At 46.4% G+C, this 72,089-nt stretch overlaps 1 non-coding gene and 1 pseudogene across 1 annotated transcript; one reads left to right on the top strand and one right to left on the bottom strand.

Annotated features, from left to right (window-relative positions):
- Positions 1 to 5,464: 5,464 nt before the first annotated feature.
- LOC133374527 (5S ribosomal RNA) lies at positions 5,465 to 5,583 on the bottom strand. Its single transcript, XR_009759916.1, has one exon. It is a non-coding gene; the product is annotated as a 5S ribosomal RNA (ribosomal RNA).
- A 17,987-nt stretch (positions 5,584 to 23,570) lies between these two features.
- LOC133374545 (5S ribosomal RNA) lies at positions 23,571 to 23,689 on the top strand (annotated as a pseudogene).
- Positions 23,690 to 72,089: the final 48,400 nt, after the last annotated feature.

The following is a 72,089-nucleotide window of genomic DNA, read 5'->3' on the forward strand; positions in this document are numbered from 1 at the left end:
CGCGGCAATTTTATGACTTGCTAATGTTCCTAATTACATGCCCGTGAAAGGCTTAATTAATTGGGGGGATGTAGCAAAAAAGAGAGTGAGAGAGCGAGAGAGAGCGAGAGAGCGCGAGAGACAGCAGAGCAGAGACTTGTGTTTGTTATCGTGGTTCCACGGCATTGATTTTACTGCCTACGGAGAATTTAGGGCCTCTCTATTTGCACAAAGAAAATGCTAGAGACTCTTCTCTCTCTCTCTCTCTCTCTCTCTCTCTTGGAATAATAATAATAATAAAAAATAGCACATTAAGATCAACCCCTTGCTGCTATCTAATATACTTGGCTCTACTTAACCGAAAGCGCTGGTAATCATATATATATATATATATATATATATTGCAAATGTTGGTGCTGTTAATTGCGCCAGGAGAGAAAATAGGTTCCGCTTGGCTGGTCGTGGAAGATTTTGAAAATCTTTTTTTTCCCCTCCCTCCCCCTGTCCCTAGCACTCTCCGTCCGGAGGGATCTAGGAAAGGAAGGCAGGCAGGAGGTGACGGCGGAGAGCAGAGAGTGCGAGAGCATCCAGGGATGAATCCTCGAATCGTTAGAGCTGGAAGGGTGCTTGTATAGGCCACCTAGTCAACAGATGGGATCAGGCCGTTGAAAGTCTCTCTCTCCCAGGCTGCACACCCATTCCTTTCTCTGCACCCTCCTTGAGTGCTTTTGCTCGGTCAGAACTGCGCTAATGATATTTCTTTCTTGCCTAGATGGAGAGGCGAGTCTGTCGAAACCCCTGACTTTTGCACGACTCAATGTAGAGAAATATTTAGTTGTCCTTTGTCACATTTGTCCCTCGTCACATCCTTCCTCCAAAGAAGACCGGGGCGGCCAACATGTCAAGCCTAAAACAATGCAATGCAAACGTCTAAAACCAGTGACGGGCAACCTTCCGAAAACGGTTAGAAACTTTCCAAAAGTAATTGCCTCTCCTTGAAACGAATCATTTCAGGGCTGTCAGAGACTAGGGATGGAAAGATCTGTCACTTTCGCTTCTCTCAGTTTCTCACTTTTCTGATGTTAAATTCAGTCTTCTACATTTCTCTCCTAAAAGTTAATAATGAAGACGACTGATGCACCTCGCCAGGGATGGCACGACACAAATGGAGAGGAGCCACCAAGGAAGCCCTGTCAAGTCTTCTGGTTTTTCTTTTCTTTTCTGACAGATGACATTCCACGGCTCCTGACAGCCACTGAGCATCTTCAGTCCTCGCAGGGTTGTTTTTGGGGATTTGTTTTTGCCCAGTAGGTCTTTTAAAACTTTTTTAAAAAAAACTTGGATGCCCCTGAACATGTTGATACTTCTCAGTAGCCCGGTTTGGACTCAGTCCTATTGGCACTCACCACTCAAGCTTGATATTGGAGGGAGTCGCTAGTGCATAATGCTAGAACTGGTGGCCATCCAGTGTATCTGGATGTTAGAAGATTCAGGACAGACAAAAGGAAGGACTTTTTCACACAGCACATAGTTAATCTATGGAATGCAGTCCCACAAGAGGCAGGCATCGCCACCAACCTGGAGGGCTTTCCAAGAGGATTAGACAAATTCATGGAGCATAAGTCTCTAAGTGGCGACTAGCCAGGAGGGCTACATTCTACCTCCACGGTCGGAAGCACTATGCCTGTGAATGCCAGCTGCTGGAAATTGCAGGAGGAGAGAGCTGCTCTTGCGCTCAGGCCCTGCTTGTGGGCTTCCCATTGGGGCATCCGGTTGGCCGCTGTGAGGACAGGATTTGGACTAGATGAGCCACTAGCCTGATCCAGCAGGACTATTCCGATGCTGTTATGTTATTGATAAATGAGTTTGGTCTCCCATCGGTGTGTGAGGAAGCCATGTTGCAGAAGCCCTTCTGTCGCCAGGGTAAGAAGGAACTTCAAGGGTTGGGAAAAAACAGGACTTTGGATAGGATCAGACATAAACTCAAATCTCTGGGATCTCTGGTTTACTCAAGCTGTGGCAGCACTTTGAAGCTGAGAGGGATGAATATGGGGTTTGAACCCTACTCTGGAGGATGCAGGAGTGTCTGACTGTGGACCAAATTTAGAGCATCCTGAGTGGCACTACTTGTCCAAACCAGAGCTTGGAAAAGTTACTTTTTTGAACTACAACTCCCATCAGCTCCAGTCAGCATGGCCACTGGATTGGGCTGATGGGAGTTGTCGCTTAAAAAAGTAACTTTTCCAAGCTCTGGAAGGGGTGATAGGGGGCTATATTCCACATTCTTTGTCCGCCAGCACAAGGGCTCTTGTGCTAGCAGACGGGTGAGTTTTAATGCTGTGCAACAAGGGATCCACACAACAGCTGCACTGGCGGAAACTTCTTGTACAATTGATTGTGCGATCTATTGCACCCCAATGGATTGTGCAACAATCTGTTGCCCAACATTCCATCGCGCAACAACTACCCCAGCAAAACCCCTTAGGAGTTCTCTTGTGCAGTGACGGTCCACTGGCGCAAAACATTTTGCCAGCGGGACAACTAGACCACTAAGCGGCTTCAATGTAGCACGATGTTGGATACAAACTAATTGTGCTTTTTGAAACGGAGGGGGGCAGGGCAGCATGGCCAGCAAGCTACCCCTCAGAGAGAGCCAACGAAAAATGCATCTTAGAAGTGGAACAAATAATGTTCCAAAGGATGGCCAAATATTCATTTTGTTTGTCCTTTGGGGGCAGGGTAAGAAGACAATGAACTCCCCATCACTCCCCAGTGTGGATGGGTGAGAATTTCGATTCAGTTCGCATTTCAAGCGGAACGTATCAAATTTGCACTTTCCGAAACAATATGCAAACTGAAACACAGCCATCCTTCCAAATTTGCATTTATCAGAATTTTGGGATGCAGTTCGCCAACTAAGAGAGCCAGTGTGGCGTACTACGACCTGGACTACGACCTGGGAGACCAGGGTTCGAATCCCCACACAGCCATGAAGCTCACTGGGTGACCTTGGGCCAGTCACTGCCTCTCAGCCTCAGAGGAAGGCAACGGTAAACCACCTCTGAATACCGCTTACCATGAAAACCCTGTTCGTAGGGTCACCATAAGTCGGGATCGACTGGAAGACAGTCCATTTCACCAACTAAACGATATTTACAAAAATGCATATATTAGGGGAAAGTGTGCATAAAAATGAATGAAAATAACATGCAAAAATGCATGATGTGATGACAAATGGCTTGCAAAAATGTGTACCTTTGTCAAAACTGCCTGCAAAAAAGTGTTTATTTGGAGAAATTCACACTAAAATGGCGGAGAATTTTCATGAGAATTTTTTTTTAAAAAAAAATCACAGTTGGTTGCAGAAATGTTGACGACTGAATTTAACATCAGCAAAGTGAGAAACGGAGAGAACCGAAATTGACAGATCTTTCCATCCCTACTGCCCAGCCTAAATCTGTGTATATTACAGAGTGTCAGGTCAGAGACAGAAGAGCAGTTGATTAAAAGAGCCTTTCCTTTTCATGCTCCAATATAGTCGTGTGTGTATGTGTGTATTCAAAGGACTGATGAAGGTAGATATTAACTGCGGTCTGTATCTCTCACTCCATTGAACCAGTGGCAAATCACTCCTTAGCATCAACAGATGCACGAAGGTGCCTCCAGCTGGAGGGAAGAGACCTCGCAACATTCTCGAGGTGGGGAAGAGAAAGACCCATTCAATTAAAATAAGATGAGGTTGTTCTTCACAGTTAGACTGCTCTGATAACCTCAACCACAGCAGGCTCGTTGTAGGGTCACGGTGACCTCCGAAGCCTTGGGAGGAACACGCCAGCCCCGAAGCATCCTGGGAAAAAATGCAAACAAGCAGCATCCAGGTGAAAATGAAAAGACCTTCTGTGAAAGACCCAGACCCGTCCGAAGCCCCTGAATCTCCTTCCCGGGAATTAATCCCATCCCTTCCAGCAGTTGATGGACAGGAAAGATCAACACTTTGATTCGCGGTTGGAAGCCAATGAAGGGCACCGCAGCAGGAGGGCTTTCGATGACTTTCAGTGGGTCACATCGTCCTTGCAATAATAATAATAAATAATAAATTTAATTTTTGTGTCGCCTATCTGGCCGAAACCACTCTAGGCGACGTACAACATTAAATTCAACAATACATAATAATACAATACATAATAAAATACAACGCAGTCAACAATAATCATTTTAAAATACATAAAATTCAGAAGGCAAATGCCCATCTTGTCCAGTATCCTGTTTTTCTCACAGTGGCCAGCTCGAGTCTGCTCCGGGAAGCCCACAAGTTGGGCACAGGCGATGGCCGGAAGGGGGGATATATCTTTATTTAAAGAATATTTTACCCCCGCTCTTCAGCCAGAGAGAAAACAAAGAATGATCAGAGCTTGGAAAAGTTACTGTTTTAAACTACAACTCCCATCAGCCCCAGCCAGCATGGCCACTGGATTGGGCTGATGGGAGTTGTAGTTCAAAAAAGTAACTTTTCCAAGCTCTGAGAATGACCAGAAGGACTTCAAGATCTATTAAAAATGTAGGAACAAAGGAAGCGGCCTTATACTGAGTCAGACCATTGGTCTGTCCAGCTCAGGATTGCCTACTCTGACTGGCAGCAACTCTCTGGGATTTCAGAGAAGAGATTTTCCCAGCAGGAGATGCCAGGGCTTGAAACTGGGCCCTTCTGCATGCAAGGCAGATGCTCTGCCACTGAGCGATGATCCATCCCCAACTACTTTGTCCTTGCCCTCGAGCTTACCAGCTAAAAAGACACGGTACAATGGGAGGAAGGCAGGAGCAATCAAGAAGCAAACTCAGATCTCAGCTCTTGGCTACAAGTTCTTCCAAGGACAAAGTAGCTCAAGGCAAGTAGGAGCCGACAGCTGTTGGCCTCTCAGCGGTGCCGATGGAGTAGTCCTGCTGCCCTTCTCTTCTCTCAAAGCTTGATAGAATAGCCTGGCTCCTCAGCAGAATGGATGGCAGCCTGGCATCGGTACTCTGGCCATTGGTCCACGGTAGGTCAGTAGGACTACACTGGCCGGCCATAGCTCTCCAGGGTTTCAGGCAGGAGCCCCCTGTCCTGTGGTCCCCAGCAACTGAGGCCGAATGGTATATTTCAGGGGCAGCCAAGGTGGTGCCCTGCAGATGTTGTTGGACTACGACTCCTAGCATCCCTGGCCTTTGGCTGTGTTAGCCATGGCTGACGGGAGTTGGAGTCCAGTAACATCTGGAGGGCACCACCTCGGCGACTTCTGGTATATTGCTTCTAAATACAAAGGTTCCGTTTGGCTTTCATGGTTGATGGTCATTGTTTACCACTTAGTTTATTCATTTTAAGAACGTATTGTTATATGTCTTCAAGTCGATTATGACTTATGGCGACCCTATGAACCTTTTTTGGATATATTCATAGGGTTTTCATGATAAGAGGTATCCAGAGGTGGGTTACCATTGCCTTCCTCTAAGCCTACAGCACCCGGTATTCCCAGGCAGTCTCCCATCCAAGTACTAACCAGGCCTGACCCTGCTTAGCTTCCAAGATCAGACGAGATCGGGCGTGTTCAGGGTAGTTTGGCCATAGGCTTAAGTATGTATATAAACCACTTAATGTAAAATAATTAAGCTGTGAACAGCAGCAAGCAAAAACTACGGAAGATAACATCAACCATAAAATAAAAGGTTACAATGCACAATAAGAACCTATCACTGTAGATCCTTTCGGCTGCCAACTGAAGAACGTTAATTCAGCTGGGAAAAAGGTCTGGGTGCCAAGAAAGGTTTTCAGCAGGCGGCTAAAGCACAGAGCAGTTGGTGCCTGCCTAGGGGACTGAGTCCCACATTGCTGGTGCCACCACGTTGAGGGCCCTGTTGTCAGTAACCACATCCTGAATGCCTTGGCAATGACAACAAGGACTCATCAGCTGAGTGTAGCGATGGGGGAGAAATTTGAATTTAATTCATGCTTTCTGAGACACAGCCATCCGTTGAAACGCACACCCATTTGAATTTTTCAGTGCAGTTCTCCAGCCAAAGTAATGCATACAAAAATGCATATACTGGGATCAAGTGTCCATATAAATGCACTTTTTGGGAATGTAACATATAAAATGCATTATATTAGGGAAAATTGCTTTGCAAAAATGTGCATACGTATAAAGCAAAATTGCACACAAATGCGTATTTCAAGAGCAATTCACACCACGCGCTGATGCATTTTCATGAGGATTTTAAAAAATAATAATTGGAAAATTCAAGGAGGCGTTCAAGAGGCAGCTGGGCAGCCATCTGTTGGGAATGCTTTGATTTGGATTCTTGCATTGAGCAGGGGGTTGGACTTCCAAATTCTATAATTCTATGAAATGTGGAGAACTGAACTTAAGATGTGGAAATTGAGAAACTGAAATGGACTCTCCTATCCCTAGCTGAGCATAGGGACCAAGCAGGTTTTTAGGCGGCAAGGCAGTCTCTGGGACAACCTGGTCCAGACCTGTTTAGGGTTTCATACGCTGAAAGTAAGACCTATCCTTTTCCTTGGGAGGAAGGGCTGTACTTCAGCAGTAGAGCACATGCTTAGCTTGCAGAAGGTCCTAGGTTTGATCACCAGCTATTTGCTTGATCGTACAGTAGGGCCCCACTCATACGGCGAGTTACGTTTTGGACTCCCGCTGTAAAGCGAAAACAGCTGTAAAGCAGAACTCATTGAATAGACCGGTGCACGATGCCCGAAAACCACCGTAAAAGCGGAACAAGTGCCATATGAGTGGGGCTTTAGTCTAATTGTGTCTAATTGAGACCGCTGTATTAGCGAAGCGCTGTAAAGCAAACCGCCATAAAGCAGGGCCCTACTGTATTTGTACCTTTTATTGTGCCTCTAAGGTCCATAATCTGATGTTGGTTGGTTTTAAACTGAATGGGTTGGATCCAGATGACGTTAGCTGAGCAAAGGTATCATTGAACTCAACCAGAAATCAACTTATCCTCAATGAAGAGAAGGCCATCAATGGCTGCGAACCCTGATAGCTGTTCTCTACCTCCACTGTCAGGGGCAGTATGCTTTTGAACATCACTTGCTGGAAACCAAAAGGGGAGAGTTGCTGTTGCGCTCAGGTCCTGCTTGCGGGCTTCCCATCTGTGAAAACAGGATGCTGGACTAGATAGGCCACTGGGCTGGTGCAGCAGAAAGGCTCTCCTGATGTTCTTGATGGGACTACTTTGCCACGCCGCAACTGCAGCTTTGTTGAATTCAGTTGGAGTCACTTCTGACTTTGGGTGCAGTGGCATCGGATCCAACTGTTCACAGTACAATAAACCCAAACCCTTGAAGGGTGGTGACCTTTACGCCCACCACAGCTCGATTCGCACATTAGCACAAACAACATAAGGGAAAACATAAGTGGAAATTCCCTGCTGGTTAAACAACAGACACCTGACCTCCCTGGCACCTCTCCCACAAGGGAAGCCTACTCAGCTGAAACATGTTTGGCTACAGTTGAGAAGATTGATGCCGTTGATTCCCCCCACCACCACCTTCTCCGGTTATGTACACCCTGGCGGCTAAGCCTGCCAGGGACACAGCGGAGTTTCAGATGATCTTGAAAGGGGTTGAACTTTGGCCTCTGCAGAGATCATCATCCAAAGATCCCAGGAAGGCTGTTTGCTTTGGGGGCTAACATGATACCTCAGATTTTCTGTCTCGGCAGTTTGGAGGCATTATGGATTAGGTCAATTTGAGTAAGGAGGAGAGATTAGCACCATTTCAAAGGACAAATCATTGGTGTTAGAACAAATTAAACCAGAACTGTCACTAGAAGCCAAAATGATGACACTGAGGGTATCCTACTTTGGACACATATTGAGAAGACCTGATTCACTACAAAGGACAGTAATGCTGGGAAAAACAGAAGGGAGTAGAAAAAGAGAAAGACCAAACAAGAGATGGATTGACTCCATAAAGGAAGCCACAGACCTGAATGTACAAGATCTGAACAGGGTGGTTTACAACAGATGCTCTTGGAGGTCGCTGATTCATAGGGTCACCATAATTCTTAATTGACTTGAAGATGCATAACTACAACAACAGGACTCCTTGGTGGTGGTGGGGAGGTGGGCTGTTGTCTTTGAAAACATTTATCATCAGAACTGCAGAAAGCACCCAGGACTGTCCCCAAAGGTGCTGTGAGAACTTTAATATGTCAGCCAAAGAATCTCATCCATCCAACACATCTTGATCATACAAGGGACACGGCAAATTCTCTCTGAATGGTAAAGAATTGTGTGGGTCTGAAACATACTATATGATATTTGGGAGGGGGGTTGACTATTTTAAAGACTTTCCCATGCGGGATAGCCATTGCTATCCAAGAGGTGCAATGGTTACAGTGATCAGGGAGACCAGGATTCAAACCCCCACTGAGCCACAAAGCTCACTGGGTGACTTTGGGCCAGTCACTGTCTCTCAGCTTCACCTACCTCACAGGATAGTTGTGAGGATAAAATCAGGAGGGGGAGGGCCACCTTGATCCTCTTGGAGGAAAAGGTGGTATACGACTATAGTAAATAAAGAAATGAAGAATTAGGCAAACTGATGGTGGATAAGGCTGCTACTGGCTACTAGCCATGATGGCTATGTTCTCCTGTGTTCTATGCTGTTTGGGGAAGAGCCATGGCTCAGTGGTAGAGCATCTGCCTTGAATGCAGAAGGGCCCAGATTCAATCCCCACCATCTCCACAGTGGGCTAGGGGAAAAAATCATGTCTGAAATCCTGGAGAGCTGCTGCCAGTCAGTGTGGACAGTACTGGGCTAGACAGACCAACGGTCTGACTCAGCATAAGGCAGCTTCCGGTAATCCTGTGCACGTCCACTCTTGGGGGGCAGTCTGCCTCTGAATGCCACTTGCTGGGAACTGCAAGAGGGGAGAGTTGCGGTTGCGCTCAGGTCCTCCGGGTAGGCTTCCCATGGGGCCATCTGGTTGGCCATTGTGAGAACAGGACGCTGGGCTAGATGGGCCCTTGGCCTGATCCAGCAGACGAGCTCTTCTTATGTTCTTGGGTTTGATGCTGCCTGGACAGCAGCTGGATAGCCATCTGTCGGGAACTCTTTGATTTGGATTCCTGCATTGAGCTTGATGGCCTTATAGGCCCCTTCCAACTCTACTACTCTATGATTCTATGGAGCTTTCTGCCTCATGTTTACATCAACAGATCTGCTATGTTCTAACTACCGTCAGGTCAGTTGTCGGATGGAAGAAACAGTGAGGCCTGCTTGCCCGGGCATTGTCACCTGCCTTGCTCCTGGATCTGATTTGGAGGGGGAAGAGAGCTTCCAAAAATGGACTGCTTGCTATCAAGAGCAAGGCAGCCAGAACCTCTTTAACTGCATTATAAGAACTGTCTTGTGACGTCCTGGTGCTGGAGCCTTTGCCTCCCTCTCACTCCTCCAGAGCTTGGAAAAGTTACTTTTTTGAACTACAACTCCCATCAGCCAATCTAGTGGCCATGCTGGCTGGGGCTGATGGGAGTTGTAGTTCAAAAAAGTAACTTTTCCAAGCTCTGCTCCTTTCCCCTCTTCCCTCACATTCTTTTTTCCTTCCAGGTTCAGTCCCTGGCAGCATCTCCATGCAAGGCTCAAAAAGATTCCCTGCCTGAACCCCTGGAGGGCCACTGTCAGTTAGTCTCGACAAGACTATAGTAGATGGATCAACAGCCTGACTCAGTTCAAAGCAGCCTCTGATGGTGCTGGACCATGACCTGGGAGACCAGAGTTCAAATCCCCACATAGCCATGAGGCTCACTGGGTGATCTTGGGCCAGTCACTGCCTCCCAGCCTCATGAAAACCTGATTCCTAGGGTCACCATAAGTCAGAATCAACTTGAAGGCAGTACATTTACATTTGTACTGTAGCTACTGTAGCTGAAGGAACGTAGCTCTGCGGTAGAGGATCTGCCTTAGATGCAGAAGGTCTCACAGTCAGTCCCTGGCATCTCCAGTAGGGCTGGGGAATATCCCCTGTCTGATAACCCTGGAGCACAGCTGCCGGCCAGGGTACCAGTGGTGGCTGGCGGCTCTGTGTGGGCGGGACAGCGGAATCCGCTCTGGGTGGAACTTTCCAGGAGCTGTCCAAAGTGCTGAAACCTAGGTTGCATGATGCGGAAGGTGCTGTGTATTTTCCTGTTTGTTGGAATGGACACGAGACCACAGGACCACACCCCCAGCCCCTTCCTTTGGCTGTGTAAGCGTTGCGCATGATTCAAGGTGATTTCATAAAATCAAGCGAACGGTTGAAACAAGGACATGCGCTTGTTTCTCCTTGCTCTTTTTGTGTGTGCCTAGAATGCATTTTTTACAAGAAAAAAAAACTTTGACGGCATTCATTCGAAGGGCTACCGGCTCAAGGTAGGAAAAAACAGGCGCCCTGCCAATCAATTTCTGGAAACGGGCAAGGGCTTGGAGTGTTTGCATGCCCATCTGAATTGGTTCTTGTTCACGTCAGCACATCTGCCGTGAAAGCCAAGGTGTCCGGGTGTAGTCTACTCACTGTCAAACTTGTACTTGTCAGCACTATAAGGCTGGGGGGGGGGAGAGAGAGAGAGAGAGAGACAAAGCAATAGCCAGGATGGCCAATGTCATTAGTAAGAGCCTGTTTCAAAGGCGTCAGCTCCTGAGGTCTTCCTGTCTCGCTGGAATCTGTTATGCTAGGAAGGCTCCCTTCTCAATTAGTATCTCAGATTTTTCCCAGCATCTTTCCACTCTGTGCCTTCTAGGCCCGAAATGGGAAACTTTAGGGCTGAGGGTCACATGCGCCATACCAGCCCTCACTATCTGGTCCATGCCTCACCCTGGCTCCTCCCTGCACCCTCTTTGAGTGCTTTCATGGAAGGGGCCCTTGAGCTGCATAATGCCTCTCGCTTGCCTGGTTGGAGAGCCGTACATGTGTGTGTGTAGTCCAAACGGTCAAGCAGCTGTCCACAGTCCTGAAGCCTAAAATAAATCCAGCACCTTGGGCAGATCCTTGAAAGTTCAGACTAAAACCTGGAGCTGATTCATTGCCTCACTGACACCGGAGCCGCCAGCCTCCACTCTGTGTGTGTAGAAACCGCGGACTTTTGGCTGAAATGTAGCCTTTTGCACAAAGAAAAGAGTCGCATCTGTTGCTCCGCCCACTTTTACCTCTGGCCCCGCCCTCCACTGGCACGCGCCCCCGGAGGGTTGCTCTCCAGGGAAGGCAGCCCTCAGTCTGGGGGAAAAAAATAGATTCACAACTCCTGCTGTAACCCAGCAGTGAGGATGCAATTTTGCTTTTACACCCACCTACCTAATTTGCCCTTTCTGAAACAATATGCAAACCAAAACTCAGCTGACCTTTCAAATGTCTGCATTTTTGCGATGCTGCTTTTCAGTGAGCATATTGGGGGGGAGCGTGCATAAAAATGCAAAAGTTCATGAAAATAACATTTAAAAATGCAATATATAGGGAAACAGCTTGCAAAACGGTGTGTATTAGGCAAAACAGCGTACGAGATTGTGTTTGCTAGGAGAAATGTGTCCTAAGACACATTTTCATGAGGACGTTTTTTTAAAATGCAGACTGATGCGGTAATCTGGCGAACTGATTTAAGACTGGGAAAATGAGAACCAGAATTGACAGATTCACCCGTGTCTAGTCAGTGTTCCTGACTCATGACACATGAGTGGAAAATTTAAACATTCCATGCAAAACACAGAGTTTGCATTTATAAATTGGTTTCCCTACCTGGGTTTGAACTTCAACTTTAAAAAAAATAAATAGTCATTTCTTTTCTTTTATCAGAGTCATTGCATGAAAATGACTTCTAGTGAATCACCAAACCAAAACTGAGAGAGAGAGAGAGATCCAAATATCTTGGGAAACCACTATAATAATATTTTTTAAAACCTAGATTAGAAATACTACGAGGGGGAAAAATCTCCATCATCATCTCCTCAACAGAAATCAAAATTAGAGTGTTATTAGAAAATTTCATTAAGACAGAGCAGATTGCTAATGAAATTACATTCTGGCTTTTTACATACCTCCTCGTCTTAAGTGGATTTGATCAGCTGATGTTCACGCAATTAATTTTGACTGATTGGTGGGGAGTCACCTTACCGACAAGCCCATTTTACATTTCTTATGGAAGGTGTTTGTGTGTGTGTGGGCACAGGGGGTGTTTGCAATTTTTTTAAAAAAAAACCACACTACTTAAGCCACGATCTGCTCAGAGTCTCATTTGATTTAAAATAGAAGCTAGTTGGGTTGAGAGCAAGAATCTTCCTTTGAGTCTCAGGGGTGCCAGGATTCAGTCCTGGACAAATGTGGGATAGAGGCATTTGTATGGGAGTAGGAGGATGTGCGCGCCTAATTCCTTACACCCCCCTGTAACCCTCCACTTAGTTGCTTCTTCCCTGTATGGCCAGGAAATCCAGGCTCAGGGCCAGGTAGCTCAGTGGCGGGATCAAATGCTTTGCTAGGGATGGAAGGTCCGTTCAGTTTAAATTTTAATGTGCACTTAGCTGTCGGGGCAGGTTCAGGCCTCTTGTGTTGATATACGTGAAAATCCTCTAACCTTTTAATGTGAATTTCTCTTACTAAACACATTTTTCTCTGTGCGGCTTTGACTAACGTACACAACCTTGCAAGCAATTTCTTTGACTATAATGGCATGTGTGTGCATGGTTTTTGCTCTTATATTCATTTTTATACACTTATTCCCCTAACATGTGCCTTTTTGTAAACATCATTTGGTTGGGGAACTGCATTGCAAAATTCGGATAAGTGTGATTTTTTGAAGGACGGCTGTAGTTCGGTTCTCAGATTGTTTTGGAAAGTACAAATTTGATAGATTTCAATGTGAACTGAATTGAATTCAATTCTTTATTGTTACGGTCAGTGACCAGCATGGACAGGAACTGAACTGAATGTCTCCCACTTCCTAGTCCTGGATACCTTAAGGACCACCAGAGCCATTATATCCCAGTCTGGTCATTGAGATTATCTGGAGGAGTGCTGTTAGTTGCCCCCATGTTACAATGCCCCAGCTAGCTTCAAATAAAAGTTAAGCATTCACTGTCAGCATTCTCATGCTATGGAACATGAGACTCGGCAGGCTTCCTCTCTTTTGACTTTTAGGAGTCTCTTGGAGACCCCCCCTTTTTTTTGTGCCTACAGGCCCACATAGTTATTTAAAAACTCTCTTGAATAGCCAGACATCTTAGTGACTGTTCTGTACTGCTTTTAATGGTTTTTAATGGTCTTGTGTTGCTGCACACTACCTGATATTTTATGAGAGGGCAATACGTAATTACGTCTATAAATAAAATAAATTATTTGGCACTTTCCGAAACAGCAATCAGTGTGAAACGCAGCTATTCTACTAAATGCACAGTTCTCCAAATTTGAAAGGAGACTTCTCTAGCCAAAGAAAGGTGTACAAAATTGTGTATATTAGTGATAACTATTACATATTTTTGTATGCAGTTTTGCCTAATATACACATTTTTTTCAAAGTGCTGTGCTCTACTATAATGCATTATTGTATGCCATTTTCACCAAGATATGAATTTTTATGCATCCTTCACCCTAGTAAGTGCACGTTTTTTGTCCGCATGACTTGGCTAGAGAACTGCATTGCGAAATTCGGAGATGTGCAGATTTCAAAGGACGACTGTGTTTCAGTTCACATATTGCTTTGGAAAGTGTGAATTCAGTATGTTTGCCTTGACATGCACACTGAATCCGATTTCTCCTCTATCCTTATTCAACACTCTTGTGTTTATGCGATCCTTTAACATTGATCACTAAGTCAGCAACAGCCTTCTTTGTAGTCCAAAAGTGTTTTCCTCATGTCAAAGCGGGGAGCTTTTTGAGCCGGGTGCCTGACTGCCCAACGCAGTGAAGGCCTCCAGTTTACAAACTAATGTGCAGATGACGGCAAACGGCCATTGTGGAGACGCTCCTAGTTTTATGAAGATGCTGCTTCATGACTGCTGAACTGGCACCGAGAGTTGGTCTTTCCATTTGCTGTGATCTGATATGTTTTGGTGATTTATTCATGACCGGTGTAGTGAAAAATTGGAAAAGTCTAGAAGGCCAGCCATGGCACTGAGATCCCTGTGCGAGATGCGGCTCTACAACCGAACAACAGCGGGGAACTGTCACAGACATCAGGCGAGGTTTACTCCAGTGAGTCTGATGTGGAATCTTTCTATTAAGTGGAGATGAACTCAGAAGCAAGAGGCAGCCCCGTGCCTCATAGGAATGGCTCAGCTGACAGGAAAACTTGACCGAGTCAACAAGGAAGAGAGCTCTGTGAAGAATTCGCCAGGCCAAGGCGCATGCTGTGATTCCATGCAAGCACAGAAAATGCATGGAATGTGGATTTGGGGTGCAGCATCTTGCGTTCTGAGACTTTCCACTTTCTGGATTTTTTTTTAAAAAAACCCACTAAGTTTCTAGTCCTTATGGATGTGAAGCTATACTTGAAAACTGCAGCTCCCGGAGAAGGTCTCTGCTTCAGCCACGGGCATTTCCAGTTCAAAGGAGCAGGTGGCAGATGATGAAGAAAACCTCAGAATCTGGTCATTTACTACCAGTCAGAATAGAAAATATAGGACTTGATAGTAGCAACGGTCAAATTTGTCACTTTGGGTTGTTCTCATTTTCTCATTTTTCTAATCGTAAATTCAGTGCTCCACATTTCAACAGCAATTTGATTAAAAACAATCCTCATGAAAATTCATCCGCATTTTAGAACAAAATTCTCCTAATACATTTTTGCATGCAGATTCAACTAATACAATGCATTTTTGTAGATTACCTTCACAAAGGCATGCATTTTACTACATGTATTTATAAGCACATTTTACACTAGTACATGCATATTTTGCACACATTACTTGGCTAGAGAAATTGGAGAAGTGTGGATTTTGAAGGATGGTTGAGCTTTGGTTCCATCTTGTTTCGGAAAGTGCGAATTAGGGAGGTTTGCTTTGAAACGCAGACTGAATCTACTCTCTCCCCCATCCCAAGTAGGATGGCATGAGCACTAATTAAATCTTTGGTACATTTCCAAATTTCACATTTTATGTTCCCAACATTTTCAGATTTCACTTTGGAAATCTTACTTTGCAGAGTCCTGATTTCTTGGAATGGACTGTTTGAAATCCGATCCTCTGCATGTCTACTCAGACGTCCCCCTGAGTTCAATGGGACTTACTCCCAGGTTAAATATGTGCAGGATTGTAGCCTCAAATACATAAGGCTGAATCTCATACACGCTTGTTTTGGAGTAAGCCCGTTGAATTTAACAGGTTATATTCAACTAAATCCTACTCAGAGTAGGTTCAAATAAATGAACATAAGTTAGTCATGCCCATTAACTTCAATGAGTCTACTGGCCATAGGGCTAGCATTGACTACCTCCCAATGGGACTTACATCTGAGTAAACATGCCCAGGAGCGTGCAGTAAATAAGACCCAGTGTAGTGGAGCAGGCACCTCATCCCAATAATGCCTTAATAGGATCAGGACAGGTTTCATTGCTGCTTCAGTAAAATGGTAGCCTGGCAGAATCACGGCCTTGACCTCTGAACCCGCTACCCTGCTAAAAAAAGGCAGTCAAGTCCACACAGCCAATCAATTATCTTTATGACTTCTCTGCAGCCAATCACCTGTTGATTTATCATCTCTCTCAGAGCAGATTGACCTAAGGGTTTGATTCAGAAACTCTTCCTTGTCACACATTGGCTTGAACTCTGATCAAAAGCTTTTGACTGATCCCCTTCCCATAACTTTTCTTTTCTTTTCAACACTAAACTGTTGGCCAGTCTGTGCACTCTTGCCTAAAATTCTGGTTTGCCCTATGATTGCTTCCAGCCTGGACTTTGAGCTGATTTGATTGAATATTGGCACGCTGTTTTTATAACACCCGTGAAGCTCACTGGTTGGCCTTGGGCCAGTCATTGTCTCTCAGCCTAACTGACCTCACAGGGTTGTTGTTAGGATCAAACGAGGAGATGCCATATATGCCACCTTGAGCTCCTCGGAGGAAATGCAACCATCATCATCATGTGAAACATAAAAATAATCCCAAAAAGAAAAAAAAGCATTTCCATCAACACAGTCAAAAATACATTGCAAACGCACACACAATCTGGAATGAAGACATCATTGGAGTCTATTTTGGGAATAAGTTTCAGCACCTTGGGCAGATCCTTGAAAGTTCAAACTAAAACTCGGAGCGGATCCACTGCCCCACTGACATGGAACCACCAGCTGCCTCTGGGGAGTTGTTATCGTTGTTGTTGATGATGTTGTTGCTCTTATTGGTGATATTATTATTAGTAAAATCACACACTTCTGCCTAAAAGCGACCCAGGGCGCCAACAAGTCATAAAACAATAAAAGCGTCTTAAAAACAATTGTAACACAGATACAGATTGGGATCAAGGTCTCTCTTTAAAAGGAAAAGGAAGGTCCTCATCAGGCAGTGAAAACACAACAGATATGGCACCTGTCTAGCATTTATGGGGAAGGAGTTCCAAAGGGTCAGTGCCACAACACTAAAGGTCCGCTTCCTATGTTGTGCGGAACGGACTTCCTGATAAGATGGTGTCTGCAGGAGGTCCTCACCTGCAGAGCGCAGTGATCAGCTGGATATATAAGGGATAGGACAGTCTTTCAGGTATCCTGGTCCCAAGCTAAGGAAAAAAAACTGCACACACACTGACACAAACTCAGCTAAGCAGGCATTCATTCCTGCACGCAGAACTATCAACCATTTCTCCCCATGTCCGATTGCAGAACAGGTTCGTTCTTTCTTCCCAGATGGAAACGAAGCTACAAGACAATCTGGATCTTTCTGATGCTTTCTCTGCCTGCAAACTCTGGAAGAGATGGTGATTATGAATCCGTGGGGAAGAGGAGAGGAGGGGAAGAAAGATTTGGGGGGAGGGAGAGGTGCCAGGGAGGGGGTGGGGGAGCGAAAGCAGCGAAACCATTAAATGCAACATTTCTGTAACATCTAACAGTGTTTTTTTCATAATTACACTTCCAATGCCATATCAAGCCTTTCCCCCGTCATTACCACCCTGCCGTCGGCACGTGCCGACTCCCGACCAGCTGGATACTGTGTTTGGCTCCAACTGAGTCCCTGTTCTTCTTTTGCTCATTATGAACAGTTCACTTGTGGGCTTATTCACCACTGGCTTCCCCCCCACCCCCCCACTGCACGCACACACACCTCTCGTTTCCCACATGCTGCGCAAAGGAAAAGAGTGTCTCCAAATGATGTTTGAAGACCGCCTGCCGCATTGATTTCCCAACTGGGGGGCTCAATGCTTCTTTTCGTCTTTGCATATTTTATACGGCGCACCCAGTGGCCAGATACGGAAGGACGGAGCCAGCCCATAGGGAATCTAGAGCACTTTAGGGGTGGGCAGGAGGAAAAGGGGGCTCCACATGGGGAGGGGAAAGAGATTTCAGCAGAGGATGCCTCCAAAGCCTGTTCTTATTGCAAAGCATAAAGCAAAAGCCAGCCTAGTTTAAGCACGTTTGTTAGAGCGGCTGTGTGTCCTGCTTTGCAGAGGACCATTGTCTATTGGAAGGCATTCTCTGTTTTAGGTGTGGGGAACCCTTGGCCTTCCAGATGTCGCCGAGCTACAACTCCCGTCATCCCAGGGATGATGGGAGTTGTAGTTCGGCAACATCTGGAGGGCCAAAGGTCGACCTCTAATTGCTGGGGATCCCAAATGGTGAGGGCACTATGGCGCTCTGGTCCTCATTGAGGGCTTCTCCTTGGGGCATCTGGTTGTCCGCTGTGAAAACAAGCTGCCAGACTATTATTTATTCATTTATTGTATTTGTATACCGCCTCATAGCCGAAGCTCTCTGGGCAGTTTACAGTAACTAAAAACATTAAAAACAAATATACAAGTTTAAAGCACATCTTTTAAAAAGAACTTATAATACACTTTAAAAAATTTAAAACAATTAAAAAAAACACATGTTAAAATGCCTGGGAGAAGAGGAAAGCCTTGACCTGGTGCTGAAAAGATAACTAGATGGACCTTTGGACGGCTCCAGCGACAGGGCTCCTCTTAACCATAAGCAAGGATAGCAAGGGCCGTCAGGTTGCCTGCGTAGGTCACCCAGTCACAGTTTTCCCCACTACGGATTGTATTTCTCTTTAAAGTGCTGCAATTGTTTCTCAGTTTGCATGCATGCATACATACGTATAAACGAGCACATGCAATTCCATGCAAATCTGTGTCCTTTTGGAGGTTCTGGCAATGTGTTCTCCATGCTTTAGCAACGTGCAAGCGGCAGGCCTGTCGCCAGCAGCTAGCCAGGCTGGGCACTGGCTGAGGACCCCAGAGGACTGGAAGGGCCTCTTGCAAGCCCAGTCCAGCCTCACTGTCATTTGTCACCCTCCTCCCTGGCATCCTGGAGGCTTCTCAGTGGTGGGCAGAGAAGGCGTGTAGTGGCTGCCACGAGCCCTGATTGGGTGGAGGGGTTGTGGGGCCCATCACTGGCACTGTGCCAAGGGGACAAGCCCTGGCAAGTGGTCACCCTAAATTTTATTGCAGTACTTCCATATTCATGTCACGCAGAACAGCTAGGTACAGGATGGCATCACGACCTTAGGGAAAGCTGGGGATTTGGAGTGGGAGCAGAAGGCAGCCCCTAATTTTTAAATCTGTGCCCCCCTTCTTTGCAGGAAGGTCTTTCTGTGTTTCAGCAGAGGACAAGGTTGAACGCCTATCTGAAAACAGACCTTCTAAGACCTTTGGAAGCCATAGATCATTGTCCCTGGCAGGCAACTGATGCATGGGCCTAAATGTGGCCCGCCAGGCCTCTCTCGCTGGCCCTTGAAACTCTACCCAGGCCACACACCACTCACTGTCCTTGCTTTGCACCCTCCTTGACTGGCTGGAAGGCGTCCTTGGACTCTGATCATGCCTCTTCCTTGCATGGATGGAAGATACAGAGGGATGTGTGAATGTGTGTAAAAACTAGCCTACTGCGCAAAGGTCAAAACTCACATTCATTGCTCTGCTCACTTTTGCTTCTGGCCCCGCCCATCACTGGCATGTGGCCCCTGGAAAGTTGCCCAGAAAGGAATGTGGCCCCCGAGCTGAAAAAGATTTCTCCACCCTTGTTTTAAAAGGAGATTAAAGGGATTGAAGTCGGGAACTTATATTTATTTATTTATTTATTAGATTTATTAGTCGCCCATCTGGCTGGTTGTCCAGCCAACTTCTGGGATACCAGCACCAATAGGGGACTGAATCAAGCCTAACGTCCTTCTCACATTCAAACTGCTTCTCAAATTCTTCTGAAATTCAAATTACTTGAATTTGTTGCCTATAGAGTCGTGCTCGTATTTAGCTTTCAGCTGAGTTTACCAAAATTGGGCCCCAAATTGATTTCCTATAAAAACATTATAGGTAATTTATATTTACTTTTCAATCGTTCAAATATAATCACTCACACCTCTGCAACATCCCTCGGTTCATTATGCTTCTGAAACTCACACTTGCCTATCCTGATTTTCATAGCAAGTTTATTTATTTATTTATTGTTATTATTTATTTGATTTATATCCCGCCCTTCCTCCCAGCAGGAAGCCAGGGCAGCAAACAAAAGCACCCAAAACACTCTAAAACATAAAAACAGACTTATTAAAAATAGGGTAAAAGAATGTAGAAAAGCCTCTCTCCCTCTCTCATAACAGTAGAACTCGTGGCAATCCAATGAAGTTGAATGCTGGAAGATTCAGGACGGACAAAAGAAAGATTGTATAGTCAAGCGATGGAACTTGCTTCCAGAGGAGACAGCGATGGCCACCAATTTGGAGGGCTTTAAAAGATTAGGCAAATTCATAGAGGATAACGGCATCAAAGGCTACTAGTCACGCTGGCTATGCTCTGTCCCCACTGTCAGTAGAGGCAGCATGCTTCTGAATCCCAGTTGCTGGAAACCACAGGATGAGAGGATGCTCTTGCACTGGGGTCCTGCTTGTGGGCTTCCTATTGAGGCATCTGGTTGGCCACTAGGGTTGCCAGGTTCCTGGCCTGAGACTGATCCTGTATCTTTAGGAGCAGAGAAAGTCAGCCAAGTGCAGGTGTTCTTGCAACTCGGTAATGGGAAAAACCACAAGGTGGAATTCTCCCTTCCCCCTGCACAACTTTTAAAGATACAGAAGACCTCTTGGTTGCCAGATCCAGCCTCCACGAGGTCTTCTGTATCTTTAAAAGTTGTGCAGGCGGGAAGGAGAATTCCAACTTGTGATTTTTCCCATTACAGGGTTGCAAGAACACCTGCACTTGGCTGACTTTCTCTGCTCCTAAAGATACAGGATCAGTCTCAGGCCAGGAACCTGGCAACCCTATCTGTGAGAACAGGTTGCTGGACCAGGTGGGCCACTGGCTTGATCCAGCAGGGCTCTCATGGTCTTATGCCCTATCTACAAGCAACATTTCATGGAAGTGAAGTGTTGTGTATTTAAAAAACGTTTATGACTCAGATAAAGTTGCAGGCTTGCACACCAGCAAGGGGTGGGAGAGCGTGATGAAAAATTATTTGCCAAGCCCAATGCCCTGAAGATACTTGTACTGGACAACAATTACAGCCCCTTAATTAACTGGGATTTCGGTACTCCTGTCAACCGTGGCGTGTCCGGCTCTAAAGTTATGCCACCGGTGATGTCTGGAACTGGTTAATGAATATAAATCAAATGGTTTATAGTTAGCAAACGTGTAATAGGGTTGCAACGAACAGAATTCCAATGTGAAATGCCTGAGGATAGGAACATACCATCCATAATACACACACACACACACACTTGCTCATTCCTCGCTAGCAAAAGGCACAACGGCGAGTCCGTGGCCTTTGAGAGATCTGCAGGGCAGCAGACAGTCTGAGAGACATCAGCAGGGGAATTGCCAAGCTGAATTAGCCAATGGAAACTTGACCGATGAAGACCCTGCAACACATGCTAGTGAAGTCTCCCCTCCTGAGTTCCTGAGCAATCAAACCCTTTCTTAGTGGTTCGGTCATGTGGTTGTTTTAGTGCCGCTTGGTAGCACGCCCCGAAGGAAGAGGGAGGCACTGAAGGTGACTTTTGGAGTCAGACGTCATGTCCACAGGGGCATCCAGCAAGAACCAGAACTCCCAGCAAGCAAAGGCCATGCGAGGACCAGTTTTAGCTAAAACATGGGTGGGGAAACTGAGGCCCTCCAGATGTCCCTGGACTCCAAATCCCATCATCGCTGACCCATTGGCCATGCTGCCTACTGGGAGTTTGGAGTACAGCAACATCCAGAAGGCCACAGATTTCCCAATCCTGAGCTAGACTTGGGCTAGTAACTGCCACATAGTTGACTTCAACCCACTGACAGATGTTCACCTTCGGTTAAGAGCCCAACTCAAGAACATAGGAAGCTTCCCTCTATTGAGTCAGGCTGTTGGTTTAATCATTTTAGGATTATTGACTCTGGCTGGCAGCAGCTCTCTAGGACAGAGGGAGTCACTGTGATGCCCTTCAGAAGTTGGGAGACTACAACTCCCAGCATCCACAACTAATGGCTGTTCAGGCCAGGGCCATGTGCACTGGAGTCGAACAACATCTGAAGGTCTTGGCTACTTCTGATGTAGGAACTTTCTTCCTAGCCTGACCTGGAGATATGAGGAATTGAACCTGGGACCTTCTGAGTACAAAGCATATGCCCTACCCCGGAGCTATGATTTCCCTCTTGTAGTCTCATCACCAACCAGGAGACGCTCTTCCATAATCCCAAAAGGGGCTTTTGCAGCTGATGACTCCCCAGACTGATAGCTTGAAAACCTCTTGAGGCCACCATACCTGGCTTCATCCAGCTTGATGGGTCACCAAGCTGGCACCGTCCTGTCAGCAGCTCTCAGATTCATCAATCAACGGGACAGGAGAGAACTTTGTTTGAGACATATTTTATAACAGTTATTAGAGACATTTTACAATTGTTCTCTTTTTTTGTTCCGCTTTTGATGAACTGTATATTGTTTGAGACTTATTGTCTGGTTTATGTTTTATAATGTGATGTATGGTTTTCTTCTATTTTTGTCTAGATATTTTTATAATATTTTGTTTTTTAAGATATGTATATTGCTAGCAATTTATTGTTCAGTTATGTTTATCTAAAATGTGATATATTCGTTTTCTTTTACTATCAGTTGTACCAAATGTAACGGTATAGTGCTTTTATGTTGTAAACCGCCCAGAGAGCTTCAGTTATGGGGCGGTATAAAAGTGTAATAAATAAATAAATAAATAAGTCAGTCAGTCAGTCAGATTGACTGGGTAGGAGGTTCCGGACAAACAGATGGAAGAGGAGAGTCAGATCAAATTGGCCCATCTAGGTCAGTATCGTTGACACTGACTGGAAGCAGCTCTCTGGGATTTCAGGCAGGAGTCTTTTTTCCCCAGACCGACCTGAAGATGAGGCCAGGGATTGAACTTGGGACCTTTTGCATGCAAAGCAGGTGCTCTGCCATTAAGCTGCAGCCTTCCCCTGTCTTCACACCCCTCACAATTAATGGTGGGTGGGGTGAGGAGTTCAGCACCAGAAGGTATGGCAACCAGGAAAAAAACCCACCAAGACGTGGCCACCAGGGGCCGAAATTGCATCCCGAGGACCTCATTTTTCAATATGAAAAGTTACTAGGTCTCATGAAGGTTTGGAAGCATGTGGGAAAGGCTCACAGGAATCTTGGGAGGTCTGATGAGCATTGCCCATGTACAGAAGGGAGCAGCGGTGGCCGGTGCTCATTGGAGTTGGTGGGGAGGAATCCAGGGAGCCCGACAGTAGATGGAGGTGGAGCCAATGAGAAGCAGAGCTGAATTCTACAAGGGGCAACACTGAGAGTAAAGCGGGGGAAGGTGACAGACAGTGCTATCTCCTGGTCTGGTTTTAAGGAAGGTGGAAGGCAAGTGAGGGCTGGTTAAGAGCAGAGTGGCTGAGCTTGGTGGGGCAATGCCCTCACAGCCCTAATGGACTAGGGATGGCCCCCCAGATGTGATTCAGTTTGCATTTGAAGCCGAATCGATCAAATCCACACTTTCCAAAATGACATGGGAACCAAACGTATGCAGCCATCCTTCAAAATGTGCACATATCCGAGTTTCGCAATGCAGTTCTCCAGTCGAAACAACCTTTACAAAAATGCATACGTTCAGGGGAAAGTGCATCTAAAAATGAATATATTTGTGAAAACGGCATACAAAAAAATTGTTTCAGAGGAACTGCTTGCCGAAATGGGTAGATTGGTCAAAAAAGCATACCAAAGTGTGTAGAGTAGGAGAAACAGGCACTGAAATGTTGAAGAATTTTCAGGATTCTCAAATTGCTGTAGAACCACAGAGAACTGGATTTAAGATAAGAAAAATCTGAGAGAATTGAAACGGACAGATCCTTTGCATCCCTGTGATGGACCAGCCTCCACTGGAGGGGAGAGATTCAGTGGTTTCCATAGCTGAAAGGCTCAGGAGGGGATTTAGGGGCAGGTAATTCAGGCAATGGCTACGGACAAGCTACCCTGAACATGTCCGATCTCGTCCTATCTCGGAAGCTAAGCAGGGTCAGGCCTGGTTAGTACTTGAATGGGAGACCAGCTGGGAATACCGGGTGCCGTAGGCTTCGAGGAAGACAATGGTAAACCATCTCTGAATACCTCTTACCATGAGAACCCTATGAATATATCCAAAAAAAGATTCCTAGTGCAAGTCATAACTGACTTGAAGGCATATAACCACAACAAAATTCAGGCAACTATGTAGGGTGTCAAGCCTAGGGGAGGGAGCACCAGGCTTGGGGTGCAAGTGTGCCTGCCATACCCAAGGACTGGGAGGTGTACGTGGAATAGTTCAAACAGTTCACCTTCAGTGGCCACGTGGCCACCATTGAGTTAATTTTTTATTTTACTTTTTCTTCTCCCTCCTATTCATGGGGAAATGTGCAATATCAGTGCTCATTCAACAAACAAAATGTGTGTGAGCGATCGTAGGTGATTGCAATCAGACCCGTGCATGCAACATTTATCATCTCAAATGACAGGGATAAATGGCGCTTGTGGGTCAGGCATCAGTCACGAAATAGGCTGCAAATGCAATATACAAATATATTTTCCAAAGAGAGGCTAATGGAGGGGAGTGCTGCCATTTGGGCTAGAGTGAGGGCCTTGGCTCGGGGGGGGCAGCGCATCTGCGTTCCATGCAGGAAGTCCCAGGTTCAGTTCCTGGCATTGCTAAGGAGAGCTGGGGAAGTCCCCTGTCTGAAAGCCTGGAGAGCCACTGCCAGTCAGTGTAGACAATACTGAGGTCGATGGATCAGTGGTCTGACTTAGTATAAGGCGGCTTCCTTTGTTCCTCAGAAGCGCCCTTCCTGCAACCAGCAGAAGCAGACGCAGCAATGCCTCGTCAGAAATCCCAATTTGCAAAATTCACGCGAGCGGCAGAATTCCTCTGACGCTGGCACAGAATGTTGAGCTTCGAGGAGCAGCCGCCCCTTGGTGATGCAACCCTGCTTTTCTCAGGATGCTGGATTGGGTCTCAACCTTTTGGTCTGACCCAACAGGGTCTTTAGGTTAGGAAGCTGTGTTACAAACCATTGGCCCATCTAGTTCAGTATTGTCTCTGCACTGATCAGCAGCAACTCTCCAGGATTTCAGGCTGGGGTCTTTTCCAGTCTTCCCCGGAGATGCCTGGGATTGAACCTGGGACCTTCTGCACGCAAAGCAGATGCTCTGCTTCTTATTTCTCCTGACAAAAAGGCGGTCAAAGCATACATGACACTGATGATTAATCCGTCCTTCGGAGCTCAGGATTGCATCAAAGGGCAGGGCTTATCCCCAGTTTTGCCTCACCACAACCCTGCGAGGTAGGTTAGGCAGAGAGACAAAGAGCGTGTGCAGCTGGCCCAAGGTTACCCAGTGTGCTTCACGGCTCAAATCCCCTTGCTGTAGAGATATCACCTTTTTTGGGTAATACAAAAGACACTGCGCCGCCTGAGCTAATTCTTCTTTCTCAGTCTCCTCTCCACCCACCGTTTCCACGGAGTCCAAATATTCCCAGACAGCCCTTAGTAATTAACCCACTTTATGTTCTGTCTTTGGTCCACCTACATTCAAATGGAACGCGCAAGCTCTCTGCTGTAGTCATGTTATTTTTTTAATCTAGAAAAAGGAAGTGGAGGAGAGGAGGAGGGCAAAGGATCATCACAAAAGTGACCATTTCATGCCCAGGTTGTTTGGTTTTTCTAAGGTCAGGAAGACTCAGGGTCTTCTTCCACTTCCCAGAGTGGTTTAACAAGCTGTCCCTCTTCCCAGGGAACTCTGAGTACTGTAGCTCCATGAGAGGAATACAGGGTCTCCCAACATTTCTCAGCATCCTTTAGAAATTACCTTACCCAGGATCCTCTGGGAGAACGCCCTGACTGTTTAAAGTGGTATGATACTGCTTTAAGTGCATAGTGTGGACAGGGGTGTTGTCATCCAGGGTCTCATCAGGGTCCCCCTACTTTTTCGGAAGCCAGGTTCTCTATGTCTCCAGCATCCAACAAGACAATCAGCATGAAAAGAGAGTGTGTTAGCCACCACAAAGAGTCTTCTAACATGCTTCCTTGTCCTCTCCTGTTGATTGGAGTCGATCAGAGTGAAAGGAGGTGAGTCAGCCATCGAGAAGACTCTTTTCAGTAGCTAACACCCCCCCCTTTCATGCTGATTGGCTCCTAGAGATGTCTGTTGTTGTGGGAGAAGGCATTAGCAAGGATCTCATTCTCAACCCAGGAGCAAAAAAGGGCTTGTGTAGCTGTGACTATCATGATGGGACCCTGTACTTCTGGATTTGCCACCACACTATTGAGTGCGGATGGGGCCTCAGACAGCTTCCTATGTCCTGGCTAGATAATCTCATGGCTTGTCCTTCAGTCATGACTTCAATCCTCCTGACTACTGACTGGTCCCACCGGTCCCAGACTGGCCCACTCCTGATTGCTGTCGGGGTAGCGGCTCCAGCCATGACAGAAGGCTAGTGATCTGAAAGCTTTTGAGTCCTCACCATTAATGAGGGCTGATCCAAAAGGCAGTGGCCAGGTTGCTGTCTGGGCTTCCATCTGGAGCTCGTATAGACTCTGTTCTTAAACAGCGGCACTGGTTTGTTCCCGGGCCCGATTCAAGGTGCTCACATTGGTGTTTAAAGCCCTAAATCTTGCACCCCAAAGATCTGCAAGGCCACCTCCTTCCCTACAGACCCTCTTGGGTGTTAAGATAGGTGGGGGGAGTTCTTATTAGCTCTGCTGCCCTCAGAATTTTGGGGAAGACACCCCAGGAGAGGGTTTTCTCTGTGGTAGCCCTTAAATGATGGATGTCCTTCCCCACAGAGCTGTGTCTACCATCTTCATGGTATAGTTTCCTCTGTGTGTGAAGGGCTAGGGCTGTGCGCAGCCCCGCTAACCCTGACCCGGATCCAGCCCCTAATCAATTTGGGGGTGGGGCTAATGTTTAATTGGACTTTTAAAAACCCTAATTAAACATAGGGCCATGAGGGGGCAGGGAAAGGAGATGCAATGTCACCTTTCCCTCCCTGACCCCCACAGCCAGCAGTATTGTATGGTTCAATCCTGCTCAGATTGCCTATGCGAATGTGTTCCCCTGTTGGGAACAGGCATGCGCAGGTACAACTCCTTATTTCCGCCTGATCCCCTGCTCCCTGACAGCCCCAGCTCACCTGATATAGGACTGTTTCCACCTGACTCTGCCAAAGCCCCAATCCCCCCAACTTGGCTCAAGTAAGTTCTGCCAAACCCGGTACACAGCCCTAATGAAGACATACATCTTTATCCTGGCTTTTGATACATGAGGTATATATTGTAGGAACCATCCTTTACTTCTCTTTTTAAATTGTTTGAACTGATTTTCATATTGTATGTTCATATTGTTGTAGCCCACTCTGTGACCTTACAGTGGTGTAAGAAATCTAGATAAAATAGCAATACTATTAGAGATACTAGTAATTCTATGGACGCCCTTACCAGAAACAGGTATAAATCCACAGGATTCTAGGATTATTGTCACACTGTCTTTTTTAACCGGTTCTAATAGGACCAGCCAAGTACATTGCTGATATCAGCTGATTCAAACTGTAGGGGTCTTTAACTCGGTCTTCAGTTGGGTCCTTGAGACGTCATACCTCACTCGTAGTCATGGGAATGACCTTCAACCAATTAGCTTAACCAGCAATTCGGCCCCATTCCATTTCCACGGATGGTCTGTGCAAACTAGAGACGAACCTCCCATTAATTTGTTTTAAAACATAATTAAATCAGAAGTGACCCCAACGCCAATGAAAGAAAACTCCCAGCTTTTCTCCCCTTGAGTTGCTCGATTCTCCTGTAGCTTTGACCCTCAAGAACCTGCAGAGGGGATGGTTTCCACAGGTGCTCTTCACTGAAGGGTTGTAGCTCAGTAGGAGAGCACCTGCTTTGCACAGAGAGGGTCCCCGGTTCAATCCCTGGTGTCTCCAAGCAGGGCTGGGAATGTGTCTTGCTGGAAACCCTAGAGAGCTACAACCAATCTGTAGAGACAATACTGAGCTAGATAGGCCAGTGATCTTACTTAGTACAAGACCGCTTCTCATGTTCCGAACTGGTTTTCCCAAACTGGTGGCCTCCAGATGTTTTGGAGAACAAATCCCATCATCCCTGATCCTTGGCCATGCTAGCTGGGGCTGATGAGAGTTGGAGTCCAACAGCATCTGGAGGGCACCAGGTTGTTGAAGGCTGTCTGAGAACCAGCAGGATCAGTCTCTTTCTCATAAGGGGACCTTGTTTCCTTTGTATATTCTTGATCTCCATAATCACCAATTCATATTATGGCAGCTCCAGATTGTCCATTCATTTGTAAAGCAGGTTGCTGGTTAGTAGTTCAGGATGGTTGGTGGAGGTTTCCTCACTGGGAGCTTAGACATGGTGCCAAGGCAGGACTGTGGAGAGCAGTCTGGGGGGTCAACCAAAGCTGCAAACCAGGAGCATGTCCTATCTTACTTTGGCTTGAGGCTCTTCGGTGAGGCTGGGTTGAAGTAGCAGGACTTAATCAGGGTCACATGAAGAAGAACAGAGTTATATCCAGAAAGAAACGTTACATCCATTAGAGCAGAGTTAAAATAGACTATGTGGGATCACAACAGGCAAGGCCTGTCACAACCCTGAACAGATCATTGGGGAAGGCGGTGGCTGGAGCTCATCCCAGATGAGCTGTTGTCTCAGCAGCATGCAGAGGTCTTCTGAAACCTGGTTGGTCCGGACCTGCTGTTAGCCCTGCCCCCTCTGAGAAGAGCCCGTGTTTCTTAAAGGGCCATTGCCTGATTCTGCAGCTGTTTGCTCCTATGGTGTGGGCCTGGTGAGGACTACATCAGGGGTGATGTCTGTATGTGAGGAATGAGGGAAAGCCACATCTTCATTAGAACCTAAGAAAAACCTGCTGGATCAGGCCAGTGACCCTTCTAATCCAGCATTCTTTTCTCACAAACCAGATGCCCCTATGGGAATACCACAAGTAGAGCATAGCAACACTGTCCCTTTAGGAAGGTCTTGGAATGATGAGGAATGGCACCTTGGGTAAGGTGCAGATGAATGCTGTTGAGTTCATTTCCTGCTGGTGAGCTTCCCAGAGCTTTCCAGTTTGCCACTGTGGTCTGACCTAGCAAGGCTGTGCTTGTGTTCTTGAAGTGGGGGCAGGGATCCTTACCTGCATGTAGATGAGCTGGACTGGGACACCAGTGTTCTTTAAGAAGCTGAGAAAAGAATGAATGGAAAGATGAAATGTTAACATTCTCAATGTTAAAAAAATCTTGTAAGCTGTCACAAAGGAATCAACATGGAAGGAGGCTGTTCCAGACCCCAAGTTGATAAAAATGATTTTTCCCTTCCCCCTACCAAGTATTAGAAATCCCACTGGATTCCACTACTGGCCCCCTCACTCACAGTTTAGACACTACACCTGCTGTGATTTCTATTACTACATTGCAAAGGACATAATTTATTCTGAGGAACTCATGTTTTGATTCCCAGCAAGCGGTGGGCTTCAGCCCAATCCTCAGACCTGTGTCAATCTCCGGCAATTGAAAACTTAGGAGAGAAACTTTCCAGACTGGGTCTCTCTTATTTCCCATGCAGCTTTGATTTCTGCTCAGTATACACTTCAATGGTCTCTCTCTCTCTCTCTCTCTCTCTCTCTTGTTTAACCAGGGAAAGTCCTTAGTTTCGATTTGACTCTGGTAAATAACTACTCCCATTTTCAGTGGATACTGGGGCCCATTGGAACTGGTAGGGCAGAAGGCAGGGAAGCCCTCGGTAGGTGGAGCCAGAGTCACTGACAGGTGCAGCCAGGACCAATGAGAGGTGCAACCAACTAATTCTAGTTTTGCACCCCCAGTCCTCCTCCCTGATGCGTTCTACAAGGGGCAACACCGAGACTAAAGCAGAAGAAGGTGACAGGAAGTGCCGCCCCCTAGACTGGACAAAAGCAGGAAGGCAGATATGGGGGGCTTTGCTGAGGGCAAGGTGAGGTTGTAGGGCACTGCCCCATTCACCCTAATGGACCAAACTCCTCTGCCCCTTTTTCCTTTCATCAAAGGAGATGTTGTGAATGCCTTGTTGTTGTAAATGTTAGCAACGTTTACTGGTCACCAGTGTCTCTCCATCCACACCAGGCCTCTAAAACAGAAAGCACTCTATAATGGGGACAGTGAAAAAACTGGATAAGAGAAAAATAACTCATTTGAAACGTGGTGTTGGAGGAGAGCGCATACCATGGACAGCGAAAAAGACAAATAATGGGGTGTCAGAACAAATTAAACCAGAACTGTCACTAGAAGCTAAAATGATGAAACTGAGGTTGACATGATTCACTAGGAAAGACAATAATGCTGGGAAAAACAGAAGAGAGTAGAAAAAGAGGAAGGCCAAACAAGAGATGGATTGATTCCATCAAGGAAGCCACAGACCTGAACTTACAAGATCTGAACAGGGTGGTTCAACGACAGATGCTCTTGGAGGTCGCTGATTCATAGTCACCATAAGTAGTAATCGACTTGAAGGCACATAACAACAACAGCCCGATAATGACTGGAAATCTTAGGCTAGAACTTAGGTGTTAATTTTAGGTGTTAACTGACCAGTGGCAACCACTCCAACCAGATGCTCTAGATTTATCCTTGGTAACGCTGCAATACACATGATGGAATGTCATTCATTTTTGTTTCTTTGTTTATATAGCACCACCCATGTACCTGGTGTTTTTTTAAAATAAAGAATGAAAGAATAGGTCTCTCATCCCAGGGAATGCTGATAACCCTGGGTGCCGTGGAGACGGTGGCTCTGATGTCAGTAGGGCAGTGAATCCCCTCTGGGTTTTAGTTTGAACAATCAAGGAACTGTCCAAGGAGTTGACCCCATGCTGGGAGCATGCTTCAGCACCTTGGACAGCTCCTGCAATGGCTTCACTGCCCCACCAACACTGAAGCCACCCGTCTCCACTGTCTAGGTGAACGGTCGTCAGTGCCTGCCCCTCTAGGGCTGCTCTGTGGGCAGCAGTTTGAAGTGAGTCAAGAAGAAAGAGCCATGGGACGAACTTAAGGCCAGGACCGAAGGGCAAACCAGAAGGCAGGGTCCAAAAGTCATAGGTCCAGAGCAAAGGAAGCAGGATGAAGGAATAACCAAGGATGCAGGAAGATCTTGTTGCTTCAGCATGGCTTAGCCATCCCAGGAAGTCCTCTTACGCTTCTTCCTGCCCAGAAGGATCCAATGGGGAGCTTGGGTGTGGGTGGAGTCAGTCTGGAAGCTTCTTTCCTGAGAAGGCTGCCAGCTGCAATTCAGTGCTTCACCACCAGGGGCAGCTCGTACAGATCCGGGTGTTCCTGACACATTGTGGAAAGGTTATATTTCCATGCTCTCTTAGAGGGGAAATTAGCGATGGCAGGAATGGGTGATAATGGGGAGAGAGGCAACAAAGCTCACTCACTTAGGTCTTGGCTAATGATGAGTCCATTAAAGATTCAGCTGACATCATGTCATTCAGTAGCTTTATAAACCTTGAAGACAACAAGACCAATGAGATTGAAAGGATGAAGGATTATATCTGCCGAAAGAAAAAAAGGTGGAGGCAGAGTGGGGCCGTGATAGGAAATGTTGCTATTTCACCTTCAGAAAACAAGTCACGGCTTAGAGGGGTAGCAAAGCCAGGGCTCCAGTCATGATCTAAAGCATCAGGGATTATTTTTTTAAGTCTTCTTCTCAGGGAAAAGAGTAAAATCTTAGGGTGATGAGTTAGAAACAAGGGGAGCAGGCTAGGGCTAGCGCCAATGGTCGGCATGGCCGGGCATCTGCTGAAGGTTTGCACTCCAGCAGGGGACCACTGACAAGAGCCCCTCACATTTAATTAACTAATTAATTGTATACCCCGTCCTTCCTCCCAGAAGGAGCCCAGGGCAGCAAATGAAAACACTAAAAGCACTCTACAACATCTTAAAACCAAAAGACTTGAAAACATATTCAAACAAAACATCTGTAAAAGCATCTTTTTAAAAAAAAGCAATTTCAGCGCAGAAGCAGATCGGGATAAGGTCTCTACTTAAAAGGCTTGTTGAAAGAGGAAGGTCTTCAGTAGGTGCCGAAAAGATAACAGAGATGACACCTGTTTAATATTTAAGGGGAGGGAATCCCAGAGGGTCAGTGCCACAACACTAAAGGTCCGCTTCCTAGGTTGTGCAGAACAGACCTCCTGATGAGATGGGATCTGCGGGAGGCTCTCACCTGTAGAGCAGAGTGATCGACTCGGTATATAAGGGGTAAGACACTCTTTCAGGTATCCTGGTCCCAAGCTGCCCTGGGCTCCTTCTAGGAGGAACAGTGGGATATAAATTTAATAAACAAACAAACAAATAAGATAAGTTGCATGGGGCTTGTAGACCAAAACCAGGACCCTGAATGTGGCCCTTGCACTTCCTGCTTTTTACCACGGCAACCTCCGTGCTTGTTGACCTGCCTCTTGCGCTGACCCAGGCAATGGTGGTGGTGAGAAGGAGGGGCAATTGATGCCACTGTGTTCACTGGGCCTTTACCTAGCCTCAAGCAGTTGGAAGCAATGACAAGGAGAAAGAGAAGCAGCCGATGGTGATGGCAGCGAGGAGGTCAACTCACCAAGAGAGGGGAAGCCAAAGGAGGTGTCATTTTCGTAGGGATGTTGGAGATTTCCACTGGAAATCGAAATGAGAGTGGAAATTGCTGTTTTGTATGTTCATCTGAGGTCAGGAACAAAAACCACTCAAGCAAATATGACTGGTATTGGCTATCACTGTTTATATAGTCCATAAACACTACGCAAACAATTACGGTGCTTTAAGAACGTAAGAAGAGCTTGCTGGATCAGGCCAATGGACCTTCTAGTCCAGTATTCTGTTCTCACAGCGGCCAACCAGTTGCCCATGGGAAACCTCAAGCAGGACCTGAGCGCAAAGCTCACTCTCCCCTCTTGTGGTTTCAGCAACTGGTATTCAGAAGCATATGGCCTTTGACTATGGAGGCAGAGCATAGCCATCGTGGCTATGACTGCATAGCGATCATTTTCTGCATTGGTTTTGACATTTCCCTTCCGCTGGAATGCATTTCAATTAATCACATAATTAATTATGTTCGTTGCAGCCACAGTGGATAGTGAGACGAAGAATGTTGGTTTTTGTGGAAGCTGAACCGCAGCAGAACAGAAACAGCGCTGACTCTGTTGAACGCAGGATGGGATGGAAATCCCTGCCTCCTTCCTGGTAGGTGGGCCTCTGTGGCTTACCGGGAGACAGAGAGGGAGAGGGGAAGGGCTTAGTGATCATCTGGCACTCCTAGCAATACATTTGCAGCACACTGACTTCCCCACAGCTTTGCTTCTCCCCCTCTTCCTCCAGGTAAGCAACAGCCACTTATCTGCCAGGAATCTAAGCTTAGTGGTTATCCCACCAGAGAAGGTGCTTCTGGCTACAGTACTGCCACGACTAGTGACAAAAAGTCTTAGGGTAGCATTCAATGCTACTCCTACTCACAGTAGATCCATTGGACATGGCTAAGTTAGGTTTGTTAATTTCATTGTGTCTACTCTGAGTAGGACTTAGTTGGATACTACCCTTAAAAGAGGAGGAGAAGAGGGGGTTGCATTCAACCAAGTCCTACTCAGGGTAGAACCATTGAAGCTGGAGGACCTAACTAGCAATCCAATCCAATACATGTTTACTCAGAAGCAAGCTCCTTTGGGTTCAGTGGGACTTACCTTCAGGTAAGTGTGTACCGGATTGCAGCCCAAGTCACGTCTGTTAGCTTCAGTGGATCTACTCTGTGTAGACAATACCGAGCACGGTGGACTGATGGTCTGACATGGTATAATAACACAAGCTAAGGCACCAGATGAATATGAAACCAAAACACCAGCGGCAACAAGCACACAGCCAGGGAATTATTTCATGCACAAATACATCGTTTATGAAATATGGGGAACACGGAACAAACACCGAATTAATACTTTAAAAAAGCGGATAGAATACACACACATGTGCCGAAAAGAAAAACATGCTGCACACAATTGTGTTGAACACCACATTAATTCTCAGATAATTCTCCAGTTGTGTGCTTGTTAGTATTGGTGTTTGGGGTAACTCAGTATAAGCAGGGGCGGCGCCAGAGGGTGGCCAGGTTGGGCACTGGCTGAGGGCCCCTGCAGCATAGAGGGGCCCCTGAAGGACCTTTCCTTAGGGTGGGAGGGTGACGCTCCCATTCCGTGATCCGCACCAGCATCTGGTTCTGAAACCCAACCCTGCTGTGGACCGCAGAGAGCTCCCAGGCACTCCCCAATACAGACAGTGCGAGCTTCAATAAGCCCTCATGCATGCTCCACCTACCTCTCCTGTCAGTGTGAATGCCATGTACACTGTGTGCACACGCTTGCCATCGCCCAAGATAATGGCAGGGGCTTCCCTAAGGGGCTGATGCCCCTGCCACCATCTTGGTTGATGGCAGGCATGCCCGCTACATATGCGCTTCGTTCACATGACACAAGAGGTAGATGGGCTTAGTAGCCCCACACCGCCTGTAGGGGGGGTATTGGGCTATGGCACTGCAGGCCTGGGGCAGGCTGGTGCCCAAGGGCCCAGTCATGCCTGGCACCGGCCCTGAGTATAAGGCAGCTTCCTATGTTCCTAAAAAGGTCTGCCGCTCCTGATCGAGGAGTCAGAGGCATCAGAGCCAAGCTAAACCGGGAAGGGCCAAAAGAATGCTGTCTGCTGTTTAATTTCGCCCCCTGCCCTCTGCCTGAGACCTGAGCAGAAGCCTTCAAGCTGAGATCCTTTGCATGATCCGCCCTCCCACCAAAAGAGCACCCTGTTTTTTTCTCCTCCAGTATTTAGATACGGGGGAGGTTATCCTAGGAAATGCAAGGTTTGGCTTAGGCAGCACTGCGTTCCAAAGCGTTTTGCGTTTTGCGAAGAGACAATGGCGGAGATGCTGGTGGGTGAGGTTGAGTTTCCTTCCCTTTCTCCCCTGCCTGGGTGACACGGAGAAGGAATGAGCAACTGACCTGCTTTTTGAATTTAGAGTGTTCATTAATAGGATATTATGCCATATGCTTAGCGCTCCGACTCTCTCCCCCCCGTCTACTTCTGCTTCTCCCATGCAGCCGCCAATTTGAGAGACTTTCTAATTAGTAATGGCATAATGAGAATATTCAGAGGCTAATGTGGTGGGTGGGGATGTGAAATAGATCTCTCGGCCTGGACTGAAAATATTTCCGTGCAGAATTATCAGGGAAATAAATGACAGCGTTGTTCTGAAATGAAAGAGAAAAATCAGAGGGGTGTGTGTCTACTGCAATCTTTGATGAATGAAGGACATGGGGGTTTTCTTGCTGAGTTTTTACAAGGAGGTTGTATCAACCTCAGACGTAGCTTTGTCCTGGTCAGCAAAAGGGCATCTGCATGTTTAGAAATTCATTCATCTAATTTTGTGGGGCAAAAAATCACTCCTGCCTTAGTGTTCACTGTACAATTTACACATAAGTACACCTACAGGGCAGTCTTTGTAGGACATTGTCACAAAGTGTCACCTGTACAATGTCCCCAAATTTTGTCCAGTTGCCGCTTACTGTTTTCTTTCTGTTGTGAGGATGGCGACGAAGCACACATGTCACCCTATCCTATTGGCTACAATAGAATACTTCTTTGAAGTCTAATTCCAGTGTGGGTAGGGAACCATGTGGCACCAAGGCAGACTTCTGAGGGTACATGTGCACCCATGGGCACTATGATGGGAATCCCTGTTCTACATAATGTGTGACATATTCAGTTCACTGCCCAGAGGATATTTGTAGTGGTCATTAGAGTTCTAGCTAGACAGAGTTTGAGGTCATCTACTGTGTTTTTCTAGGGAATTGTCCCCAACAAAGCCATATTGGCTTTGAAATCCATGGATGATGGCCTGTTTCAGAGTACTGGAGTACAGTAAACAGAATGTGGTGAAAACCCTCCCACAAAATGCAGTAGTGGAGATAGCGGAGACTGCAAAGTGGTTGTTGCAAGGATTCGTTGTTGCAAAGTCTTTCTCAAGCTTCTGCTGTGAAATATTAGAGGGTAAACAGCCATCTTCCCAGTTTCAAAAGTAAACATGTTTGGCCACTTGGAGAAATTTGTAACTCACCATAGGAGACCAGGAGAGTGATTATTTATACAACAGGAGTGGGGAATCTCCACCAGTGGGCCAAATTTGGCCCACCAGGCCACCCCATTTGGCCCATGAGATTGTTTTCCCAAAACCATGCCTGCCTGTCCCACACCTGACATCAGAAGTGATCCCAGGTGGGGTGCAAATAGAGAGACAGCTGCAAAATGCAGTATGGAAACCCACACATATCAGCTGATGAATGGGGAGTTCAATCCTGCTTAGGCAGTATCTCCCCCTCCCCACTCCGAGGGCCAACTTTGACAGGTGGGCTGGACAACCCACCTGGCAATCACCAGACATCAGATGATTGACAGGTGGATGGTCGCTGACATCAGACGGTTGGTCCACTGGGTGTGGAGATCTGGCATGCTTGGCTCAAAAGGTTCCCATCCCTGATTTACAAGCTTCTTTTGAGGGATGCCAGCCATCTGCCATATGCATGCCTTTGTTGTGAAGGATGTGAAAAATCCCCCTTCATGCATGGCAGGACTTGGGCATATCTTTAATTAGAGCAGCATTGTGACATCCAAAGGTATAAATTCATACATGCCTTTTGGGTGGCATAACAGGCACCGGCTACGGCCTGGAAGGGGGGAGAGGAGGGCTCTTGAATGTCTGAGTGGCAATAACTAAAAAGCCAAATTATAATAAACAAAGGAAATGGGTCCATAAAAAGACTAATGCTTGGCATTTATACAGCCTCTTTAAATCACAATATCGTTAGCACCTGGGAATATTAACGAGAGCAGTCTCAGGCTTTCCCCATGAGGAAAGAGAGACGGGGATTTATAAAATGAGGTTGCGTGTGTAATGTTGTCATTTTGGCGTAAGGCACAGCTAACTGTAAAGGCTGACCTTGCAGGTAAACTACTGGAGGTACCCTTCTGAAATTTGGTAGGATTCATCCCCCCAGAAGGGGCTGCTACTGTGCCTGCAAATTTCATCCAATTCTGCCAAAAAAATTTAAAAGTCCTTCTTTACACCAAGCCAGATTGGACAGCTTCCAAAGCACCTTGGACCAAATCTTGCTCTTTTCCAAAGCACCAAATGAGAGTCTGAACCAAATCTTATGGTTGATGCCTACCTACCTAAAACTACTTCCTGCCCCTGGTGACTCCAGGCACAGAGAGTCTTCAATGAATTTATTCAATCTATACTCCACCTTTCTTCTTTCCATTAAGGAAGAGGTGCTGTATATGGAAGTTTCCCAGGATGTGGCTACAGAGCTCTAGCCCTTCATCTACCTAGATGTCCATGCCGTCTCCCGATATATTAAGAAATTAACAATATCCAGCCTGTTTCATAGGGCTGGGCAATGGCTCTGGACAAATCCCAGATCCCGAATGGAATCAGACCAATTTGAGGCAATCTGGGATTTGCCCGGAGCAGATCGAAGCAGCCCCAGATCACCCTGGATTGGGTCCACTTGGAATGATCTGGTGCTGTCAAAAGGGGGCAGTTGGATATTAAAGCCTAATGAAAGGTGCGGTTGGTGCTGAGGAGTGGGGGTGAGAGAAGGACGCATAGGCAGAGTCTTTGGCTTGTCCTTTCGCCATTCACACTGACTGCAAGTTTAATTACAGTTTAAACCCTAATTAAACCTAAGATGGTGCAAATCCCCCGATTGGGTTTGGGAGTTGGGTCCAGGTTCTTTCAGGTGAGACTGGACCCAATCCAAAGCACCAAAAATTTTTGGGGGGGGACATGCGCACTCCTACTGTTCAATAACCTGTTAGTGGATATAAGTGACTGAACAGTGAATATTGTCTCTGTGTTTCTACACCTCCCAACAGTGGCCATGCCGGCTAGAGCTGATGAGAGATGGACCCTAATAATATCTGGAGGGCATCTCTTTGGCTAACCATGCTCTGTAGGAAATATTTTCATGTCAGGGAGGTTGCAGCTGTCAGAATCCAAATGCTTTTGAAACCGGCTGCTGTTTTTATTTTATTTTATTGCTCAAGAATTCAAAAGTGTGGTTTCTAAATATTCAGGCTGTTTTTTCTTGGATTGTCATCTTGCGGGAGGGAAAAACAGATCCTGTCCGTCTTCACAACATCTTCTGTTTGAAATTTTCTAACTCGTTTTTTGATGGTTCCTCAATGCTAGCTTTTCCTCCCCCAAATGACAGCCCCAGCTAGGGAGCAGGAGGGTGGAGACAAAGAAACACTGAGATTGATCAAAGAAACCATAATGAATGTTCCTCTTGACTGGACCAATTAACATTCCGAGAGATAATTTTGCTAACTAACGATTAACCCATTTAAATGGAAAAGCATGGGATTTCTCTCTTGTGGGTTGATGTTAGGTTATCTTAATAATAATAATAATAATAATAATAAAGGCCGTAACACAGTCAGACTGGGCCAAAACTCTGAACGACAAATGAGTTATGGTAATTGTGCTCATATGAACCAGTTCTTGATGCATAACAGTCGCTTCCAGTAGTTGCCGAACTGTCTAGGTATAAGTATCCATCTGCCTGTCATCTTTGAAATGGAAGTTGTGTGTACTGCAGGGGATTCTGCAGATTGTTCTACAGTGCCCAGTCCACAAGGCTTCATTGTTCTGCTACACCAGCGGTGGGGGACTTGTGGCCCTCCAGATGTTCATAGAATCATAGAATAGTAGAGTTGGAAGGGGCCTATAAGGCCATCAAGTCCAACCCCCTGCTCAATGCAGGAATCCAAATCAAAGCATTCCTGACAGATGGCTGTCCAGCTGCCTCTTGAATGCCTCCAGTGTCGGAGAGCCCACTAACCTCTCTAGGTCATTGGTTCCATTGTCATATGGCTCTAACAGTTACGACATTTTTCCTGATGTCCAGTTGAAATCTGGCTTCCTGCAACTTGAGCCCATTATTCGGTGTCTTGCACTCTGGGATGATCGAGAAGAGATCCCAGCCCTCCTCTGTCTGACAACCTTTCATGTACTTGAAGAGTGCTATCATATCTCCCCTCAGTCTTCTCTTCTCCAGGCTAAACATGCCCAGTTCTTTCAGTCTCTCCTCGTAGGGCTTTGTTTCCAGTCCCCTGATCATCCTTGTTGCCCTCCTCTGAACCTGTTCCAGTTTGTCTGCATCCTTCTTGAAGTGCGGAGACCAGAACTGGACACAGTATGTTGTTGGACTCCAGCCCCTGTCATCCCCTGTCCCTTTGCCATGCTGGTTGGGGCTGGTGGGAGTTGAAGTCCAACAATAACTGGAGGACTGCAGGCTCTCCATCCCTGTCCTATGCTGTCAGGAGCTGCTGGGATCTGTGTACTTCTGCCCCGCGTGGCGAGCTGTTGAACAGCCAGTGGCAGTTTCTCAGGGAAGACCCCCTCAGGCCTTGGACTGGTCCAGCTCACTGAGGCAAAGGAAAGCCATTGGATCCTTCTGGACAAGAAGGAGTATAATAGGGATGCTTGTTCCAGTTGGACCTTATATGAGCAACAAGGTCTTCTTGAGCTCTGGTGTGTTTTCCGTACCCTTAGTTGTCCTTTGGCCAGTGGTGGCTCCATGCCAGTAGGACAGTGGAATCTGCTCTGGGCTTTAGTCTGAACTTTCAGGGTATCCAAACACAGTTCCTGAAAAGTTCAGGCTAAAACTCAGAGCAGATTCACTGGCATGGAGTCACCAGCCACCACTGCCTTCGGCCTTGACCTTTAGCTTGTTTCTTGACTCTGCTTCTTGGCTTGTCTTTTGGTTCCTTACTACTGACTCCTGGTCCCCAGCTCCTGGCTGGCCTCTGGCTGCTGTGCACAACCCATCCCTGACATCTAGGGAAAAGTGCCCCCTGGATCACACTCGATCTTCCCCTGTGGCTGCACTTGGCTAGCAATTCGCAGTGATGGGTGACCATCTTTCAAGAATCCTTGTCCACCATTACAGATCTTCTCCCTGAGGAGTATCTGAGGAGCTGTCAAGTTAGCTTGGGAGCACAGTTTGAAAGCCACCCTTCTGCCCACAGTGAGCTAACGAAGCAGTTAATTCCAGAAGGATATATAACTATTGACTCTGCTGTAGATCCCCATTTGGAGGAATTTGTTACTACTACAAGCAAGCAGAACATTCCTAAACAGTGAGCTTCAACCTGCTAGCCATGGCAGTGAAAGGCCAGCTTGATGCACCTGGCAGAGTGGCTTCCTGTCATTGAGTCCCTCCCCCACATGGAGCCACATGGAAGCATGTCTTACATGGCTTTCATACCATGTGAAGTGGCTGTGGTGTGTTGCAGCAGAAGCAGCAGAGTGTCTTGAGGCATCGAATCCATGGATTGTGTCTGTCAGGAACTGCTGACCACTGCCACCATGTGGCAGGCAGGGGCACTATTCTGCACTCAGGGAAGAACCTTCTAGACTGGCTCCGCCCATGCTGGCCATTGGCTCCTCTGGGGCAGGAAGGCATATAAAGGGCTTTCCTGTCTCGAGCGGTGCTTTGCTCATGCAGCAAGGTCTACCTGAACTCCAGTGTGCCTTGTATTTCGAGTCTTGCTCTTTGGTCCCCATTCCGGGTTTCCCCAATTCTCCTAATTGCTCACCAGTTCCTAACCCTTACCTGTCTAACAGCTCCTGGCTTCCAGCTTCTGACTCACCCACAGCCTATGACAGAACCTTCTGTGGACTGCAGCCTCCTTTGCAGAGCTTGGAAAAGTTACTTTTTTGAACTACAACTCCCATCAGCCCAATCCAGTGGCCATGCTGGCTGGGGCTGATGGGAGCTGTAGTTCAAAAAAGTAACTTTCCCAAGCTCTGCTACTTTGTCAGATGTCACGGCTTCCAAAGAGGACTCAACAACTTCATGGAGGTGGAGAAGGCTATCAATGGCTACTAGCCACGATGGCTATGTTCTACTTCCACTGGTGGAGACAGTGGGCCTCTGAGCGCCAGTTGCTGGGAATCACAAGAGGGGAGAGTGCTGTCGTGTTCAGGTCCCACTTGCAGGTTTTCCGTGGGCAACTGGTTGGCCACTGTGAGAACAGGATGTTGGACTAGATGGGCCACTGGCCTGATCCAGCAGCCAGACTTTTCTTATGTTCTTCAGACATGGGGAGATGCAGAGCTTGGAAAAGTTACTTTTTTGAACTACAACTCCCATCAACCCAATCCAGTGGCCATGCTGGCTGGGGCTGATGGGAGTTGTAGTTCAAAAAAGTAACTTTTCCAAGCTCTGGGGAGATGGCAGATGTATCCAATCCCAATCCAGAACTTCCTGGAGCATAGTCAATAGTTTTCAATGGAATATCCCAAGGTGGGTTTTTAAAATTTTATTTTATTAAATCACTTTTTCCCCTCGGTGTAGGCAATCACAAATATGATGATGGTATTTGTAAGAAGACCAGCCATGCTGACCGGCCCTCCATTAGAATTATGTAAACCATGCTCTACATATTAAATATTCATCACACCCATATTAAAATCCGACAGCGTCTTTTAGGGAAATAATTAAATGAGATTTGATTTTGCCTTTAAGCGTCAGGGGCCATGTAAGACCGGACAAGAGGCTCATAAATATTAAGGTCCTTTTGAGCCAACTCAGAAAATCCCAGCCTCCCCCACCCCCCCACAAGCACATACTTTGGAGAGTGAAGTGTGCATGCTTTTCCTCCCCCCCCCAGCTTTTCCCCCATGCCACAAGAAAAAAATATGCAAGGATCCAGTTTTAAATTTCAAGAGTTTTCGTGACATTTCAATAAAGTCCCTCATTAAAGACTCTTGAGCAGGGACAGCGGCAGACTTTAGGTGGCCTTTGGCCTGGTGCCATCAATAGGCCTCCTGCCCCAATAGACTCCAAGTGGCCATAAAGTTTTCTCCTACCGCTATTGCCATGGTGGTAAGAGAAACACCCCACTTTCCCCACTAGCGAGACCACGAGGCTGCTGTTTTCATAGTGGTTGGGCATCAATGTGTGGAAGGAAATGCCAATGGGGTGGGGTGGAGAATGCAATCAATTGTGTATCATTTGCAGACCGAAAGCAACAGCATTGAGCAGGGGGTTGGACTTGATGGCTTATAGGCCCCTTCCAACTCTACTATTCTATGATTCTATGAACAAATAATGATTGTATTCACTGAATTGATTTCCATTCAGCACACAAGACAAATAAGCGAACGTTAGCATATTTCTATTCCTGTTTTAGTTGGAATTTTCCAACATCCCAACTGCTGGATTTCAATATTACTGGCAAGTAGCACACACTATGTCCATGAGGGGCCCTTCTGAGCCACTGGGGCCTTTGGCCAGAGCCTGACCTGCCTGACTGCTGGTGCCAAATCTGCTGCTGAATAAGCGTAGAGGTCATGGGATAACACAGGGGTGGGGGGCCTTTGGCCTGCTAGGCCTCCCTCTTTGGCCTGCGAAGCTGTTTTCCAAAAACATGCCCACCTGCTCCACACCTGACATCAGTTGTGGAGCAGGTAGAGAAACAGTGGGATCAGCTCCTCCTGACAGCCTATCTCTGCAAAAGCAGGATTGAGTGCCCTGAGCATCAGCTAATGTGTGGGGAGTTCAATCCTGGCTGGTCACCATCATCCCCATACCTCCATGGGCCAACTTTGACAGGTGAGCAGGACCAGCCACCTGTCAATCACCTGATGTCATCAGACATCCTAAGTTGGTTGGCCAGTGGGATGGAGAAATATCTGGCCCTTCAGGCTAAAATCAAACAACACTCCTGAGATAAGAGGACAGGGTTAGGGTTATGGATCAGTAACTGGTTACAAAACAAGAAGCAAATGGGCAGTTCTTCCAATGAAAGGATGCTGGAAGTGGTCGATGCAACTCAGCTTGATGGGGTTTGCATGGGGTTAAAGTAGATAGAGAGAACATCCAAGCTTCCTAGACTGTCTTTTGGATATAACCTGTACTGACCTTCCTTCAGGTGCTAGACTGATACTCCGTAAGGGATGCTGACCTCATTTCTTGCTCCTCCCTTATCTTTTGTCCCACCTTGGAAGAAGAGACAGCTTTCCTTTGCCTCTCTTACAGAGATGAAAGGGTACACATGGCTCCTTGCATCTCCAACTGTAGACAGCTGGAACTGGGAACTCTTTTCTCTCCAAGTATGTATTTCCTGGTAAGTTAATCCAACAAAAAGTGGACTTTCCCAAAGTTCTATATTGGTACTGGTGTTTTTGAACTTCATAAATGGCTTGGAGTTAGGGTTGAGCAATGAGGTGGCAAAACCTGAGGCTGACACTGAAATTGTTCAGGGTGGTAAGAACAAAAAGGGGTTGCTAGGAGCTCCGAAAGGATCTCTCCGTACTGGGCTGAAGGGCATTAAAATGGCAACTGTGATTCGATGTAAGCAAGTGTAAATAAGGGCACATTGGGGCAAAAACTCCTAACTTCACATATACATTTCCATGGTCTGAAGTGATGGTGACTGCCAGGAAAGAGGCCTTGGATTTGTGGCGGGTAGGTTGACAAAGATGTTGACCCGCTGTGGAGCACCTGTGAAAAAGGCAAAATCCATGTTAAGGTTCGTTAGGAAAAAGACTGAAAAGAAAACTGCCGCTGTCATAATGCCACTGCACTGCTCTATGGTGCAACCACACTCGTGGAAGACTGTGGCTGTGCTTAGTCCTGGTTGGTGCACCTCAAAAAGCTTATTGTGGAGCTGGAAAGTTCAAGGAAGAGCAACCAAAAATGATCGAGGGGGTGGAGCGACTCCCCTGTGAGAAAAGGTCACAACATTTGGGGCTTTTTTTTTAACTCTAGAAAAAAGGCAAGGAAGAGGGGAAATGGCAGAGGTGTTTCAAGCTATGCATGGTGTGTGGAGAAAGCGGATCTATCTCCCTCTTTCTTAACACTAGATCTTGTGGACATCCGGTGAAGCTGAATGTTGGAAGATTCAGGACAGACAAAAGAAAGGGCTTCTTCATTCAGCGCGGAGTTAAACTATGGAATTCGCTTCCACAGGAGGCGGTGAGGGCCAACAACTTGGATGGATTTATATTAGACCAATTCATGGTGGAAAAGGCTATCAATGGCTACTAGCCATGATGGCTGTGCTCTGCCTCCAGTGTTGGAGGCAGCTTGCCTCTGAGTGCCAGTTGTTGGGAATCACACAAGGGGAGAGCGCTATTGTACTCATGTCCTCCTCATGCGGTTCCCAGCGGCAAAAGTGGATGGACCAAGGTATGCACTCACACTAGGGATGGGAGGTTCTCAGAGCTTGGGAAAGTTACTTTTTTGAACTACAACTCCCGTCAGCCCCAGCTAGCATGGCCACTGGATTGGGCTGATGGGAGTTGTAGTTCAAAAAAGTAACTTTTCCAAGCAGGTTCTGCCCACTTTGGCTCTTTCAATTTCTCATTTTTCCGGTCTTACATTCAGTACTCGGCATTGCTGCAGCAATGTGCAATATTTTTTTTAAAAAAAATTATCACGAAAATTCTCCAGCATTTAAGTGCAAATTCCTCCTAACAAATACCTTTTTGTGGGCAGTTTCGACTAACATGCACACTTTTGCCAACGCAAATTGCTTTTGCAAGCAATTCCTCGTCACATAATGCATTTTAGTATGTTATCTTTCACTCCTATATTCTGTTTTTGATACATGTTTGCCCCTAAGAGATGCATTTTTAAAAACACTCTTTGGTTGGCAGGCTGCCTTGCTAAATTTGAATAAGCGCGGATTTCAAAGGATGACTGTGTTCCGGTTCTCCTATTCATTTGGAAAGTGTACATTTGATAGATTCAGCTTCAAATGTGGACTGAATCAAATTTCTTGCCCACCCCTCACACACAGGCCCTCTGTCCTTCAGAGGGCCACAGTTTGCCCCAGAACCTAAGGTTTCCCATCTCTGAGCCAGTAGCGGCTAGCAGCTCCATATCAGTAAATGGAAATGGACTGCCTTCAAGTCACTCCCAACTTACGGCGACCCTACGAATAGGGATTTCATGGTAAGCGGTATTCAGAGGGGGTTTCCCATTGCCTCCCTCTGAGGCTAGTGCTCCACAGCTGGCTAGGGCCTGCTTAGCTTGCCACAGCTGCACAAGCCAGCCCCTTCCTTGTCCGCAACTGCCAGCTGGGGGGCAACTGGGCTCCTTGGGACTACACACAGGTGGCAGGGCACGTAACCCCTGAGCCACTCACTGTGGGGGTGATCTTTAGCTGGCCCTTGACATCCAGGAGACATGCATGGGGATTTGAACTCACAGACTCTGGACTCCCAGCCCAGCAATCCTCCCCACTGTGTTATACCAGCTGTCCTTAAGGAAGAGGAATCCACTCCAGGTCTTAGTCTGGACTTTCAAGGAGCTGTCCAAGGTGCTGAAGTACACCTTCCATGGTCCCTCCTGGGTGAAAGGAATGAAGTTTCTCCCTGCTTTCCTGTGGTGTCCTTGTTCATCTGGAGGTTTTGCAGGGGTGGGGGAGAGAAACAGCCCTTCTTTGGCAGAATGAAATAAATTTCAAAACCTCTTCTGCAAATGACATGGCACATAAATATTCAGTAAATTAGCAGCACACTTTTATAGATTTATCAGTCATGGCTGGCACAAAATGACAGGCAATGTTGTAGCTGAAATATTAATGCTGACAAATTAATGATTTCTGAGTAAATGATGTCATTTTTGCACCATTTCATTAAAATTTACTCACTTTCAATATAAGCTTCATTCCTCTGCCTTAACAAAAAAAAAAAAATTAAAAGCGACTTGCATTCTTTCCCCACTTTCTTTTCGCCTTCTTTGGGGTGTTTCAAAATAATATTCAACAGTCTTCATCGGGTTGTCTTCCTGTTTCTAGTATGAAAACTGAGGTTTAGTTGATGTAAAACAGGGATTGGGACTATAGTTTGGGGCGAGGGCCACATTTCCTTATGGACAGTCTTCCAGAGGCCACATGCCTGTGATGGGCGGGGTCAGAGGCAAAAGTGGGTGGAGCAAGAAATGTGACTCTTCCCTTAGCATAGCAGACTTCATTACAGCTATGCTAAAGTCAGAGGCTGTACACACACACACACCTCTACATCTTCCATCCAGTTCAAGGACACATTCAAACCAGGTAAAAGCACCCAAGCCACAGTATGGGATTGGGCTAGGGAGGGGTGTGGGTCCCCAGGCATTGTAGGACTACAAGTCCCATCATCCCCAACCACTGGCAAAGCTGGCTGTGGATGATGGGAATTGCAATCCAACCACAGATCCAACACTGGGTCCCCCGGCATTGTTGGACTACAACTCCCATCATCCCAGACCATTGGCAACGTTGGCTGAGGATGGAGGGGACTGAAGTCCAACAATATCTTGGAAGTACGTATCTCGATGACCAGGTTTGAAGGCCATGTTGCTCCAGTCTTATGTCAACTGCACTGACGTCTGATTTGTTTCTGAGTGCCGTTCAAGGTGCTGATGCTTGCCTATGCATTCTCTTCCTTTTCTTACATTTTGATGTCACCCTTCTTCCACCATGGAACCCAAAAGCAGCATACACGTGGTTCCAGGGCAGTCAAACCCAGACCCAGACCTGCTTCATGTCACCAAGGTGGTGGCCTCATGTGCCTTCAGACCATAACCTTGGGACAGATATAAAGCCCTAAATAGCTTAGGGCCATGATATCTGAAGGCTCCTCCTCCTGTATGAAACTGCCCATTGGTTGAGGTCATCTTCAGAAGCTCTGTTATATGTCCCACTACCAACTGAGGTTCTGCTGGGGAGAATATAGACAGTGCAGCCAGTGGGGGAGTGCAGGAAGGGTTCCGTTGCCCCAACTTCCCAACACTGTGGGGGGTTCCTGCTGACCCAAAAAGGGAGGGGCAAAGTGTGGGGAGCTTGGAGCAATGCCCAGCAACAGAAGCGCTGGATTGGCTCTGCACTTCACTGCACCTCGCTCCCCGTGACTTGTCCCTCTCAGTCTGCGGCAGCAACCTGAAGCATTGAGAAGCTGGAAGAGCAACAGTGCCCCACCTATGCCAAGCCACTGGCCACTACTGAGTAAAGAACAGGGTCTTTTCTGAGCCAGCACCTCGGGGATGGGATTCCCTCCCAAAGGAGGTGAGACTAGCTCCATCTCTGAGGGTGTGTAGCTGGGCACCAGAAACATCTTTTTCAGACTATGACAAAGGTTTTAACTTTGCTCTGAGGGTGGAAAACACACTCCCCAAATAAGTTAGCGTGATTTCTTTCCCCTCGACATTGGATGAAGAGTTAAACCATGACCCATGGAAGGGTCACAGTTCAGCAACAGAATGGTAGAGGACACACTAGGCATACATAAGGTCTCAGGGTTAATCAGCTCTAAGTTCTGAGTTTCCATTTGTGTTCTGTATTTAGGTATTTATTTATTTATTGTTGAATTTATATCCCACCCTCCCAGAAGGAGGCCAGGGGGGCAAACAAAACACTCAAAACACATTAAAACATCTTAAAAACAGACTTTAAAATATATTAAAACAAAACATCTTTAAAAACATATTAAAACAAAACACCTTTACAAACATATTTTTTAAAAAACTTTTAAAACTTCTTAACAAGCAATCCCAGCACAGACCAGGATAAGGTCTCCACTTAAAAGGCTTGTTGAAAGAGGTCTTCAGCAGGTGCCAAAAAAATAACAAAGATGGCCCCTGTCTAATATTTAAGGGGAGGGAATTCCAAAGTGTTGGTGCTACAACACTAAACGTCCTCTTCCTATGTTGTGCGGAATGGACATCCTGATAAGACGGTATCTGCAGAAGGCCCTCACCTGCAGAGCGCAGTGGCTGACTGGATATACAAGGGTAAGATGATCTTTCAGGTATCCTGGTCCCAAGCTGTTATAGGGCTCTGTATACCACAATAAGAACTTTGAACTTGGCCCAGTGTTTTGCTTGCTTTTGTCCTTTTTGCCACGGATGGGGAAGCTACAACCCTTCAGGTGTTACTGGACTCCAACTCCTGTCATCCCTGACTATCAGCCATGCTGGCTGGGAGGTGAAGTCCAGCAACATCTGGAGGACTGAAGGTTCCTCACCCTGTTGTAGAGTCTCCTGGGGAACAAGTTGAATCTTGAAGAACACATTTCTGAAGAATGTCCCCAACCACCGCATGAGGACAATTTTCAGCAGAGGCAGGACAATATGGGTGCAGGGATCTTCAGAAGCTGCATTATACTGAGTCAGACCACAGACCTATCAAGATCAATATTGCCTTCACCAGTCTTCCCTAACAAGTGTCCTCCAGATTCTATGCTGGCTGGGGCTGATGGGAGTCAGAGTCCAACAACTAGGGATGGGTGAGAATTTAAATTCAGTTCACAGTTCAAGCAGAATTTATCAAATTGGCAATTTCCGAAACAACATGAGAACTGAAACACAGCCGTCCTTCGAAATTTGCATTTATTAGAATTTTGGGATGCAGTTCACCAACTAAACAACACTTACAAAAATGCATATATTATGGGAAAGTGTGCATAAAAATAAATACATGAGTGAAGATAACATGCCCAAAGGCGTGAAATGATGACAGATGGCTTGCAAAAATGTGTCCCTTTGTCAAAAATGCCTATAAAAATGTGTTTGTTTGGAGAAATTTGCAATAAAATGGTGGAGAATTTTCATGAGGATTTTTTTTTAAAAAAAATCAGATTGCTGCAGAAATGTGGAGAATTGAACATTGGAAAATGGGAAGCTGAGAGAACTGAAATGAACAGATCTTTCCATCTCTACCAATAACACCAGGAGTGGCTGCAGGTTGTCCATTCCTGGTCTACTCTAACTGTTAGCAGATCTCCAGGGTTTCTGACAGGGGTCCACTCAACCCTGCTTTCCCCCCACCTGGGGATTAAACCTGATACCTTATGTGGGCCAAGTATGCATTCTACCACTGAACTGTGACCCTTCCATGGATCATGGTTAACTTTCATCCAATGTTGAGAAAAAACCCACACGAATGGTTTTCCGGGTGTATTCTCAACCACAATGAGATTTCCAATGTAAGGTGGGCTGATGTTTTCACCCCAGATCACATTTGTGCCTGTAGTGTCAGAAGAAGTGTGCTTGACAATACCTTGACCCCAGAGACAGCAAAAAACTCATTCCAAGGAAGTAGAATGGTGTTCTTTGTTGACCTGTCCTTGATCATTTTTCTATGAAAAAACAATGGGGTGTTTTTACTACCCCAACCCGCTAACATTGGATGTGTTGGTAAATACACCCCAATGCATTTCTAGGACATTTTATGCCCTAGATGTTTGTTTGTTTGTTTCCAGAAGAAAAACAGTAAGTGGTAACTGGCTGAAATCTGGGGACATCAAACAGATGACTTTTTGTGACAATGTCTTAGAAAGACTACCTTGTCAATTTACATATGTGTAAATTGCACAATTAAAACTGTGCCGGGAGTAGGCTTTCGCTCCACAAATGTTTTGGCCCTCTAAAACATGGGTGGGGAGCCTGTGGCCCTCCAGACATTGCTGGACTCCAACTCCCATCAGCCCCAGCCAACATGGTCAATGGCCAGGTACAATGGTTCTTTTAGTCCAACAACAACTAGAGGGTCTGAGGTAGGGCTGTGCAGTGGATCTGGATGAATCCTGGATCCTGAACCAAATGGGACTGATTTGGGTCAACCCAGGATTTGGACACATCAGGTCGAGGTAGCCCTGGATTGCCCTGGGTCAGCGCAGGTTCCCCTGGAGCAATCTGGGACTGTCGAGAGTTGACGTCTGGTGGCAAGGAGAGAGTGTGAGAAGGAGATTCCTCCATGCACGCAGCTTGCATGAGTTTCCTTCTCCCCCCACGCAGCAAGTTTAATGGGGTTTTTAAACCCTAACTACATTGTGCAGACACCTCTGATTTGGTTCAGGGCTTGAACTTCCTCATATGAAATGTGCATAGCATGAACGGGGAGGAAAACACAGACATTCACACCACTACCCACCGCCTGCCTTCCCTGTCAAGCTGCAGTTGAGAATTAAAACTCACACGCTATCGATGGCAGCACTGTAATTTAGAGCCACGCTAATACTTTGCAATGGACTCTGTTAGCGGTGCAGATAAAAATGGGGGAGAGGAAGGCACTGGCAGCGCATTTACTGTGCAGCACAGAGAGGAGAGGTAGCAGTAAAGCACCCGCCACAAGATATTATCAAATGGAGCCAATGATAGGGAGAAGAGACAAGGGGAAGGAGCGAGGGAGGACAGGCCAGGAAGGAGAAAGAAAGAAAGAAAGAAAGAAAGAAAGAAAGAAAGAAAGAAAGAAAGAAAGAAAGAAAGAAAGAAAGAAAGAAAGAAAGAAAGAAAGAAAGAAAGAAAGAAAGAAAGAAAGAAAGAAAGAAAGAAAGGTGCCAGAGGCAGAAAGGAAGTGATGAGGATAGATCGGGGGGGTACCTGTGACCCTCCAAGTGTACCTGGACTACAACTCCCACCATTCCTGACTAGGGATAAACGGGAAATTTGATTCAGTTTGCATGTCAAGCCGAATCTCTCAAATGCATCCTTTCTGAAACAATATGAGTACCATATCACAGACATCCTTCGAGATGTGCACTGATCTCAATTTTGTGATGCAGTGCTCTAACCAAGCAACGTTTACAAAACTGCATATGTTAGGGGAAAGTGTGCATAAAAATGAATATTCGAGTGAAAATGCATTATTATTGTTATTGGGAACCAGTGTGGTGTAGTGGTTAAGGTGTTGGATTACGACCTGGGAGACCAGGGTTTGAATCCCCACACAGCCATGAAGCTCACTGGGTGACCTTGGGCCAGTCACTGCCTCTCAGCCTCAAAGGGAGCCAATGGTAAGCCACCTCTGAATATCGCTTGCCATGAAAACCCTATTCATAGGTTGTCATAAGTCGGGATCGACTTGAAGGCAGTCCACTTCCATTTCCATTTCTCATCATATAATGCATTCTTTACCTGTTGTTTTCACTCGTATCTTCATTTTTAAGTCGGAATAGACTTGAAGGCAGTCCATTATTATTATTATTATTATTATTATTATTATTATTATTATTATTATTATTATTATTATTATTATTATATGCATTTATATCCCACCTTTCTTCCAGAGCTGGGACTCAAGGCAGCTTACAAAAATTAAAGCAAATACCATTAAAACGTATCAATAAATAATACAGAATTGAAATCTAACTAAACTCACTATAAAATTAAAACCATTTAAAACATAGCAATTAAAAAAGACACAAAACACACATCAATAAAAAGGCACCTTATTTAATAGCCCTTGCACTCAGTTCCCAAAAGCCTCTTGGCACTGAAAAGTCTTCACCTGCCAGTGGAAGGACAGCAGGGGGGAAGCCGGTCTAACGTCCCTAGGAAGGGAGCTCCAGATCCTGGAGGCAGTCACCAAGAAGGTTCTTCCCTGCGTTCCCACCAGATATGCCTGTGAGGGTGGCAGGTCTGAGAGAAGGGCCTCCCCCAAGGACCTCAGGGCTTGGAGAGGCTCATACGGGAAGATTCGCTCCTTCAGATAGCCTGGATCTGAGCCACAGAGGGCTTTATAGGTCATGACCAGCACTTTGAATTGTGCTCAGAAACGGTCCGGTAGCCAGTGGAGCTGTTGTAACAAGGGAGTCATGTGTTCCCTGTAACCAGCCCCAGTTAACAATCTGGCTGTGGCTTTTGGGACCAGCTGAAGTCAATTGCTGCCTAGTAGGGCCTCCAGTCAAACACTACCTAGCCCTGAAATAAAACTCAGCCAGTTGCTGCAAGATCAGGCTGAGACAACATGGATGTTTGGCCTCAGCTGCAGGACCACTATCCATGGTCCTGAGCCCATCCAAGGACCTTTCCTTTCCTTTCTTCACTGTCCTGCTTGCCTGGGGAATTAGGAGCTACCATCACCACTTCGTCGCCAATTCTCTCCCCCTCCCCAAATATTCAGCAACCTTTTAAATCTTGCTGCAAGTGAAGTTGAATTTTGGAAGGACAGTTTTCTCCAGCTCTAGATCTTGGGTTTTGTGGGCTGGGATTGAAATAAGCTGGGATGGAAATAAAATAATATGTCCTAAGCAGAAAACAGACTTGTCTGAGGTCTGTGAGACATGGTCCTCCCCTGCCCCTGCAGCTTTTATGGCCATCCATATCCTGGGTCAACTCGTTCCAGAAGTGTGAATCGTTATGTAGCCAAAATGGTACCATCCGCACACAAATGGAAGCAGACATTGAGAGTGCTGGCTGTGATGTCAGTTTGGCAGTGAATCTGCTCTGGGTTTCAGTCCAAACTTTCAAGGAGCTGATCAAGGTAATGAACCTGTTTTGGGAATCAGTTTCAGCACCTTGGATAGCACCTGCAGAGTTCAGACTAAAACCCAAAGTGGATTTGCTGCCCCAGTGACATCGGAGCCACAGCTGCTCAGCAGGCTGAGGGGAGCCCAGACATAAAAAAATCTTTAGGCAATAAAAACTAATTGGGGAAAGGAGAACCAAAAGGAGCACAGGGAGAACTGAGCACACTCAGTGGCCACTGAATGTTGATTGCTTGCTTGGGGATAGGGTTGGGTGGATTTGTCAATTTCGGTTCCTGTCAATTTCAGTTTTCAGTTTTGGGAATAGGGGTGGGTGGATCTGTCAGTTTTGGTTTCTCTCAGTTGCTCACTTCCCCAATCTTAAGATTAGTTCTTGCATTTCCTCTTTTAAAAAAAAAAAAAAAAGTCCTGGTGAAAATTCATCAGCATGTTAATGCAATTTCCCCTAATATAATGCCTTTTGTTTGTTATTTTCACCAACATATATTCAATTTTATGTACATCTTATCCCAGTATATGACTTTTTTGTAAACATGACTTGGCTGGAGAACTGCATGCAAAGTTCAGAGAAGTGCGAATTTCGAAGGATGGCTGTGTTTCCGTTGGCATATTGTTCCAGAAAGCGCAAATTGAGGAGAGTCGCCTTTAAATGTAAACTGAATTAAATTTCTCTCCCATCCCTTTCTGCAGCGGGGCATGTGTGTGGAAGTGGCAGAAAAATGAGGGGAGACAGAATGGAATATTGCAGGAAAGGGCATGGTGGGCTGGGAACTTGAAAAGAAACACCCCACGCTGCAACTTTTTTGTTGCAGCTCCCACTTGTCTATCCTGTTGCCAAATGGTCCCATTGTTACCAGGCTGCGCTTGATGATAAGGTCGAGCAAATCAACCCTCAAACTGGGGCAAGGCCACATGCCCCAAAGAGTCAGACATCATTTGATGGGAGATGCACTCCTGGAACATTCCCTGGCCATCTGAGCTGGCTCTGTGTCAAGAAACTAATAAGAAATGAGCAGCAGCTGTGGTACGAGACCCAAGAATCCTATTGAAAGCCTGGCTTTACCTCAGAAGTTTCTAGAAATAAGGAAAGTGATCTTCTCAGCCTAAGGGGGGAGGGTGGACCCTCAGTATCCCCTGTAACCTCCCCTCCCTTTAAGAAGTATCCCTTTTTTTTTAGCCAGCCAGACCTCTCTCCTAGGCACCCTTAGCTGCCATTTGTGATATGTGGCGCTTTGAGGCTTTGGCAAATTACCCCATCAGAAGCCAACTTGCCCTGTCCGTCATTCAAGGCCAGATTGGCACCCTCCATGACAGGAGAGTGACAGAGATGGGCTGGAGTGGATTTCTTTTTTTAAAAAAGAGGGGGGGGAGAGTTTGGAAGGAAGAAAAGGATTGTGAATGAGAGCCTAGAGAATGTTCTACCCAGAATTCCCTGGGCTACGCTATATCGGTCAATCTTAAGGCTAATTCGTGTCAGTGCTTGTTTCCTATCTCTTTGAGTCTCCAGCGGAAGGTTGATAAAATTGAAGTGGAAATGAAGTTGGAGGCACAGGAGACTACGGGCAACAATGGCTCGACGAAATGGATTTGTAGGCCTGATACACTCTTTGGAGTGCCAGAGTGTTTGATGACCTTGACAGCGTCCTTGGGAAAAGTGGGTTGGGGGGAGGGACTGGGGGAGAAAGAGAGAGAGAGAGCATCTGTAGTTGATAAAGAGACAATTAAGTAAAGCACTCAATTGACTATGCCGGGTCCTTAATGCAAGGCCTGCAACTTTGGTGTTGTTTTGTGCCTGGTGGGTTAATGTTGGAGTATGTATAATTTGGGTCACATAGAATCATAGAATAGTAGAATTGGAAGGGTCCTATAAGGCCATCAAGTCCAACCCCCTGCTCAGTGCAGGAATCCAAATCAAAGCATTCCTGACAGATGGCTGTCCAGCTGCCTGTTGAAGGCCTCCTGTGTTGGAGAGCCCACCGCCTCTCTAGGTAATTGCACCATACATTGAAAGCACATTGAAAGCACACGGCTTCTCCCAAAGAAATCTGGGAGCTGTAGTTCATCCTTCAGAAAACTACAATTGGACAAGGCTATCAAAGGCTACTAACCCCAATGGGTATGTTCTGCCTCTGCTGTAGGAGCCAACATAATTCTGAGTAACAGTTGCTGCAACCTACAAGAGGGGAGAGTGCTCTCACGCTCTAGGCCTGCTTTCGGGCTTCCCATTAGGGCTACTGGTTGGCCACTGTGAGAACAGGATGCTGGACTCGATGGGCCACTGGCCTGATCCAGCAGGCTCTTCTTGTGCTATTAATTCTCAGCACCCTTTAAAAAAAATGATAGTTCCCAGGATTCTTTGGGGGAAGCTCTGTGCTTTGAATGTATTCAATGCATTTTAAAATTATGGCATGGATTAGGGATGGAACAATCTGTCCATTTCAGTTTGCATTTTAATGCGAATCTCTGCTAACACAATTTTGTATGCAGTTTTGATGAATGTACGCATTCCTCCTAATTCAAGGCATATTTCTGTTATTTTCACCAACAGATTCATTTTTATGAATGTTCCTGCCTAATATATGAATTTTTAAAACACTGTTTGGCTGGAGAATTGCAGCGCAAAACTTGGATAAGTGCAAACTTTGAAGGGTGGCTGTGTTTGGGTTCTGGATAAGTGCAAATTTGATTGGTTCGGCTGAACCGAACTTCTCTGCCATCCCAAGTGTGGGTGCGACCTGAATTTAGAAAGCGACCCACCTCTTATGAAAAGCCCAGGGATGGGGGACTTGGTGCCCTCCACATGTTGGTGGAGTCCAACTCCCATCAGCCCCAACCTCAGCATGGCCAATTATGGTGGATGATGGGAGTTGTAGGCCAACGACATCTGGAGGGCTGCAGCTTTCCCACACCCGCAATAGCCTATCTGGGGTTGTGGCAGATCTGCAGCTTTCTGAGAAGGGCTTGGTTAGGTGCCCAGCTGATTCACAGCGGTTCTCCTACTGATGTGTACATCTCGCATCTACACCGTCAGACATCGTCCCAGAGTGCAGGACATGGAATAATGGGCTCAAGTTGCAGGAAGCCAGATTTCAACTGGACATCAGGAAAAACGTCCTAACTGTTAGACTAGAGCCACACGACAATGGAACCAATGACCTAGAGTGGGCTCTCCGACACGAGGCATTAAAGAGGCAGCTGGACAGCCATCTGTCGGGAATGCTTTGATTTGGATTCCTGCATTGAGCAGGGGGTTGGACTTGATGGCCTTATAGGACCCTTCCAACTCTACTATTCTATGATTCTATGACATGTCAGACAAGTTTAAGGCCAGCTTCAGAGATGAGGGAGCCCTTGGCAGAAGGTCCTGGGTAAACCCCTTCCAATGTGGGTACCCACTCCTCCTAAGGTTTGCAGGCAGGGGCGTATCTTGTAGCATGGCAGCACTCCTGTGACCAGCACCTTACTGTGGAAAAGAAGCTGAGCAAGCAGATTCTCTAGAGGAGGGGTGAACCTCAGGCCCCTTGGGCTGAATGTGGCCCTCCAGGCCTCTCTATGTGGCCCTCAGGACACTCCCCAAGACATGCACCTCTTGAAGCTGCACCCTCTTTCCCCACACCATGTCCCTTGCTGGTCCCACTCCACAACCTCCTTGAGTGCTCTTGCCAGGCTGGAATGTGACCTCCTGCTTGTGGGGATCGAAAGAAAAACCCTCTGATGTGTGCAAGGGTGAAATGTAGCCTGTGTACATCGGTAAGAGTCACACCCATTGCTCTGCCCACTTTTGGCCCCAACCACCAGCCAAGAAGGCAGAGTTCAGAATGTGGTCAGAAAGGTTACCAGGTGAGACATCCATGAAACTAGGTAACTTGGGCTGCCTTAGGACAATAATGGGTTCATAGAATCATAGAACCATAGAGTTGGATAGGCCATCAAGTCCAACCCCCTGCTCAATACAGGAATCCAAATTATTCCAGGTTTCCAGTTGTGCTGGGGTTCTCTAGGGGGCCCATGACTCCTCCTCAAAACAGATCTCTCTGGGGTTGGCTGGGATCCTGAGATTTGTGTGGCAGGCACCTGACACCCACCATTTTGTATTGCCAACCTTTCCCTGGACATTGTGTCGGCCCAGGATAGGGTGGGGGAATTGGATCTGGCCTGCAGGCTCGATCCCTTATTCACCAACCACCTGCGGACCAACTTTCACAGGTGGGTGGGACCACTCACCTGTCCATCACCTGATGTCGTAATGATGCTAGGGGGTTCATACCTTTCAAAATTCAAAGGAGGTTGCTGTAAGCTCCGCTTAGCTGATTGGTGGTTACCATATCCTCCTTTGAAGATGTGCCTTCCACAACAATCGGCTGATTGGTGCTGGGCATGTGTCTTCAAATGGGCTCGCTGTAACCACCGACCAGCTGATTGACAGTTATAGGGAGCCCCTTTGGAGGAAGTGGTTTGGATTCAAACGGCTTCCTTCCAATGGAGTATTTCTCTCTCTGGAGATGGATAAAGGGCTGATTTAAAGAGGAATGTAAGAAGCTGGCCATTGGGCCATCTAGTTTTGTATTGTCTACACTGAATGGCAGTTGCTCTCCAGGGTTTCAGACAGGAGTCCTTTCTCAGCCCTGTCTGGAGATCTTCTACCAACAGAGCTATGGTCCATCTCCGAGCTCGTCATGGGAACATAGGAAACTACCTTATATATATTATATATAATATAATATATGTTATATATTATAGATTTATAGTTGAACTGTGACAAATCGGAAGTCAATATTTTTATATTTTTTTCTTTTTTATTGTATTAGTTATTGATTTGCGTTTTTTTTGTATTGTTTTGGTTTTGAAAATTTGAATAAAAATTAATTGTAAAAAGAAAGAAAGAAAAAGAAACTACCTTATACTGTGTCAGACATTTGGCCCACCTAGGTCAATATTGTCTATATGCCTTCTTTCCCTAACCTGACACCCTCCAGATATTTTGGGATGCAACTCCCATAAGCCCCAGCCAGCATGGCCAATGAACACGAATGAAGGGGGTGGCAGTCCAAAACACCTAAAGGGCACCAGGTTGGGGGAAGGAAGGCACAGGAACAGGTTCAGATAAGGGCAACAAGGATGATCAGGGGACTGGAAACAAAGCCCTATGAGGAGAGAACTGAAAGAACTGGGCATGTTTAGCCTGGAGAAGAGAAGACTGAGGGGAGATAGGATAGCACTCTTCAAGTACTTGAAAGGTTGTCACACAGACGAGGGCCAGGATCTCTTCTCAATTGTCTCAGAGTGCAGGGCACGGAATAATGGGCTCAAGTTGCAGGAAGCCAGATTTCGACTGAACGTCAGGAAAAGCTTCCTAACTCTTAGAGGGGTACGACAATGGAACCCATGACCTAGGGAGGTGGTGGGCTCCCCAACGCTGGAGGCCTTCAAGAGGCAGCCGCCTGTCGGGGATGCTTTAAGCTGGATTCCTGCATTGAGCAGGGGGGTTGCACTCGATGGTCTTATAGGCCCCTCCCAACTCTACTGTTCTATGATCCTTCTTAGGTGACATTTTGAGGCACATTGTGAGATTTAGCACCTGGGCAAAACACAGTCAAGAAAAAATGGGGGAAAGCTTTTTGAAAAGAGAGAATTTTCTCGGATGGAGGAGGAGGAGGAGGAGGAGGGGACGGAAGGGCCACAGCCTAGCGGTCGAGCCTCTGCTTTGCATGCATAAGGTCCTGAGCTCAATCCATGGCAGGACTGGGAATGAAACCTTGGAGATCCACTGCCAGTCAGTGTCAACAACAGAGGGCTAGATGGGCCAGCGACCTGACTCGGTGCAAGGCAGCTTCCCATATTCCTGTGACAGAGCTGCACATCCCGAGCTCAATCTCCCCATCTTCAGAAGAGCCCACGGGTCTCAAAACTTGGCAGGCCGCCTCCTGCTGTCCCTCCCTTGCACCTCCTGCCCTGGTTTCTTTTTACAGTGAGGTGGATTTAGCTAATAAGAACCAGCTGGTTTCCCCCCCCCCCGACTCTGATAGCTGTGAGAAACTGATGACAACCTGTTTGACCCTTGACCTCTGAACTTGACCTCCCGCTAATACCTTCAGCTGCCGGCTGTCATGGGCGGGTGGGAAGGGGCCTTTGTCTTCCCTTTCTCTTTTGGCTGTTTCGGAGTCCAGACAGATAAATGATTTCTATTTGTCCTTTGGCGCAATGGAAGAGCTGATCGATACCGTCCGCGAATGATGTCAAGGATTTGTCGCCACGGCTTATGAATGACAAAACGCTCCCCCATCACCACCGCCACCATTGCCACCCCTACCATCCCTGCAAAAAAGCAACAACACCCTCCACCTTTTGGGGGCAAAAGATTGAAAGCTGGAAGAGTTTATCGATTTCTGCTTTCTTAAATAGCGGCGCAGGACACAATAGAGGAAAGAAAAGGCATGGCTTTGTGTGGTAAAATGCAGCAAAAAGCTTCCTTGAGCACTGACGATTAGATCAGCTATTGCATTTAAGTACTATGGGTCTTGGCTGCGGCCGGCCGCTCAATTCCGCCCGCTCGAGCCAGCCGCAATTTCCCTCCATTTCTCCTCCTTTCAAAAGCACTTTAAGGGTCAGAAGGAAACCTGCTTCACAAAATGCTTTCACTTTGCTGGCCATTTGGCTAGAGGTCAGCGACAGGCAAGGCTGGAGCCTGGAGGGTCAACAGCACTATTTTTGGGGGGTGAGGAGACAGGTTGCAAAGGATTTTAAAGACAGAAAGCTTGAGGGAAAGGAGGCTCTAGAGCCGAGATGGATAACCCTCAGGCTCAGGAGCCTCCAGGCCTCTCTATGTGACTTTCCTCAGGCCACAACATCTCGTAGGCGTTCCTTTGCACCCTCCTTGCCTGTTTTGGCCTGGCGGGGATGTGTCCTTCAACTCTGATCATGCCCGGATGAAGGACAGAAGGGGCGCTGAGGTAGGTGTAGTGTACCAAGGGGGGAAAAATGCACATCCATTGCTATGTCCAGTTTTGCAACTGGCCCTGCCTATCTCTGGCATGTGGCCCCCTGGAGGTTGTCCAGAAGGGAATGCGGCCCTCAGGCTGAAAAGAATCCACCCTACCCCTGCTCTAGAGGCTGGATGGAGAAGCTGAAAGGCATGTTGATAACTTATACTATACGTAAGAAAGCAAAACCATTCTGCTTGAGGGCTTCCCATTGGGGCATGTTTGGCCGCTGTGAGGACAGGATGCTGGACTTGATGGGACTCTGGCCTGATCCAGCAAAGCTCCCCTGACGTTTTTATAGAAGTTCATCTTTGATCCTGGATGGTTCACTGCGCTTATGACTTAGTCTTCAGCTGGCAGGCAAAGAATCTGCATCTCTCCTTCCGTTCGGCAACTTCTGCCCCCTTTCCCTCCCCATGAACTCATTTCCTCCTTGCAGCTTCCAGGAAGGGCAGACTACGCTCACAGACCCTCAAGATTGAAGCCTCAGGACCTTCCTCCTTCCCTCCCCACATTTCCCACAGTCTCCGCCTTAGATCTCCGGCTTCTTTTGAAGTTGGTTGCACTCTCCAGTCAACCTTGCAACCAACCCAGGTCAAGGGTGGCATTATAAATGTTCGACGCCTCCCCGACAATAAGTGGATTCTTCCAGCTTCAAAGGCCAGTGCTCAGTGGGCTGGATAGGAAGAAACAGCGACGAGGGGGTAATGCCGGCAAAAGGGTGGGAAGTGGAGGCTGGTCCATGAAGGGTTGGGTGGGGCACTGCCCCACCGAACTCAGTCTGCCCTCAGCCAGCCCTCACCTGCTTGCCTTCTTACTTACAAACTATCCAGGGGTTGGTGTTAGCGGGGAGGTTACCTCCTCAGTCTCCGTGTTGCCCTTGCAGAACTCAGCAGAGCTTGGAAAAGTTACTTTTTTAAACTACAATTCCCATCAGCCCCAGCCGCATGGCCACTGGACTGGGCTGATGGGAGTTGTAGTTCAAAAAAGTAACTTTTCCAAGCTCTGAATGAACAGAAAACTAGAATTGGTGGGCTCTGCCTGTCACTGAACATGAAGAACGTTTATTTCCCCACGGGCCTTTCATGGACTGAGTAGACGTCAGTCTGTATCAGTGTGCTGCCAAAGCTTTCTGTGGCTATATGGGGTGGTGATTCTTGTTGCTTTATTGTTTTGCTTTTATGGTATGGTATATTTACTTTTGTGTACTTTAAAAAATATGTATTTGGAGACCTTCGGGTAACAAGCGATTAATAACTCTAAACAACAACAGCAACACAGTAAAAAAGCCTTGCTGGATCAGGCCAGTGGCCCATCTAGTCCAGCATCCTGTTCTCACAGTGGCCAGCTAGATGCCCACGAGCCCTGGCTCTGGCTCCACATATTACTGGCCTCCCTGCCTTCCACCCTACTAGCCATCACAGTCTGCGATCATATCTATACTGCAAACCATTGTTGATCTTTGAAACCAGTATAATAGCCGTGGATTTTCCCCGAAGAATACTGGGAAGGAAAATGCCAAGCATTCTCTTTTAAGAGTCTGCAAACGGATCATGGCAGATCTCGGCAGGAAGAGCTGGATTCCTGGCTCAGGTGTTCCGCTTGGGCTTCAGACTGAGAGGAAAAGGGTATACGCAGAACCCAGATGTCCTCCTTCTCTCCAGCTTAGCTTTGGAGAATCCTCCATGGCCTTTTAGTGTCCAGCCCTTTAAGATTTCCTCCTAGATGACAACTTCCTGTTTCCTCCCCATGACACTCACTTCCTGCTTCCTCCCTGCCTCCTGTACAACTATCACACGCCACAAGACTAAAAATCAGAAACTGCTGACCACTGCCCCATGTGGCAAACAGTGTCACTGCCGCTTTCTCAGGGAAGACCTTTCCAGACTGACTCCAACTAAGTTGGCTCTTCCTGGACAGGAAGGAGTATTAAGAGGACTTCCTTTCTCAGTCACTGTTGCTTGTGCAATGAGATCTCCTTTATCTCTGTCACCCCTGTATCTAGCCGTCTTCCACATCCTTCCATCGTGTGTAGTAGTAACACTTGGACTATCTTTAGAACATAAGAAAAGCCTTCCAGCCTTCTAGTGCAGCATCCTGTTCTCTCACGGGCTGACTAGATGCCTGCGGGAAGTAACAAGCAGGACCTGAGAGATGCTATCATGCTACGAATTTCTCTGTTCAGCAGCTGCAACCACTGATGTGGAGCGGAGGAGAGGGACTTCGCATGGGGGATTGCAGAAGGACTAGATGGGAGGATGCCATTTTCAGCAACAGCCCCGAATTCTCCATAACGTTGAGTTTCTCTGTAAGATCTGTGAATTTCCAAGCGCAGGTTGATCTCATTCACACATTACAGTCTTGTGCGCGCCTGAAAATGTAATGTGTGAAAGAAAGAAATTCAACTTAAGTTGACGTGCAACCCACTGGTGAGTCCTGCCCTGGCCCACCTCTTGAAGATCACTGTATGAAAGTCTGCTAGAGGATTGCCCATTTTGATGTGATGGGGTTTAATAGGGAGTTGTTACTCCAGCCAGTGGTTCTTAACCATGGACCCCTTTGACAATCTGATATAAACTATGTACCTCATAAATAAATACATACAATTGATTTTATTGCACTGGAAGTTGATGTTTTTGTGCCTGGTTCATGGACCCTCCTAGAGATCCGTGGACCACAGATTAAGAAGAAAGAAATGGGAAGAATCTGTCCTCTGATCTCTCCTCCGATCTGATGCTTAGGGTGGACGTGGAAGAGGTTGCTCCTAAGGCATCCCTCCACATTTTTCCTTCTGGAAAGATGTTTTGTTTTGTTTTGGAGGGGGGTAAGATTATAGTTGTTACGGCAGTAGGAAGACAAAATGTGCAGAGGGTCTGGCTGCCTCCACATTCCCCCCACGGGCCACCTGCTCCAAATTTGACATAATTGGATTGGTGAACAGAGTTTAATTCCTGTACTGGAATGTTTTCTGCACTGCATAGCCTTAGCCGCAACCCGTCAATCCCAAGATAAGACCCAAGTGTAAGGAAGAACAGCCTTGATCTTCTGTGGCGTGCAGCTTCTCCCGTGACAAATGTAAATGCTTTCTTTGGAGCTCTGTTTTCTTTAATTAAATTTTACGCACAGATAAAGTGTTTTGTGGAATTTCCTACTGTGGAGTATTGTAATTAAAACGCACACACAGAGAGAGACCAACAACCTGCAATTTCAACGCAAGCACAACAAGTTCTTTGTCTCAGTTATGGATGCTGGTGGCATTTGATTCTGCAGCAGAGGCTTTGAGAAATCCAGACATTAATCATGGAGAGAGAAAGCAAAAAAGAGAGTGTATTCCCTAAATGATGCCCTATCTATCTATCTATCGATCAATCAATCGATCGATCGATCGATAGATCGATCTATCGATCTATCGATCTATCGATCTATCGATCTATCGATCTATCGATCTATCGATCGATCGATCTATTAGCCAGACATTCAGCAGGTATCATCACTTTTGACTTTTAGAGAGGTGTTGGTTTTCTTTTACGTGCTCCGACAGGCCTATGTGGCTGTTCAAAATGTTTTTTTGAGTCGTCGGCCGTTTTTAATGATTGTTTTGTATGGTTTTTTAAAAAAAAATTATGTTGCTGTATGCTTCCCGGATGTTTTGCAAGAGTGTGGTATAGAAATATTTTTTAAAACTAAATAGAAAAATAAATCCTCTTTGGAGCAACAGTTTCAACTGCTCAAAGTGACAGACTGATTTTGACTTGCTACCTAAATAACTGACTGAAGCTACTCCTTTGCTTGATGGTTTGTTTATTTATATTACATATAGCCCATCTTTTTGTTTGTTTGTTTGTTTAAGTACAAAGTCACATCCATTACAGCAGAGTCAAGATGGACTATGTGAAATTACAACAGGCAAGGACTGTCAGGGCCCTGGACAGGTCATCAGGGAAGGTGCTAGCTGGAGCTCACCCAGATGAGCTGTTGTCTCAGCATCATGCAGTGGTCTTCTGAAGCCTGGCTGGTCTGGACCTGCTGTTAACCCCACCCCCACCAAGAAGCAGCCAGTGTTCCTTAAAGGCCATTGCCTGATTCTTCAGCCTCTGGCTCCTGGTGTGGATGTGGTGAGGACCACATCGGGGTGACCTCTGAGTCTGAGGAGTCAAGTAACGCCACATCATAAGAACATCATTAAGAAGAGCCCTGCAGGAGCAGACCAAAGGCCCATGGCTATTTGTTAATGAGAGTTTTAAAAACTCTGTATACCATTTTCCAGAGCTGGAAAAGGCACTTAGGAGGGCAGCCAGAATGATTGGGGTGTTCATGTATGGGAGCACCTTTCATACTGGGAAAGGCTATTATTATCGTCGTCGTCATTAAACTATAAGCCTTTCTCAAAAGAAGACTCAAGGTAAATGTTTATACAAATTTAAATAGATTCATGGAGGATATGGCTTTCAATGGCTACTAGCCATGATGCTAGCCATGTGTATTACCTCCAGTAGCTGGGGCAGCGTATCAGCCTCTGAATCCTAGTTGCTGGGAATCGCAATGGGGAAGAGTGCTGTTGCATTTGTGTCCTGCTTGTGGTCTTCCCAAAGGCATCTGACTGGCCACTGTCAGGACGCTGGATGGGCCTCTGGTCTGATCTAGCAGGGCTCCTGTCATTTAACCAACAACAGCATGATTCTGACTGTGAGAACTTCAGGTTCATTCCTCTTATAGTGCAGCTATATAAAATACGAAGTGTTGTTGAAGTTGAGCCTTTGGTAGGCCAAGAGGAGCTCCCCCCCCCCACGCCATCCAACATCATCCAGCATCTTGGCGGTTGAGCCTGGGAAATGTCACCCTGGATGAGTGTCAGACTGCAGCAGCAAAGTCAATTAATACGAGGCTTTTTCACCACCTGTTTGAGCTGCCATGTTATATGGGAAGGCATATCAATTAACTGCTGTGATTATCCCAATCATACTTCCCATCTGACCAAACAGTCGCCCTCTTTCAAGCCATAATCCAACTGCTGGAGCCAAGATTGGTCATTTCATTTCACTCACCCCCCAAAGGATTGCTAAAGACAGACCGCCTCCCTCCCTCCTTTTGGAAGGAGCTTTTCTGTTTACCCACCAACACAGAGGGTTAGAAACATGGGATGGCACACACACACACACACAGAGGGATGGGGTGGGATGGGATGGGAAAGAGAGAGAGAGAGAGAGAAAGGGGGTGGGGTGAGAGAGAGATGAGATGACTGAGAAAGAGAGAGATAGAGTGACAGAGAGAGGGAGAGAGAGAAAAAGGGGTGTGGCTAGGGATGGGTGAGAATTTCGATTTGGTTCACATTTCAAGCAGAATTTATCGAATTCACACTTTCCAAAACAACATGAGAACCGAAACACAGCCATCCTTCAAAATTTGCATTTATTAGAATTTTGGGATGCAGTTTGCCAACTAAACAAAAGGGAAAGGTGTCTCCGCACTTGTAGTGCGAGTTGTTTCTGACTCTTAGGGTGACGTCTTGCGACGTTTACTAGGCAGACCGTATATATGGGGTGGGATTGCCAGTTTCGTCCCCGGCCTTTCTTTACCCCCCAGCATATGCCAGGTACTCATTTTACCGACCACGGATGGATGGAAGGCTGAGTGGACCTCGACCCCTTTTACCAGACATTCAACTTTCTCCTTCCGTTGGAATCGAACTCCGGCCGTGAGCAGAGCTTCGGCTGCGTTACCGCTGCTTACCACTCTGCGCCAACTAAACAACATTTACAAAAATGCACATATTAGGGGAAAGTGTGCATAAAAATGAACATATGAGTGAAAGTAACATGCAAACCGGCATGAAATGATGAAAAATGGCTTGCAAAAATGTGTACCTTTGTCAAAACTGCCTGCAAAAAAGTGTTTATTTGGAGAAATTCGCACTAAAACGGTGGAGAATTTTGAGGATTAAAAAAAAAATCTGCAGACTGCTGCAGAAATATAAAGAACTGAATTTAACATTAGAAACTGAGAAAATCAAAACTGACAGATCTTTCCATCTCTAGGTGTGGCCTAGAAGGAGAGAAAGATGGGGTGACAGCGGAAGAGGGGGGATGGCACAGAGAGAGACAGAAAGGGGGTGGTGTGGGGGAGAGAGAGATGGGGTGGCACAGAGAGTGGGGGTGGGAGAGAGAGGCCAAGAGACTCCAGTGCCTCCACCCCCCGGGGTGACAGCTGAACCTGGATTTTAACACTTTGGGGTATTAAGTGTTCAAAGTTAAATATTTTTAAAGCCCCACTGATGTCAATGAGGGGTGGGGAGGAGGAGAGAGTTAAGCACGTGTTTACAGGGCGAGCAAACCGGCAGCCTGAAAAGGATTTTGCTTTGGTTGAATCATGCCCCCGCTCTGAATTTAACTCCTCCGGGTCCTTGGTGGCCTTTGACTTTCTTCCATCGGCTAGAATGAGGGAAGCCAACCAGGGGTGAGGAGTGGGGTGGCGGTGGCAGCGGTGTGTATGAAGCCCAGGGAAAGTGTGGGGAGGGGAGAGAGGGAAGGGATCAGATTTCTCAGCCCCTTTGAAACCCAAGCCGCGCTGTTTATAAACCCCCATAAATATTAATTGATATTTAATAAGGACGGCAAACACAAGGGACAGGATTGTGTTGGCCCACTCCCACATAGCGATCTTGGTGAAGCGTCAAAGAGTTTGTGTAACTTTCCTCTGGGGTTAAGAGCAGGTCAAGCGAGGTCCTCTGGGCTGGTCAGCGACCCAAACTAATTTCTTCCCCCCCCCCACTTTCTTCTTTCAAAAAAGAAAGAAAAATCAAAGAGATCATGCTGACTCTTGGGAACTGTGAGCCGAAATACCTGGAGCCTGCGAGGTGAAGCTGTTTTGCTTCAGAGAACAGGTGGGGGAAACCGAAATGGGGTGTAGGCAGGAAGGATCAGGCCTGGAGGGGAGGTGGAGAATTGGTATTAGGAGTTTCTTAACAATTACATGTAAACAATGTTATTCAGGTATTTTTGTAGTGCACAGCTTTCCAGTACTCTTATTGGTAAGCGGTATGGTACAAAAATATCTAAATTGTTTCTATATAACAAGTTAACATAACAGGTTAAAACAAATGCTTAGAAATGGAGGAAATTGCCCTGATAAATACATCTAAAATCTTTTGCACAAATTTAACCAAAATTTTAATCTCTCTCTCTCTCTCTCTCTCTCTCTCTCTCTCTGTGTGTGTGTGTGTGTGTGTGTGTAATACAGGATATGCATATTCTTCCATATTTTCCATTGATGGCTGGGGCTGATGGAAGTTGGGGTCCAGAACAACTGGAAAGCCACAGGCTCCACGCCCATGTCTGGCCTGTATGGAACCAGCTATGCTGTCTGTCCTTGTGATGCTTAAGTTGATCAAAGTTGCATGAAATAGCTGAATATGTCAGTCAGGCATTGGGGATGTCAGGCTTAGGGGCCAAATGTGGCCCTCCAGGCTTCTCTATCAGGCCCTAGGGCAGCCAGTGTGCCTCCAGATGTTGTTGGACCACAACTCCCATCAGCCTCAGCCAGCATTGCCAATGGTCAGGAAAGATGGGAGTTGTGGTCCAATAACTTCTGGAGGCACACTGGTTGGGAAAGGCTGCCCTAGGGACACGTCATACCCTCCTTGAGTCTTTTTGCCTGGCGGGAATCTGTCCTTGACCTCACACAACGTCTCTTCCTTACCTGGATGGAGGAAAGAAAGAGGTAGGTGAGTGTGCATAGAAACTAGTCTACTGTACAAAGGGAAAATTAGCATTCATTACTCCGCCCAGTTTTGCCTCTGGCCCTGCCCACCACTGGCATCTGGCCCCTAGAAGGTTATTTGGAAGGGAATGTGGCCCTCGGTCTGAAAAAGGTTCCCCACTCCTGTTGTATTATGAATGATATCAAGTTCCTTGGTTTCCCTTGAAGTTGGGCACCTGTGCAACCTCATCCATTCCTATGTTCTCACCTCAACAAGTTCAGCCAAAAGGACTTATTTTTTGGGGGGGGTTAGCACACGAGGAGAGGTGGGGAATAACAATCCAAGCGAGCATGTACAGTCAGGCACGCCGACCCCAAGCCACAATCCTGAATTATCTGCGCTCGCTATCAAAGGAGGCATCTGAAGTGGATTAGGGAAGCGTTTCAGGTTTAAGGCATTGTGCAAAGCCCGTGGGCCCAGCTCCATCAAAAGGTTGCAACTGGAGAATTTAGGAGAAAAGTAAGGCTTAGGGGTGGATTATTTTCTGGGCTTCTAAATGATTGCAAACAGATGAGAGCCTGAAACACCACAGAAAACGGAAGCTTGGGAAACTCATATCTTTAGAGATGGCCCACAAATTTTTCCCAAGTCAACTGCCACAAATCTATGGGCTTCATCCAGTCCTACGCAAACGGAGTTCCACTTGTGCAACAGGATTTTCCCCCTTCCTCTTCCCACCCCTCTCAGGAGGGTCTCCCAGCCCTCTGGAACAGGTCGTGGAGAAAGGATCTGTCCGTTTTGATCCTCATTTTTTCCAGTCCACATTTTTCCAGCAATTGGTGGTGGTGGTGGTTTTAAATCCTCTTGAAAATTCATCAGCATGTTAGTGCAAATTTCTCCTAATGGTCACATTTTTTGCAAGCAATTTCCCCTAGCAGAATGTATCGTTATATGTTATTTTCAGTAATATATTCATTTTTTATGCCGGTACAACCCCATGGCTTGGTACCGCTATATAGTTATACAAACTCATATATTCGTGAAAGGTATACAAAGATGCATTATAGCAAGAAGAATTGCTTGCAAAAATGTGAACGTTGAGCAAAATATGAATATTACAAGAAATGCATACTCAAATGCTGCTGAGTTTGCAATGGGGACCTTCAAAAAAATTGTACAAGGATGCAAAAAATGGGGCAAATGGAACCAGAGACTAGAATAATGAGAAACTGAAAGAAACTAAACCAGAAGAACTCATCCATCCCTATTCAGAACTCAGCCCCATTGTGTTCAATGGGGTATACGCCCAGGTTGGTGCACACAGAATTACAGCCGTAGGATGGTACCCAACTAAGTTTTACTCAGAGTAGACCCACTGAAACTAGGTTAGTCATGCCTATTCATTTCAATGGATCCACTTTGAATATGGCCAACATTAGATACAGCCCTTCTAATGCAACCCTACACATGCTAGGTAAGGCCCGCTGCCTTTAATGGGGCTCACTTCTAGGTAGGGATGAAGAGATCTGCCCATTTCCATTCCCTCTGTTTCTCAGTTTTCCAGTCTTAAATTCAGTTCTCCACATTTCTGCAGCAATCTGAGATTTTTTAAACTTCCGCATGAAAATTCTCCACATTTAGTGCGAATTACTCCTAATAAAGCACATTTAGGTATGCACTTTTGACTAAGGTACACGTTCCTGAAAGTTATTTCCCCTAACACAATGCAAATTTGTATGTTATTTTCACTCATATATTCACTTTTAGGCATATTTTCCCCAAATATATGCATTTTTGTAAACCTTGTTTGGTTGGAGAACTACATCGCAAAATTCCGAGAAGTGTGAATTTCGAAGGAGGGTTGTACTTTCAGTTATATTGTTTCGGAAAGCATCAATTTGAGCAACTGGGCTTTAAATGAGAACCGAATCGAATCTCTCCCCCCCCCACTCCCAGGTAAGCATGTGTAAATATTGCAGGCTTCATCTTAAAAGTAAGATCCAAAATAGCCATGTTGGCTCCATGCTGCTGATCGGTAACAATTTTTAACCTTCACATTCGTTTTAGGTGAAACCAGCTTCCCTGGAACTGTAATTTATTTATTGCTTAATCAGCAGAGAATCCCAGGCATGGGGCAGTCTTCTTTGGAAGATGGATCAGGTGCCAGCCGTAGTGACGAATTAACAGGCAAACCAGTTTCCCTTTTGTAAAGACGAATTGACAGAAAGATGTTTGCTCATGTGACCTAATCTGGTTAAACATACATTTTAAAACACAACAAACACATGTAAAGGCATGTAATAAGCACGGGCGAGGAAGGGATCCGCTTTGCGAATAACAATGAAAGCCTACTTCTCTTTATTTCAGAATAGAGTGTTTGAATCTGAATGTGGTTTATCTAATATTTATAGCCCCGTTTTCCTATTAAAATAATAATCAGAGTGAGTTGTGATGCCCCCTCCACACGCCAAATATGATATAAAAACACAATGGTGAAAATATAATTAAACAATGAACTGCTATCAAATCAGCTGGCTGAGAGAAGAATTTTGTGGCAGGAACTGCCCTAGTCCTCCTGGCCTGGTCGTTGTCACCAGCTCTGTTTCTCGATCTGATTGGGGTAGGGTGGAGTGCTCTTTATCAAGGGCAAAACAGCCAGAAGTGCTGCCAACGTGAGCTGCAACTTTTAATAACTTGAATTGAGCTTGCCTTTTCCTCCTCCCTCCCATCCTTTTTTCCTCATGTGTCATGTCTGTTTAGATTATCTGCCTGAGGGCATGGGTGATTTTCATACTGATTTTTGTAAGTTCCTTTGGAGAGCCTCTTTTGGCTAAATGTCAGGGCATAGGTGCTGCAAACAAACAAACAAATAAGCAAACAACATTTAAAAAAAACCACAAAAGGCATCAGGGCAAAACAGTAACAAAAAAAATGTAAAATGCTAGATCGCTCCTGGAAAAGCAACTATTTTGATTTTCTGGTGAAAGACAGGGAGGGAGGGAGCGTAGCGAATCTCCACTGGGACAGAGTTCCATTACTGCGGGGCCAACACAAAGGAAGGCCTATTTTTTGGAAATTCATAAGTCTCTTTGGAGCCTGTTTTCCTGGCTAAAGAACGGAACAAGAAAATGACAAATAAACTAATACTTATTTGAACAGGTGGTCTCTGAGGTAAATTTGGGGATTTGAAGGTCAACACAAGCCTGGAAACAAATTGGCAACCAGTGCAGTTGACAGAGGATCAGAGACATATGCTCTGATTTCCAAGCATTGGAAGATACTCTGGCCTGCATAAAGAATGCTACTGTTATCTAAATTGGCTATGCCTAGCTGGATGCTAGATTCCTCTCTTCTTTTCAGAATTTACTAGAGGGCCAATCTGACTGGTTAAAATTAGGGGGTTGCTGGCCTATGTAGACAAGCTTTTTGCCTACAGGTTGGTCTTATATTTATTTATTTATTTCATTTATATTCTACCTTTTCCCCCAAAGAGGTCAAGGTGGCTCACATGGTTCCCCCCCTCTAGATGTTTATCCTCACAACAACCCTGTAAGGTTGTTACAGGATAAAGGGCAGCAACTGGCCCACGGTCATCTGGTGAGCTTCATGGCTGAGTGGAGATTTAGACCCTGGTCTCTCAGGTACTGGTCTGACACTTTAACCACTTTGCCACTCTCTCTTTCAGGCTACTCTTTTTTTATTTTACTCAGGGAGCTGACTTCACTTCCATCCACTCCTTCCTTTCTTCTTCTCGGACCAGCCAAGAGGGAGCAGACATAGAAGCACAGAATCGTAGAGTTAGAAGGGGCCTATAAGGGCATCCAGTCCAACCTCCTGCTCAATGCAGGAATCCAAATTCAAGCATCCCCAACAGGTGGCTGCCAGCTGCCTCTTGAATGCCTCCAGTGCTGGAGAGCCCACCACCTCCCTAGGTCATTGGTTCCATTGTCATACCACTCTAAAGTTTTTCATGATGTTCAGCCGGAATCTGCCTTGTAACTTCAGCCCATGATTCCATATCCTGAATTTTGGGATAATCGAGAAGAGATCCTGGCCCTCCTCTGTGTGGCAACCTTTCAAGGATTTGAAGAGTGCTGTCGTATCTCCCCTCAGCTCTTCTCGAGGGAAAACATGCCCAGTTCTTTCTGCCTCTCCTCATAGGGCTTTATTTCCAGTCCTCTGATCATCCTTGTTGCCCTCCTCAGAACCCATTCCAGTTTGACTGCATCCTTCTTAAAGTGTGTTCAGAACTGGACACAGTACTCAAGATGAGGCCTAACCAGAGCCAAATAGAGGGGAACTAGTACTTCATGTGATTTGGAAACTATACTTCTGTTAATTCAGCCTAAAACAGCATTTGCCTGTTTTGCAGCCGCATCACACTGTTCCATAGTTTCAGCCTTAACAGCCTGGAATCATCACAAAGATAGTGTGGAGTTAATTGCAAAGCTCTTGCATAAACATCCCTGTTGATATCTCAATCACACACACACACACACCTCATGCTTAATGAAGACTTAGCAACAGAATCCCTTTATTGGGCTGGTGGACCATTGCTTTGATAGTGCATGGCGAAGGTCTCAAGGAGTCCTCTTAACCTGGGCATAAGAAAATGTCTGATGTATGACCTGCCACCTGATTTACAGAAAAAGAAAGAGGACAGTAGATTAGCAGTGTAAATATGGAGATAGAGCAAGGAGGGACGTGATGTTTCCAACTATGTGCCTGGGGAAATTTATTCCTGTCCTCTGAAGCTTGCTACAGAACCACCTTTGCCAAGATGCACTTACATGCTAGTTTGGGGCAGGGTGTTTCAGAGTTTTGGGCAGATATATATGGCCACAGGGTGCAGCAATAACTGGTTTGTTAAGACTGGGGGTTGAAAGAATAAAGAAAATTAAGGTTTATTACTACAAAGAGGTAAAAATCATACATGCTGAAGCAGCCATTGCTAACTGAGAACGACGACGAGAAGAGAGGGAAGGAAGGGGAGGAGCAAAGCCTGCAAACCCAACAAACACGTTAGAGGAAGGATAACAGAGGGAAGAACTGATTGGCTTTCTGTCTATCCCCCCCTTCCCCACTGGTTCAGGTTGCTCATTACATGCGTTGGTGCTTTAATCCCAACACAGGGCAGGTCTGTGTCACCAGTCAGCATTGTCAGGCAACTGCTAGGGGGCCAGAGACCTCTCCGGGCCCACCACCAACACTTGTCTTAAGCACCGGGTGGCTGGGAGCCACTATTTTAATCTCTCACAATTGCCCCCAACTTAGCACCACTCCCAGGCTTTATAGGACTATAGGGAGCTGCATCAATGGTTTGAGCCAGACCATTGGACCCTATAGTTCAGTATGGCCTGGGGTGTGACCTGGGAAAATGGGGTGTGGTCTGGGGAGAGTTCCAAGGGCCAGAGAGGGAGTCCTTGAGGGCTGC

This window comes from Rhineura floridana, chromosome 21, assembly GCF_030035675.1.
Source record: "Rhineura floridana isolate rRhiFlo1 chromosome 21, rRhiFlo1.hap2, whole genome shotgun sequence".
Classification (NCBI taxonomy): domain Eukaryota; kingdom Metazoa; phylum Chordata; class Lepidosauria; order Squamata; family Rhineuridae; genus Rhineura; species Rhineura floridana.